Raw genomic sequence first — 72,089 nt, forward strand, 5'->3', positions numbered from 1 at the left:
CTGACAGCTTAGCACACAATCGGTCACCTTCTGACACCTTGACTTGCGATTCCAGAAGCTGTGCCTCTACTTTTTCCCTCTTATGTTCACAATCTCCTTTTCCCTGCATAAGAGCCTTCACCTCATTGGCTAGCATCTGGGAATAAGAATGTAATTCTGCCACACAGGCTTCTTTCTCCTTTAACTGCTGCTGGACACGTTGGGCTTCCCCTTTCCAACTTTCACAGTCCGCACGCCATTCATCTACCACATTGCTCAAAGTAGTGAGCTCATACACAGTACTCAGTAATTTAGCCTCTCTTTCACTTTTCTCTTTGTCGCTGAGAGACAATGTCGCTTTCAGAGCAACATTCTGTTCCTGCGACTCCTGCAGGTCTATTTTTGTAGCTCCCAAAGACTGAAGACTTTTTTCCAGCTGATTACGCAACTCCAACATATCAGCCATACTTTGCTTCTGCAAAGTCTGAATTTCACTTTCCTTTTCCATGAGGATGGTATCTTTCTCCATTATAGTCTCTCTGCGTTTTTGCAACTCGACCAAAAGAAGAGCAGTGGATTCTTCCCACTGTGACACATGAGACTTGAGTAGTTCATTCGTTTCCTGCAAGTTTCTATGCTCCATTTTAAGCAATTCCAAGGCTTGTTCCTTTTCTTCCATTTTCCGTTGCAAGGCATCCAACTCAGCCCTGCACACATACTCGGTTTCCTCCAAACCGATGGCCTCCATTGGCTGCTGGCGTCTCTGTTTCCAGCCTGCCATGCTCTCTTGATGAGCCTTTTGTTGAGCTGCAAAGCTCTGCTGAAAATCCGCATTTGCCTGCTGTTGAGCTGCATTTGCTTGCTGTTGAGCTGCATTTGATATAATCAGATGTTTCAACATCTCCTCCATTTTGAGTTTACTTTTCATCTGAGCACACTGCGTCTCCATAGCGGTTTCATCAGTGTTGCTAGGGACAACAACCTTCCTCTTTAGTAGACTCTCTTTAGGCATGGATGGGGCTGGTTCAGACGGCAACATCCCCTCCATCCATAGAATCCGGTCTCTCATTTCATCTATCTTTGCATTCTTCAGGCGTTTTGAACGCCCCATCTTCAATAACTCCACAAACAAATTTTTCACAGTCCCGCAAAAATTTTTCAGACCACTGTCTCTTTAACACATGTAGTTTTTCTCTCTCTCTTGCAAGATCTCTTTTCCTGCACACACAGTTTGTGCAGTCACTTGCACCAGACACAACAAAGTTCATCAAATAATTTTGAGACCGCTGTCTCTTTAAAACACTTTTTTTTTTCTGTCAGGATCTTCTCTCCTGCACACATAGATTGTGCAATCTCATGCACCAGATAAAGTTCATCAAACATTTGCACTTCCTTGCAGGGATCTCTGCTTATGCCCACTGCATACCTCCACCATATGTGAGGGATTAGCTCGGTGGTAGGCGTGGATGACCCCTTGGGGGGTGCGTTTTCCCAGAGAGGTAGCCGACAAGTGCTTGCAAACAAACAGTGTGGTTTATTAAATGGTGTTTTCTTCACCAGGCTGTATGCAGCAAAACATCCAAAATAAAATAAAACAGAAAATAAATCCTTGCCTCTGTGGGCGGCTACCTTCTCACAACTGGAACCTGCCTAAGTGTCTGTCTCCAACCTACCGTCGGGCAGACTTCCTTGTCCTACAGCGGACACTCAATAGTCCTTTTATAATAGCTTCACAGGGCAACACAGTCCTTTTGTTTCTTTCACATCAACAGTTCGTCTTCTCACCTTTGAGACGTATTCACCCTTGGTTACCGTCCCGGGCACACATCACTCCGGGGGGTCTTCTCCCAGGCCCACACATCCTGTCGGGAGGCACACGCTGACTGTCCTCCTGCTCCCAGCCCACATGGCTTCAGGATGCAGCTTCTGGAGGCAGCAAACAATAGGACTTTCTCTGAACAAATTATAGAGCCTTAACTCCCTCATTCTGAACAGGTGAAGGCCTTTCAACTTCCTGCTGGCTAGCTCTGTAGCCAACACCCTAAATTAATTAATGGACTTTCTAAATCAGGTGGAAATGTATCTCCTTCCTGTGACTACATTCCCAGATTTAGCTGACTTCCTGTCACAATATATATATATATTAAAAAAAAAAAAAAACACAAATACCAGCCCTTAGAAGGGCTTTTTGGGGTGCTGATATTACAGCAGTAGTGGACCAAGAACACTGCAAGACCAGGAACACTGACTAACTGTCCCTAGCTTAACAGCAGCAGCAGCAGCAGCTCTCTCCCTACTCTCACTACACACACTGCTTCAGAATGATCTAAGATGGATGCTGCCCTTGCTTATTTATAGGAGGTGGGAGGGTGTGGGAGGGAGGTATGCTGATTGGCTGGAAATGTGTCTGCTGACTGTAAAGTTCAGGGTCAAAGTTTGCCTCAATGATGTCTTATGGGGGGCGGACCGAACATCGCATATGTTCGCCGGCAGCGGCGAACGCGAACATGCTAAGTTCGCCGGGAACTGTTCGCCGGCGAACAGTTCTATACATCTCTAATCATCAATAAACACCAATGAGCCAGTGTCACTGGAAGCCATGCATGCCCATGCCATCACACTGCCTCCACCATGTTTCACAGATGACGTTGTGTGCTTTGGATCATGAGCTGTTTCAAGTCCTCTCCACACTTTTTTCTTCCCATCATTCTGGTACAGATTAATCTTAGTTTCATCCGTCCAAAGAATACTTTTCCAGAACTGGTCTGCCTTTTTTAGATGTTTTTTTGACAAAATATAATCTAGCTTTTCTATTCTTCAGGCTTATGAATGGTTTGCACCTTGTGGTGAACCCTCTGTATTTTCTCTCGCGAAGTCTTATCTTGATAATAGACTTTGACAATGATATGCCCACCTCCTGGAGAGTGTCCTACACTTGCCTGGATGCTGTTAATGGGTTTTTCTTTACCATAGAGAGGATCCTGCTATCATCCACTACTGTTGTCTTCTGTGGATGTCAGTGGATGTCCAGGCCTTTTTATGTTGCAGGGCTCACCAGTGCGTTCTTCTTTCCTCAGAATGTACCAAACTGTTGATTTTGGCCACTCCTAATCCTGTGCTATCTCTCTGATGTTTTTGAAGCCTTACAATGGCCTATTTCACTTGCATGGACAGCTCCTTTGAACGCATGATATTCAAAGCAATATCACAGCAATAAATTCCAAATACAAATAGCACACTTAGAATCAACTCCAGAACTTTTACCTGCTTAATTGATGAAGAAATAATGAAAAAATTTCCTACACCTGGCCATGAAACAGCTTTTGATTCAATTGTCCTATTACTTTTGGTCCCTTACAAAAGGGGGATGGCTATTCTTAAGAGCTGTAATTCCGAAACCCTTCCTCTGATTTGGATGTACATAACCACAAATGAAACCTGAGAGTATGCACTTTTAGCACATATCAATTATATAACTATAGCTTGAATATGTTTTGGTAAATAACTGAAAAAATTTAATTGTGCCTGTGTTCAAATATATATGGACCTAAGTGTAAGTTTCCCTGTTTTAAAGGGTTTTATTGTATTTACAAAGCATAACAGAGATCGTAAATAAACAGGTATAAACAAATAAAATGAAGCTCGGTACATTTCCATCAGGTGACAAGAACTTACAATAGACGATGAGATATTATTATACAATCAGAATTATGGTTATTAGAGTAACAATACATTTATTAATGGCAAGGATACAGACGAGGCAAAAATAGCCTGGGAGCAGCTAAAGGGGTTAGAAGTCTGTATTATACAAGGAGGGGGAATTTTCATGTTCAGAGTGGTGGGGAAAGGGAGGAAAGGGAGGAGGAGGAGGAAAGGAAAGAAGTCCACAAGGATGACCTGGTTGCCAGGGATACGCTTGGGGAGGATGGTGAAGTGATAGTTACCATGGCAAGAGAACAGTTTGGTCAAAGGTCGGAAGTAAGCAGTATACGATCCAGGGTTTCCTGTCAAATTTGAGAACCTGATCTCTTTTAATGGCTTCCATTTGGGTATGTATCATGGTGCAGGTTACCCAATGCTTGTCATCAGCTACAATGAAAGAGGGGGATTTCCACGGTTTGGCTATAGTTTGTTTCGCAGCTGTAAGAAGTTGGATAAAAAGCTTAAACTGCAAGTGTGACAGGGAATTCGGTTTCAGATTGAGAAGTGCTGAAGCTGGGTCTGACTGCACGGGAACATCAAATAGTTTGTAGGAGGGGACACATTTAGCAATTCTAGAGGGTACTAAGTACCAAGGGGTCAACACTTAATAGCTGGCTTCTACTTCCAGTATATTGGGCGAGGATTATTTAGTTGCTGACCAGATCTCGGACCAGTATGCAGTGCCAAGGGTGTGCCCAAGGTCCTTTTCACATTTCTGAGTTTACTGAGGTTTATCAAAGTCAGGCTTGAATAGGAGTTGGGAATAAAGGGATGAGATCAGCCTTTTAGTGTGTGGGTTTTGTTTACATGTGGATTTAAAACTAGAACATTAATCAAAGAGAGTACCTGTGTTAGTATTGGGTGTAAAAAAGTTTTTCATTTTGGAGGTGACGGAACAGTTCCAACGGGAGTAGACTGGAGGATACACTAACAGTCGAAAAGAGGAGAAATGTGGAATATGTGACAAAGTTATGTAACCTTATCAGCCCTGAAGATGCTCACCTACAAAATGCTGTGAGAGACTCCCAAGCTGGTTAAAAGTCTGGGATCTTGGGGAAGGAAAGGAGAGGTTTATGGGGGGATTGCATCTTGTGGGCAGACTTGAGCCTATTCCAAAGAGAGATTAGGTGTCTAGTGACAGGGATGCGTAGATAAGTGCGGTCCACTGAATGCAGTTATAATTAATTAGAGACTGATAAGGGGTCACAATCAACTAATTAAATCACTACCCATAAAGGAATTTCATGAGTAGCATGATATTTATGTAAGCTGGCTATTTGCGCCGCTTTGCAATATGTTGCAAAATTGGGGAAGCTGAAGCCACCATGAAGCTCAGGGAGGTAAAGTGTACTTTGGGTACCCTGGGTTTCAACGTGCCCCAGATGAAGGCCGCTGTTCCTTTCTGCAGGAACCATAGGTAACAGGGACTGGTAGAACCCTAAATAAGTAAAAGAGTTTGGGTAGTATAGTAATTTTGATTACACCAATTTTACCTAGCCTGGATAGAGGAAGAGAGGACCATTGCATCAACAGGTTTAACACCTGCCTGAGGATTGCCAGGTAGTTGACTGAGAAAAGCTGCAAGGAATTAGCCGCAAAATTAATTCCCATGTAGGGGATGGTTTTTCGGGGCCCACGTAAAAGGTTGTGCATGTTAGCTCGATGTGGGAAAGGGATCTATCTAACACTAAGGACTTCCTAACATTGACTACCAGGCCTGAGATGGCAGCAAACTTGCTGAGAATGGGTAAGAGATTGGGACCCGAAACTTGCGGGTAGATTAACAATAACAAAATTTCATCTGCAAATAAGCAGCGCTTATGCTAGTGGCCTCCCAACTCAATACCTGCAATTGCTGGATCTGTTTATTTAGGATAGCAGTTCAATGAGGAGGGCAAATAAGAGGGGAGAGAGTGAGCAACCCTGGCTTGTAACCCTTTCTATATTGAAGGGTTCCGATTTATATCCAGCATATTTTACATAAGCATGGGGTTTGTTGTATAGTGCAGCAATCCCGTGAATGAAGTGAGGGACAAAACCCCATTTTTAGAGAGTGTAACTCAGGGCCAGGAGATAGAATCAAAGGCCTTCCTGATATTGGGAGAAAGTAAGCATGCAGGGATATGGCGTGTTCCAGCTGCATTATCACTAGCTTGGCATACAGGTATGAAACCTGTCTGACCATAATGTTTAAGATTACCAATGATTCTGTTTAATTACATAGTTACATAGTTAGTGAGGTTGAAAAAAGACATCCGTCCATCCAGTTCAACCTATGATGTGTGTGTGTGTGTTTGCTGTTAACCGTACATTGTATACCCCTGTATGTTGTGGTCTTTAATGTGCCCATCTAATAGTTTTTTTGAAACTATCGATGCTCCCTGCTGATACGACTGCTTGTGGAAGAGAATTCCACATCCTTACTGCTCTTACAGTGAAGAACCCCCTACGTATTTTAAGGTTAAACCGCCTTTCCTCTAGTTTTAGTGAGTGGCCACGTGTCTTATTGTATTCCCTTTCTCTGAATAGTTCGTTCCTTATGCTAGGGTCGCCAGTACAGTATTTGTACATTGATATCATATCCCCCCCTCAATCCTCTTTTCTCCAGAGAGAATAAGTTCAGTCCTTGTAGTCTTTCCTCATAGCTGATGTCCTCCATTCCCCTAATTATTTTTGTTGCCCTTCTCTGGACTTTCTCCAGTTCCAGCACATCCTTCCTGAGGACCGGTGCCCAGAACTAGACAGCATACTCCAGATGTGGCTGGACCAGAGTCTTGTAAAGAGGGAGAATAATCTCTTCATTTCTGGAGTGAATCCCCTTTTTTATGCATCCCAGTATTCTGTTGGCTTTGCTTGCAGCGGCCAAGCTTGTTGTCTACCAGTACCCCCAGGTCCTTTTTCATCCTAGACTCACCCAGAGGTTCCCCCCTAGTGAGTAGCTTGCTCTCTGGTTTCTGGCACCCAAGTGCATTACTTTACATTTTTCAACATTAAACCTCATCTGCCATGTAGTTGCCCACCCCATTATTTTGTTCAGGTCTGCTTGTAAGGTTTCCACATCCTGCATAGAAGATATTGGCATTCTTAGTTTAGTATCATCTGCAAATACTGAGATTGTACTAGATATCCCCTCCTCTAGATCATTTATGGATCAAATTAAACAGGATTGGTCCCAGGACAGAGGACAGGATTGGTCCCAGGACAGAACCCTGCCCAATCCGAGTACTCCCAATTAATCACCACCCTTTGCACTCTCCCCTGGAGCCAGTTCTCTATCCAGGTACTCACCCTATGGTCCATACCTACCTTCCTTAGTTTGCCATGGCGGTACTTCCTGAGGTGTATTATTTAGTTTGGCCTTACAAGCTGGGTTAGTGTAGCCCCCAATTCTTTTGTGAAGACTGAAGAGAAGAAATTATTTAACACTTCCACCTTTTCTCTGTCCTCTGTGGCCATATTTCCTTTGTCATCTTTTATGGGGCCAATGTGTTCTGGCCTCGCTTTCTTACTGTTTATATACTTAAAATTGAGTGGCTAGGATTTTGGCTAGGAGATTAATAAATAAAAAGTCGGATAGGTTTAGTGGGTTTATTTATGGACTTAAGTGTGTTTGCAAATAGGGTGTCTGGTTCATTGGATTTCATGTAGTAAGTGTGTCTAAAGCAATGTAAGAATATATACACAGATTCGATGAGGTATAAATCATATTCCAGATGGGCTTTATCTAATTTGATTTTTGTGGCAGGTTCTTAAGCTGAATGCTGTGTAGGAGGCTTGAAAGTCAGACTCTAGTTTACGCACCAGGTTCTTATGTTTGCGATTGAATAGAGTGGATTGCCAATGGAACTCTCCTCATAGAACTGGTTTGTGCGCTTCCCAAAGAGTGAACGAGGAAATATCAGGGGTGGTATTGAGGGCTAAATATTCTGTTAAGGCACATTCAATGTTGAATTGGTGGGATGGGTGTTAAAGCATGGAGTCTGGGAGACCTCAAGTAGGATCATGTGCTTTAGGGATTGGTGGGGCAAAGGAGGGGCAAACTGCATTGTGATCCAACAAGGGAATAGACACAATGGTCGATGCTAGGATCTCAGGTACCATACCAGGAGTTATGAAGATAGGGTCAATACGGGTGTATCGCCTTTTGGTTGAGTTGCTTTCACCCCAGGTGTTGACTAGATTGTGTCAAGTGAGAAGTTGAGAGAAGGATAGTTTAGCAGGACTAGGGAACAGAATGAAGGGAGATTTGTCTAGGAATGGGAAGACCTAGCTAGAGTCACCACACTTGATAATTCAAAAAGGTTGGCCACTGCCCCCACCTATACTTGGCCTTTGTAGCATGGAGCATTGGAGGGCAACATATGTGAAAAAAAGGCCAAGGAAAAATCCAAGGAAAATTCCAAGCTCTACTTACCGACCAGCCTGCGACTAACCAAATTGACCTGGCTAACTTGTGTGTTAAAGTCAGGCATTTAGTCTGCACACATTTACAAATACATGCATAAGCTACAGACTCCATCAAGGCACCCTGTTACTTGTAGTACCTACCTCTAACTTTTAAGAGACTCCACAGTGAAAGCACATGCATTCTGATGGATAGATAGGGGACAGATGGGCTGGAGGGACCCACCCCTCCTTAAAGGTAGAGGGGCACACTGAACACCCAGAATATAGCACTATGGCCACAAAGGTGTCAATGCGTTGCATGACAAATATATCAACAGTACAAAATGTTAGCCAATGCCTCACCGATAACTGGCCTTTGCAGTAAGAAGCATTGGAGGGCAACATATGTCAAAAAAAGGGAAAGGAAAAATCCAAGGAAAATTCCAAGCCCCACTTACCAACCAGCCTGCGATCAACCAAATTGACCTGTCTAACAGTATGCATTAAAAGCAGGGGTTTAGTCTGCACACATTTTCAAATTCATGCGTAAGCTACAGGCCCCGTCAAGGCACCCTGTTAGTTCCTACCTCTAACGTCTAAGGGGCTCCACAGTAGAAGCAAATGCATTCTGATGGATAGAGGGCTGATGGGCTGGAGGGAGCCCACCCCTCCTTAAAGGAGTTGTAAAGGCAGGAAGGTTTTTAATCTTAATGCATTCTATGCATTAAGATAAAAAGCCTTCTGTGTGTATCAGCCCCCCTAACACTTACCTGAGCTCCATCTCTTGCCAGCCATGTCCACGAGTCCCTCGGCTGTCCAGAACTCTCCCTCCTGATTGGGTCTTTACTTTCAGCTTTGAGAGTGAATGGGGTGGATTGGTAAAAGCTTATAAGAGTTCCTCATTGAAAATATATAAAGTGCAGCGCGGTAAAAATGAAGTGCATGTAAGTGCAAAATTATGAATATCTAAATGAAAATGATTACAAGGGGGCGTGGTTTGACCTCGCTAGCGGATGGCTGCCTGAGGACAGAGCTCCCGCCGCTACGAGACAACTGCTTCATCTAACGGAGGCATCTCTCATCGCTACAGATCGGTAACGATGGGGTCGACATCCCCCAACTCCTCAGCAGCTATATCTCGCTCCCCAGAATCAGCCAGAGCTTCCCAGAGCTCTTCCTTACACAGACGGCAAGTATGGCAGCCGCATGTCGTGGTCAATCACAATCGCAGCCGCTCAATCTCTCGCCATCCACCCTCGCATCTGATCCCACCACCTCGGCTGACACTCATCCGGGCTTCATGTCTCCTCCACCACCTCCCCAGCTTAATATCTCAGATCTCCGAGCGATAGCTACGGACATTAAAGAGACACTAGGAGCGGCCATCTTTGATCTTAAATCTGACATACAATCACTGGCTGACAGGATGCATGAGATTGAAAAGATCACCTCGCCTGATATGGCCTTAAATTCTGTTACCCTCAAACTAGACAGTCACACACTTCAGATGAGAGATCTCCAGCGTCATCTGGAAGATCTCGATAATAGGGGGAGGCGCCATAACCTTCGCATACAAAGCCTTCCCGAATCCATAGATGCTGAGCAACTAACACCAGCAGTCACCAGTTTATTCAATAACCTCCTCGATCGCCCCCCTTTATCGCCAATCGATATGGAGCGCATCCACCATGCCCTGAGACCCAGAAGGAGAGAGGGCGATCCCCCCAGAGATGTGGTGTGCTGTTTGGTGGACTTTAAATTGAAAAAGGACCTCTTGCGGAAGGCCAGAATTAGGAACCAGATTGAGTATGAAGGTGCAACCATACACATTTACCAGGATCTCTCTAATATCCCATTTTGTTTATCTGCCATTTCCCAAGGCCGTACGGCCCTATTGAAAGTTCCTGAGGACCTCCCACTCTTCTGCGCTACACTGGGTCTGAAACCTGTAGCACTCCCTAACTGGTACGCCGAGTTCCTGGGCTCACCCCCTGCCAGACTATTACCTGATGAAGATCCCATGGAGGCACTGGAATCCTGGAACAGACGCCACAGATCGCCCTCCGCTGCAAGGGCTTTTCCCGCTCAACACAATCTTCAATTCAGCGTTAGCCCAACAAAACCTCCTCAGCAACAAAGAGCTCGCAGAGATCACTGAAGTTTGGTGCTTCTCTTTACCACAGCTTATGTTTGAGTTCACATAAGCTCAAGCTCATTGACCCTTTCTGATGCTTTTCATTTTTGTTTTTGTGACCTGTCTGTCATCATCGCCCTTTTATCTCAGCAAACCCCTGCACATTGATGTTTAGGTTTGCCATATGTGCCTGCTACGAATGTGTGCCTACACCCTTGTCCTATTATGCTCCTTACAGGCACACTTACTTTTTGCACTACCGTTTGTCTCTAACTGTATGCCTTTTCCCTAGTGCCTATACCTACGTACATCTTGTATTCCTTCTTCGAGAGGAACTCCGGACTTCATCATATGAACTGCTGGATCAAGGCCACTCCTGCATGAGGACCCCCATTTTTGCTGAGATTTATCCATGACTTGAGGTACTGCTGGGGGGGTCTTAACCTCCTCCAAAAATTATTATTATTTTTTGCTTTTTGCTGCTCCTGTCCTCTATGAGTTTGTTTTGTTGTGTTTCTAATTCACAGCTGTTCTACGGATGAGTCCATGTCCAGCATTATATGCATTAGCTTTGGTGCCGTGGCAGGGGAATGACCCTGCATGAATTAGCGGGCCCCCTTGTCACAGCACACATTGCTTGATGGATACCTTGTCGGCTGTTCCTGCACTAAAATGTTATTGTGTGCTTGCCTTGATGTACATACCATGCGCCAAAGGTGTACTTTGTGTTATTTGACTCCTTTTCTCACTGTGGGTCACAGCGCCCACACTTTGCTCTCTCCCTGGGTCTCGCTCTCCTCTTCATAGCCTTTATCTGTGGGGAGTAGACGATACCCGCGGTGTACTTGCAAAGACAACCAGGTTAGCTACCTTACTTTCCAGGGTAGCTTGCACTCTCACCACCTATAGCTAATGACGGTTTCACGTTAATCTCTATCATTAGCGCTTTATGATTGATGGCAGTTCAGATACAGTTCACCATTGTTTTACCCATGTTCTGGGTTAATGTTAAGCGGTTTCTCTTTACAGCACTCCTTTTCCAAGTGACTCCGCTACCAGATTTGATATACCCTGACTCCCTCACCATAAAACCTTATTGGAGACTGCATCTGCTTTCTCCAGATCCCTCCCATTAGGACTACCCTTGTGCCTCTCCACATGTATGTTTGTAAGATGCCCCTGACTTCTTTTATATCCTACCCCTGCTCTCGTGGCAGCGGTCCCCGTTACTGGGACGCCTCAGTTATCCTCTGACCAGGACAACTCCAACCCCCGCGTGGTGGACTTCCACTACTCTATACATATTTCTAGATCATCCTAATCTTCACCCACTGCTTTATCACTCTCCAGGTCCAAAGGAATAACAGGCAGGCAGGTCCTCCTATTTCCGGACTTTCTACCCCACCTACCCCTCCCCACACCATTTTTTTTCTTCTCCCCATCCCCCCTCTTCTCTCATCCCACGCCCACCCTACCCTCAGGCCCCGATGGCCTCTCCTTCCACACCTCCTCTGACTCCAAAGGCTGCCCACGATCCCCCACCCAGACTGCTCTCTCTTTACTCCATAAATGCCAAAGGCCTGTGTGCTGCCACGCAGCTTTAACTGTCTAGCAGTTGTTATTACATGTTATGTTATGCTATGTTATTGGTATCATCCTTGCACCCCTGCTGTTTCTGGCTAGTTGGTTGCTCCCACTCTCCATTTCTTGCTGTACCTTCATTTTGTGTAGTTGTTATGAATAGACTGCAGAGTGTGAGAGCTGTGTAACTTCATTGGAAATTTACCTAGGGAAAAGTCTCTATGTTTATGCCTTTGCTAACTTGAAGCATAAAGAAGCATTGGAGAACACCTCTGGAGTCTTTATTCATTGAGTAAACTATCTGTTAAAGTCATCATTCAACCTGCTGCACACACTTTCAGACTGGGTCTACAAGAAGGTCACAGGTACAATCGATGCTGAGACAGAACAGTAAATTTCCAGAAGAATCCATCACAGGTATCTCTGCAGCTTCAGAAACGTGAGTAACCACATGCCTATGTGAATAACAAACACCCTAAGACAGGAACCCCTCGTCAGACTGTGCACTGAAAGGCAATGCCTGTGTGTCACCAGAAGCATTACTCTGCATATGAAGCCAGCCACCTACTGAATGCTTCATTACTGTTACAGCCTTCTGAGCTGAGCTATCCAGTCTGAACCAGTTGCAGCACTAGCTGGCTCGTTGTCACAAATATCCAGCTCCTCAGCCCAGCCTGCTTACTAACAGAAGTCACTACTTACAGAGCTGAGCTCTGGCAGATTTCTAACAAGACACCAAAACTACAGTACTTTTCATCATGTCTGACAGAGATCCCACAGAGTTACCTGCATTTAGTCAAGATAAAGCAGACTCCTTACTTCATTCTCCTCGTCCTGTTAGAGCCCCTCATCCATCTTTGAAGGCAAGGGAGGTTTATGAAGCAAGTAAGGAAGTAACATCTAGTAACCTGATTGCATTACGGGAAAAGACTTTAAGTTGTATAACAGCCACTAATGAAACTAGCAACAATTCTGAGCAATTGAACATTGCTCTCTCAAGGGTTAAGAAGGCATTTGAGAATTATAAAATACTTTCTGAGAAGTACTTTTCCCTATTGTCACATTCCAACATAGAGGAAGCTGCATTGGAATTAAAGAACTTCAATTCTACTGACCAGCAGAGGCATAGCACATATCTTGAAGCAAAGGCACAGATAGAAGGTAGATTAGCACAGCTACATGAAACTACATCCTGTAAATCTGCTTCTTCCAGACACTCAGGAAAATCATCTAGGTCTGCCCGCTCATATCATAAATCTTCTTCTAAGTCATTATGGTCCTGCTCTATAAGGTCAATACTGAGTGACCAAATACTCAAAGCTCGCCAAAAGGTTGCAGTAGCCCAGGTTCAAGCCGCCTGCTCTGAAAAAGAAGCAGCCTTCAAGGCAGAAGCTAAATGCAAGGAAGCAAAAGCTAAACACATTCAAGCAAGAATACAAGCAGAAACAGAGGCTCAGCTAGAAATTCTTCAGAAGAATAGAGAAAAGGAAGTAGCTTTAGCAGAGTTATCTGTCTTGGAACAAGCCCTATTGGAAGAAGAAGGAGCAGCTTGTACCAGCTTGGCTGCTTGTCAAGACCCTGTTAAAAGGACCCTACAGTTTGTCTTAACAGAACCACGACAATACAGTCCCACCTACAGTTGGAGATTTTTCTCATAATCATCCAGCAAGTGGATCAGGAGGCAATGTGTCGCCAAAGCAAGCTGGTCAACTAGACACACCTACTAACAGAGACCCTCCACAACTAGCGCATGTCACAAAATCAAGTGAATCAACCTACGCAGCTCATGTGCCACCACAACCCTATGTGCATAGAGATTACAAGGGCACAGCAGAAGACTACAGAATAAACTCTATACCCCCTTTGATACAGCTCTCTTTAAATTCAAATCTCAGAGACCTTCAGACGACAGACCCTTACCTAGATTAAACCCATCTGCAACACCTTTCTCTCTACCTACCAGCCAACATCATATACCAACCATGGTCCAAGACGGCGCACCATCAGTACCCCCTGTGGCTATTAAAACTGAAAGCACTGACATTGCAGAGTTCAGCAAGTATATGATTTGACGAGAGTTAATTACAACTGGACTGTCTATATTTGATGACCGCCCAGAGAACTACAGGAGTTGGAGATCTACATTTAAGGCGGTAACCAAGAACTTGGACATTGAACCTCAAACAGAACTTGACTTACTAATAAAGTGGTTGGGGCGTCAATCTTCAGAACAAGTAAAGAGACTTAAATCTGTCTACATTTATAACTTTAAAGCAGGCCTTGATGCTGCCTGGGAACGTCTAGAACAAGACTATGGGAGTCCCGAAGTCATTGAATCTGCCTTATTCCAGAGACTAAATGACTTTCCTAAAATCTCTGTTAAGGACAATCATAAGCTTAGAGAGTTAGGTGACCTCCTTCATGAACTTGAAATTGCTAAGTTAGATCCTAGTTTACCAGGTCTTAGCTATTTAGACACTGCTCAGGGCGTAAATCCTATTGTAGCAAAGTTGCCTAGTTATCTTCAGGGAAAGTGGACTAGTGTAGGATCAAAGTATAAGTATGAACATCATGTTTCCTTCCCTCCCTTTTCTTATTTAGCAGAGTTCGTGTGGAAGGTTGCAAGATCCAGGAATGACCCAAGCTTCTTCTATCCAGATACAACCACCATTCCTTTAACTACTTCAAGGGGTATTGCCACCAACAGTAAATTCAAGGATTTAAGGCATCCTATTGCTGTGAGGAAGACCGCGATAGCGTCCAACGTCTTAGCTACAGACATTAAAGCTAGCAATCTTAATCAACAGTGTCCTATTCATAATGCACCACACTCTCTCTCCAAATGTCGTGCATTTAAGGACAAGCCTATTGAAGAACGCAAGTCATTTCTCAAAGAGCATAATATCTGTTTAAGTGTTGTGCATCCTCCGATCATTTAGCTAGAGACTGTAAGATCGCCATCAGATGTTCTCTCTGTAACAGTGCCAAACATGTGGACGCTCTTCATTCAGACCTGTTCAAAAGGAAACCTTCACCCGGCAGCAACCCCAAGACTACATCAGATGATGGCGGGGAGAGAACTGAGCAATATGCCAACCCCCTAACCACAAGGTGTACAGAGGTATGTGGAGAAGGGCTTCATAGCAAGTCTTGTAGCAAGATATGTCTTGTAAGTGTTTTTCCTGAAGGATGTCCACAAAATTCCATAAAAATTATGCCATACTCGATGATCAGAGCAATCGTTAATTGGCCAGTACAGAATTCTTTGACCTATTCAACATTCAAGGAGAGACCTGGTCCTATACCTTGCAGACATGTGCAGGAAAGATCAATACTTCTGGAAGAAGAGCCCATGGCTTCATAGTTGCATCAGAATATGAGGACACAGAGTTTCAACTCTAATGGAATGTGATCAGCTACCGAACAACAGAGAAGAAATCCCCACACCAGAGGTTGCACTTCATCACCCTCATTTGAGCCACATTGCTAACTACATTCCACCACTTAACAAGGATGTTAAGATTTTGATTCTACTAGGGAGAGACATTCCTAGAGTTCATAAAATAAGAGAGTTATGTAACGGTCCAGATGATGCTCCTCAGGCCCAGAAACTTGATCTTGGATGGGTGATAATAGGAGAAGTCTGTTTAGATCAATCTCACAAGCTCTTGGATGTAGCTTCCTACAAAACGAATGTTACCTATCGATTGATGAAATGTCCATCGCACTATTATGTGAAGGAAAGACTTGATTTTAAAAACAAAGTTCCATATCAAGCACTTTAAAGTATTAACTGCAAGCTCACTTCTCAAAAGGACTTTGGTGATTCAGTGTACCAGACTACTTGTGATGACAACAAGATTGCCCCTTCAGTCGAAGACAAGGAGTTCATCAAGATTATGGATGAAGAGTTCTTCAAGGACAATTCCAACAGACCCAAGTTTTTAATGGACCAGTCTTCTACAAACTCAGAAGAAAATATGGATTTCCACCTGGAGGATCCGGATACTGATCCGGAAATCCGGCCTGAAGTTGTAGCATTGAGTTCCAACATCTGCTCAAGAAGAAATTTGGAGGTAAGGCGTTTTGAACGTTTCTCTTCTTGGAAAAGGTTGGTGAAGACTATAGCAAGATTGAGTCATATTGCACAGATTTTCCGCAAATCGAATCAGACATTGTCTTGCCATGGATGGCACACCTGTAAGGAGTCACCCAATGCCTTAGAGTATGAGAGGGCTGAGCTGTTCATCATACGTCATGTGCAAGAAGTCTTTGTGGAAGAGATTAAGTGCTTAAGAGGCAATGGACCAGTCCCAAAATGTAGCCCACTATTCACACTGAACCCAATGATCGACAACATGCTTCGAGTCGGTGGATGACTGAAAAGGTCAAACCTGCTAGGGAAAGAACAGAACCCCATTGATAATACCAAGAAACCACCATTTGGGAACATTGATTATACAGCATTACCATGAAAGAGTCAAACATCAAGGAAGACACTACACAGAAGGTGCAGTCAGAATTGCAGGGTTCTGGATAGTTGGAGTGAAAAGGCAAATAGCTACGATCATTCACAACTGTGTTAAATGTCAGAAGTTACTGGGTAGACACCCTTTGCATATGTCGGAATCGATGTGTTTGGACCATGGACAGTAACGGCTAGAAGAAATTGTGGTGGTCAAGTCAACAGCAAAAGATGGGCTGTAATGTTCACTTGCTTAACTGTAAGAGCTGTGCATATCGAAGTAATCGAGTCAATGGACACTTCGAGCTTTATCAATGCTCTAAGGAGATTTCTTGCTCTAAGAGGTCCCGTGAAGATGTTGAGATCAGATTGTGGAACTAACTTTATTGGTGCTTGCAGAGAGTTGCAGATCGACCGACAACAAGTTGGAAATTATTTGAGTGATCTAGACTGCATGTGGAAATTCAACCCACCACACGCTTCACACATGAGCGGAGCATGGGAACGTATGATTGGGATGGCAAGGCGCATACTGGATTCTATGTTGCTTGATGTGAGTTCTTCACGTCTTACCCATGAAGTACTTACTACATTCCTTGCTGAGGTTGCAGCAATAATCAACTCAAGACTGTTGACGGCTGTATCCACAGACCCAGATTGTCCGACTGTTTTAACTCCAGCTGCATTATTGAGCCGGAAAATTGGACAGATCCCAGTGCCAAAGAGCATCTTTGATGAAAAGGACATATATAAACGTCAATGGAGATACGCTCGATACCTTGCAGATTGTTTCTGGGACAGATGGAGGAGGGAATACCTCACACTTCTCCAAGGACGTAAAAAGTGGCAAACCCAGAAGCCTAACTTAAAGGAAGGGGACCTGGTTCTTCTAAAAGACAAGCAAACTCACCGGATCCAGTGGCCAGTTGGAGTTATTACAGAGGCCATTGCTAGTGATGATGGAAAAGTCCGAAGTGTGGAAGTCAGGATTGTAAAGGACGGGAGCCCAAAAACCTTCCTGAGACCAGTCACTGAGACAGTCCTAATTATGCCTGCTTCCAAAAATTCTGATTCAGTGTTATGTGAAGGAGTCACTTAGACCTCTAGTATAGTTAGCTTAGACTAGAGGGCTACATAGCATTCTACTGTATGCAATTTTAATTGTATGTTTATGGAAAATAATTGTGTAGTGGTATCTCAAAAGACCAGGCGGGGAGTGTGCTGCCACGCAGCTTTAACTGTCTAGCAGTTGTTATTACATGTTATGTTATGCTATGTTATTGGTATCATCCTTTCACCCCTGCTGTTCTGGCTAGTTGGTTGCTCCCACTCTCCGTTTCATGCTGTACCTTAATTTTGTATAGTTGTTATGAATAGACTGCAGAGTGTGAGAGCTGTGTAACTTCATTGGAAATTTACCTATGGAAAAGTCTCTATGTTTATGCCTTTGCTAACTTGAAGCATAAAGAAGCATTGGAGAACACCTCTGGAGTCTTTATTCATTGAGTAAACTATCTGTTAAAGTCATCATTCAACCTGCTGCACACACTTTCAGACTGGGTCTACAAGAAGGTCACAGGTACAATCGATGCTGAGACAGAACAGCCTGAATACACCAGAAAAGCGATCCAAGTTCTTTCTGACCCTGCGAGCTACTAAAGCTGATATTATATTCATTCAGGAAACACACTTCAGGGCAGATAATGTTCCCAAACTATACAACAAATATTACCCCACTGCATACCATGCACCGAACTCTGAATCTCCATACTTATTTAGAAAGACTGTCCCTTCTTGTTTTTAGACACTGTTACTGACGACCCAGGCAGATTTATTTTCCTTAAGGGGACCCTTTATGACCTCCCAGTCACTCTGGCCAACCTGTACGCTCCTAATCTCAATCAAGTCTCCTTTTTTCTGTGACACCCTGGGGCACTTGATGGACTTTCAATCAGATCTAATGATTGTGGGTGGGGATTTCAATATAGCCCTCAACCCCCTCCTTGACACGTCCTCAGGCTCCTTCTCCATATCCTACAAGGCTCTACAAGCGATTAAAACTGAACTACATCACTTAACACTGCATGACACATGGTGCACCATGAATCCTACCACCAAGGACTTTACATATTTTTCTAATCCTCACAACACATATACGAGGATTGACTATTTCTTCGTTTCCCAAAACCACATCCAATCCCTTCTCAAAATCTCCATTGACCCAATGCTTCCACCATCCTATCTGCCTAACCAAGATTCTCCCAGTTAAGCTTTCTGAATCCCGGATCTGGCATTTGGATAACTCACTGCTCTGGAACTAACACTAAGTTGACACACTACTTTGCCGAAAACACCTAGATAGATGTCTCTCATGCCACCTTGTGGGCCGCACATAAGTGCGTCATTAGAGGTGAAATTATATCCCTCGCCTCCAAAAGGAAGAGAGTCCAACAGGCCCAAATTACAGAACTCATGAAGCGAATCCGCTCCCTTGTGGGAACTCACAAATGGTCTCTTGCTACCCAGACCCTAGCGGGATTACCGCAAGCTTGAACAGAATTACTTGAGATCCTGGGAAAGTTGTTTAAGCGTAAATTTTCCTTACAACAAAAACTCTTTTACGAGTTTGGCAACAGGTCTGGCAAGCTTCTTGCCAGAGCCCTCCAAGCAAAAAGAGCAGCGAGGACCATTCACGCAATCGTGTTTCCTCTAATGAAGGTATAGCACAACAATTTGTCCGCTACTATTTGTCACTTTTTAATCTACACCCCAAAACTTCCCCAGAATCCGGCAGTCTCAGATTGGACAAGATTAGAGCCTTCTTGCGCAAATACACTCCGGGTCCCCTTCCCTCCTCCTCAATCACCGCGTTAAATCAACCCCTGTCTTTGGACGAAACGCTTACAGCCCTCAAACAGCTCAAGCCAGGTAAGAGCCCAGGCCCTGATGGTTTAACTGCAACTTGTTATAAACTGTTTTCAGACATCCTGAAACCACACTTCTTTCATATCTTCGACTCCACTCCATTATCAACGGAAGTATGCCCCAAACTCCTGGAAGCCCACATCACCGTTATTCCTAAACCAGGTAAAGATGCCCACTGATCACGAACTATAGGCCCATCTCCCTCCTTTGTAAAATTATTTTTATTAAAGTTTTGAACAAGAAGTACATACAAAACAGTACAAGCAAAAACACAACAAAACAAAGAAAACAAAAAAATCCCCCAAACAGGAACCCCCAAACATGAGGTAACCATATACAGAAGATGAAGAAGAACAATAACCCCCACCCCCAACCCAGTCCCAACTCCCCCCCCCCAACCCAGGCAACCCAACCCCAAGTAGGCCGGATGCTTAGGGCCCGGGACGACTGAACCCAGGCATACCCGGCATCCAGGCGCCCCGACCCCCATTTCACATAGAGGATCATCACTCAACTAGGTGGACAGCATCAAGGCAACAGGGCCACCCAGTGGCCAAAGAACAGTACAGAAACAAACACAGAGAGTATAAAGGTAATCAGAATACAATCACCCCACCCTATCAGAAGATTCCACCCATGCCCTCCACACCTTCTCAAATTTTTTAGGGCACCCTCTGGACAGATAGGCTGCTTTATATAGAGGCAGGACAGCATTTACCAACCCCTTCCAAAACAGCAGGGAAGGGGGGGAGACCTTCTTCCAATGCAACAGTATGGCCTTTTTAGCGTTAAATAACAGGATAGTCAATAGGGTCCTATGTGCCACCGAGGGAACCACCTCCTCCACCAAACCCAAAAGACAAACGCTCAGGGTCAACGGGACTGGGGTCATCAGCACCCCCCCCCCCCAGACAGGAGGTAACTTTTGACCAGTATCGTTGGACCAACGCACAGTCCCAAAAGATGTGCGTCGCATCCGCTGGGGAGGTGGAGCAGCGCCAGCATTCAGCGGAGGAGGTTGGATAAATTTTAGCTAAACCAGCAGGGGTGTAATATACCCTATGGATAAACTTAAATTGTATGAGTTTGTCTCTGGCAGCAACTAAATGTTTAAAGGGCTCAACCCACATATCATCCCAGTCCTCACCCTGGAGATCAGGAATTTCAGCGGTCCAGCGTTCCCTGCACTTAACAATACTCGGTGGAGTCAGTTTAAACAAATCCTTGTATACAGAGGACAACATCTTAGTAAGGTCATAATTAGTCAGCATTAATTCCAGGTCAGACGGTAAAGATTCAATTTTGGAATCAGTAAATTGGCACCTAAACGCATGGCGTAACTGCAAATATCTAAAAAAATGGGTAGCGGGTAGGTCATGACGAGTTCTCAAGTTGTCAAAGGTGAGCAGGTCCCCCTCCGTGGTTATGTCCCCTAACGTCTTAACCCCTACAGTGGCCCATACCATAGGATCAGGCAGTCGATAAAAATGAGGGAGCATAGGATTCATCCAGAGGGGGGTAGACGGGGAGAGTCCAACATAACTGAGACAGGCCAACTTCACAGCCTGACCCCACGCCCTAATAGTAGCCTTCATGGATGCTGTCAATGGGAGGTCCGAGCCTATGCCCCGGTACAACAGCACGCAAGGAGGGACCGGGGTCATTAAGAAAGAGGAGCATGTCGTCAGCATATGACGCCACACGCTCTTTAATCGAGCCCACTCGGATAGACTCAAATCCCTGCGAGGAGCGCAACGCAATAGCGATGGGTTCAATGGTAAGAGCGAATAAGAAGGGGGATAGGGGGCAGCCCTGCCGGGTCCCCCTACCCACCCTAAAATACACAGAGTTTGACAGCCCCAACCGGATGGCCGTACAAGGGGAGGTATACAGCAATTTCACCCAGGTCCTGAACGTGGAGCCAAAACCGATTAATGCCAGGACAGTATGCATATAGGCCCAATCGACAGAGTTGAAGGCCTTTTCAATATCAATAGAGACCACGACTCGCTGTGAGGAAGCCTCACCCGGGAGTTGGAGGTGGGTAAAGAGACGCCTGATATTAGTATCCACTGATTTCCCCGGCATGAAGCCCATCTGGTCAGGGTCCACCAATGTGTGTATGACCCCCGCCAGACGGGTCGCAAGTACCTTGGTAAGAACCTTTAAGTCAGCATTCAGGAGGGCTATGGGCCTGTAGGAGGAACATTCCAAGGGATCCTTGCCCGGCTTTGCTAGTAACACCATATAAGCATCCATCATAGAGGGTGGGAGAACCTCCCCATCCAGGCAGTGTTGAAACAAGGCACTAAGGCGTGGGGCCAACTGTTCAGAGAACGCTTTATAAAAGTCTGCAGGAAAGCCGTCAGGACCCGGAGCTTTCTGTGGCGGAAAGACCGCAATGGTCCTCTCCACTTCCAGTGGGGTGATCGGGGCGTCCAAAATGTCTCTGTCTTCATCAGTCAGGGTAGGGATGTCAAGGCCCCGGAGAAGATTCTCCATGGCAGTGTGGTCATAGTCAGAGACTGGGGCATATAAGGACTCAAAATAATTCCTGAACTCCTCTAATGTATCCTTGGGGTCAGTCAGAACAGCACCTCCAGAGTTCCTAATGAGTGGGATGTTTATCGGCGCCCGCTGATCAGCCACTAGCGAAGCCAGGAGTTTGCCATTTTTATCCCCCTGTGCAAAAGTGGATGCCCTGTGATGGGCAGCCTCGGTGTGTGCAAGGTCAGATAGGTGAAGCGAGAGAAGACGTCTCACCTCCAGCAACGAAGTGTAACTGGAGTCAGACGGTGAGTCCGCGTAATCCTTCGCCCTCTCTCTCTCCACCTCCCGTAAGGACTGAAGTTCACTGTTGTGGTCCCGTCTAGCAGACTTAATACCAGAGATACAATCCCCCCTAGCCACCACCTTAAAGGCCTCCCAAACCACCACAGGTTCAGCGGAGTCTTCATTGTTCGCCCAGTATGACTGGATCGCCTGTACGAGGTGGGAGGCGATCTGCTCATGCTGAAGCCATCCCGGGGACAGTTTCCAGCCCCGCTCTCTAGCCCCGAATGGAGGTGCACTGTCAAGAGAAGCGGGTTATGGTCAGACACTGCCCCCAGCCAGGTAGTCGGCAGTGGACAAAAGAGACTGAAGGCAAACATTACCAAAGGCCAGATCAATCCTGGCCGCAGAACGGTGTGTGATGGAAAGGTGGGAGTATTCTCTACATTTAGGATGCTTCCATCTCCAAAGCTCAACCAGACCCATAGAGGATGCCCAAGCAACAAGGTCCACTGAGGCCTGCCGGTTGGGGTTCGAAGTATCCAGAACACAGTCCAAAATGGCATTAAAATCACCCATTAACAACATAGGTAGAGAAGCATAGGCAGAAAGCTTATCGAGTAGGTCATACAACATTTGAATACCGAAAGGAGGTGGTACATAAATGGCAACTAAAAGAAGCTTCAGGGAGTACAAATCTAGCACCACAGCCACATATTGCCCCCCCCCCCCCGGGTCGGAGACCACCTGGTGGATGGAACACCGTATAGACTTGCTAATGAGCAACGATACACCTCGGACATAAGTGGAGTAGGTGGCATGGAATGCCTTTTGAATCCATGGTTTTTTCAGGGCCAGCACTAAGTTACCATGCAGGTGGGTCTCCTGCAGGAGGAGGACATGCGGCTTCACCTGCTTTAAATATTGGAAAACACTTAGCCCTTTTATATTTGCTATTGAGACCCCTCACATTCCATGAGAGAAAACGTACTGTATCAGCCATAGGAGTCTAAAAAAATAGTGAGAGGTACCCAGGAAAATAAGAATGCCACCAAAATTAACAACCGAGCCGTGAACTGGGACTGAATATCAGCAAAAAGGCCCTAGAAAACTTAAATGGCAGAAGGTTGCCTATAAAACGTCTCCAATGCCCTTATACCAGCAACAAAAAAAAAGAAAAAACTTGCAAAAACAAGGCCGGTATGAGGCTCAAACCCATAACTCCCCAACATCTGGAACTGTGGATGAGTGTCAAATGCGATCAAAAGTTTGGCAGCCACTTAGTAGTTGGTAAAAAGACTCCAGCGGAGCCCCCGGATCGAACAGGATATCCAATGGGGTATTATTTTCAGCAGATGGAAATTACTCTTCATCATGGAGAAGGATAGTCCTGCCAACACACACAGGCAAGCAGGACCCAGGGAAGGGAACAAGCCCTGAGCAGCACATTAGCGCAGGCCATCCAGCCAGTCAGAAACCTCCTGGGGGGATTCATAAAACTTAACAGCACCATTGTACTGGATCCGGAGTCGGCTGGGGTACAACATACTGTACTTGATCTCTTTATCCTGGAGACGCTTGCGGACCTCCGTAAATGATCAACGTTTCCTCTGAGTCATATGTAGGGGGGAGGTCAGTAAGGGAAAGAAGCTGTTTAAAAAATTGTTCTGCAAAAATGGCCGGTTTATTCCCCTCCACCCCCTCATAGAGTCCCACCACCCTTACATTGTTGCGGCGCTGTCGGTCCTCCGTATCATCAGCCCGGTGTTGCGGGGATTTAACCAGATGTTGTAGGTCTGACAACTGGGAGGCATGTGCGTGGGTACTGTCCTCCATCTCAGGGATACGTTCCCCAGCCGTTGTAATGCGGCCTGCATTTTATCCAGGTAATGCCGGATCAGCGTGCACTCTGAGGCCAAGTGGTCTATCTTGACCATGAGCGCCACCTTCCTGCTATCTATGGCCGCTATGATGGGGGCCGTGATGGCTCTCTGGTCCTGCTCCTGCAGCGAAGGAGAAGGCAGGGAGACTGACAGTGGTAGCTCCGGAGGAGATGTAGCTCCCTGCTGCACCGGCTCCATCTTCGTGCCCGCTCCCCAGGCATGCCGAGGGACAGATGATGGCTCCAAGATGGCAGAGGCGGAGCCTTGCCCTATGCCGCGAGCGGAGCGGGTGTGCCTCTGGTCCTACTGCTGCTTGCGCTGGGATTTGGAGGCAGAGGTGGGCATCCCCGAGATACGGAGGGACTCCCCCACAGCAAACAACCACCAGATAGTCCGGAAAAGCACCCCAAATAGGGATAGGATCAGGATAAGCCAGGAGCTCCACTGAAACACTTCCTGCCGCGATCACATCTGGTCACGCCCCCCGCCCATCTCCCTCCTTAATGTCGATGTTAAATTATACGCTAAGATCTTGGCGAACCACCTGCTCCCTCTCCTTCCCAACGTTATTTAGTTAGACCAGGTAGGCTTTGTCCCGGGCAGAAAGGCAAGGGACAACACCTTGAAGGCCATCAATGTCCACCATTGGCTCACTAACTCAAAAATGCAAGTTTTATTCTTATCCCTGGATGCGGAGAAAGCGTTCGACAGAGTGGCATAGGACTATATGTCCAAAGCCCTTCAAGCAATAGGAATCAGCGGCCGAATGCTACAGTTTATCCTGGCTCTTTATGCTTATCTCCTTTTTCTTACTGAACCCCTAACCACTATCCCCAACTTGCTCCGAGAACTTACATTACTTCAGTCCATCTCAAACTCGAAAATTTATTATGCCAAATTCAATTCATTAAATATATTGCTTCTCTCGACTACCCTTAGCCTGTGCCATTCCAACTTTCCATTCGTTTGGGAGCCTCATTCAATCACATATCTTGGCATTCAAATCCCCTCGATCCTCTCTGACCTTTACTCCAAAAACCATGCTCAAATGCTACTCTCTATCAAACATGACCTGTCCGTCTGGAAAATTGGTCCCTTCTCCTGGTTTGGGAGAATGGCTATCATTAAGATGAATGTTCTACCACGGCTTTTGTATCTTCTCCAAACTGTACCTCTCAAGCTTCCTCCTTCTTTTTTTTTTTAACCTACAAACTAATGTGTACGTACTTCATCATGTGTTCCAAGCGTCCCAGGCTGACTTGGGACAGACTCACCTCTCCTAAACTGCAGGGGGGACTGGGCCAATTCCCGATTTGCATAAATACTATTGGTCGTGTCACCTTACTAGAGTGGTGGACTGGCATGTCCATGCCTCCACCAAAGACTGGGTTGACCTAGAAAGCGCTATTTCAGAGATCCCCATTCGTCATCTTCCTTGGGTTGACCCGATCCTGACTCATAAGACCCATGCTAAATACCCTCTGATCACTGCTACCTTGCAGATCTTTAGGTTGGCGTGTAAGAAAAAAGGCCTGGCCTTCTACCTAGGTCCACTGACCCCCCTTTCACACAACCCGGGATTCCCCCCAGGCCTCTCCGAATTCTTTCCCTCACTGATACCTGTACCGATGGCCCTAGCAGTGCCAAACACTTCTTCCATAACGGCACCATGTGCTCTTACGAGACCTTGTCAGCACACTTCCCCGACCACCAAATACCCTTCTTTAACTACCTGCAAATTAGGCACTTTCTACTTTCTTCAAAGACACCATCGGCTTGGTACAGGCCCCACTCCCCTTTTTGAAGCTATACAGTGGGTACGGAAAGTATTCAGACCCCCCTTAAATTTTTCACTCTTTGTTATATTGCAGCCATTTGCTAAAATCATTTAAGTTCATTCTTCTTCCTCATGAATGTACACATAGCACCCCATACTGACAGAAAAACACAGAATTGTTGACATTGTTGCAGATTTATTAAAAAAGAAAAACTGAAATATCACATGGTCCTAAGTATTCAGACCCTTTGCTGTGACACTCATATATTTAACTCAGGTGCTTTCCATTTCTTCTGATCATCCTTGAGATGGTTCTACACCTTCATTTGAGTCCAGCTGTGTTTGATTATACTGATTGGACTTGATTAGGAAAGTCACACACCTGTCTATATAAGACCTTCCAGATCACAATGCATGTCAGAGCAAATGAGAATCATGAGGTCAAAGGAACTGCCTGAAGAGCTCAGAGACAGAATTGTGGCAAGGCACAGATCTGGCCAAGGTTACAAAAAGATTTCTGCTGCACTTAAGGTTCCTAAGAGCACAGTGGCCTCCATAATCCTCAAATGGAAGACGTTTGGGATGACCAGAACCCTTCCTAGAGCTGGCCGTCCGGCCAAACTGAGCTATCGGGGGAGAAGAGCCTTGGTGAGAGAGGTAAAGAAGAACCCAAAGATCACTGTGGCTGAGCTCCAGAGATGCAGTCAGGAGATGGGAGAAAGTTGTAGAAAGTCAACCATCACTGCAGCCCTCCACCAGTCGGGGCATTATGGCAGAGTGGCCCGACGGAAGCCTCTCCTCAGTGTAAGACACATGAAAGCCCGCATGGAGTTTGCTAAAAATCACCTGAAGGACTCCAAGATGGTGAGAAATAAGATTCTCTGGTCTGATGAGACCAAAATAGAACTTTTTGGCCTTAATTCTAAGCGGTATGTGTGGAGAAAACCAGGCACTGCTCATCACCTGTCCAATACAGTCCCAACAGTGAAGCATGGTGGTGGCAGCATCATGCTGTGGGGGTGTTTTTCAGCTGCAGGGACAGGACGACTGGTTGCAATCGAGGGAAAGATGAATGCAGCCAAGTACAGGGATATCCTGGACAAAAACCTTCTCCAGAGTGCTCTGGACCTCAGACTGGGCCGAAGGTTTACCTTCCAACAAGACAATGACCCTAAGCACACAGCTAAAATAACGAAGGAGTGGCTTCACAACAACTCTGTGACTGTTCTTGAATGGCCCAGCCAGAGCCCTGACTTAAACCCAATTGAGCATCTCTGGAGAGACCTAAAAATGGCTGTCCACCAATGTTTACCATCCAACCTGACAGAACTGGAGAGGATCTGCAAGGAGGAATGGCAGAGGATCCCCAAATCCAGGTGTGAAAGACTTGTTGTATCTTTCCCAAAAAGACTCCTGGCTGTATTAGATCAAAAGGGGGCTTCTACTAAATACTGAGCAAAGGGTCTGAATACTTAGGACCATGTGATATTTCAGTTTTTCTTTTTTAATAAATCTGCAACAATGTCAACAATTCTGTGTTTTTCTGTCAGTATGGGGTGCTATGTGTACATTCATGAGGAAGAAGAATGAACCTAAATTATTTTAGCAAATGGCTGCAATATAACAAAGAGTGAAAAATTTAAGGGGGGTCTAAATACTTTCCGTACCCACTGTATGTACCTGGAATGAACCCCAACTACACTTAATTTCAGCTATTTACGCTCTCCTGTTTCTAGCAATTGACCCCAAGACGAATAAAACCAGTAAACAATGGAAGGAGGACCTGTCCTTAGACATCTCCAACACATATTGGGAACATATCTACTCTCACATACATAAGGGCTCCCTTAACCACTTTACCACAGGAGGATTTTCCTGCTTTAAGTCTAGGCCACTTTTTGCAACTTGGCAGTGCGCGACTTTAACTGACAATTGCGCGGTTATGCAACGATGTACCCAAACAAAATTTACGTCCTTTTTTTCCCATAAACAGAGCTTTCTTTTGGTGATATTTGATCACCTCTGTGCTTTTCATTTTTTGCGATATTAATAAAAAAAGAGCAAACATTTTGCGAAAAAATTGACATTTTCTACTTTGACAGTTAAAAAATATCCAATATATTCAATTTTTGTCATATATTTAGTCCAAAATGTATTTAGCTACATGTCTTTGACAAAAAAATTCTCAATGAGCGTATTTTTAACCGCTTTAAGACCGGAAGATTTTACCCCATTCCTGACTAGGCTATATTTTGTGATACGGCACTGCGTTACTTTAATGGACAATTGCGCGGTAGTGCAACGCTGTACCCAAAGTAAATTGATGTTTTTTTTTTCCCCACAAATAGAGCTTTCTTTTGGTGGTATTTGATCACCTATGCAATTTTTAATTTTTGAAAAAAAGAGCGACAATTTTGAAAAAAAAAAACAATATTTTTTACATTCTGATACTGTATATAACATTCCCCCCAAAAAAATGTATAAATCAAATTTTTTTAATATTTTAGGCCAATTTGTTTTCTGCTACATATTTTTGGTAAAAAAAAAATCACAATAGGCGTATTTTGATTGGTTTGCGCAAAATTTATTGTGTTTACTAACTACGGGAAAGATTTGTCATTTTTATTGTTTATTTTTTTTTACTAGTAATGGCGGCGATCTGCGATTTTTTTTCCGGGACTGCGACATTGCGGCGGACAGATCGAGCCCCTAACTAGGGATGATCGAACTTTTGAAAAGTTTGGTTCGACCAGAACACCCGAACTTCCCAAAAGTTCGGCCCGGATTTCAGAACCCCATTGAAATCAATGGGACCCGAACTTCAGTAATCAAAAAACACCTTTTTTGAAGCCCTAAAACCCAATAAATGCCCCTAAAAAGGGCCTAGGGTTCTGGGTCATGCCCCAGGGACTATTAATCACACAAAAAAAAAGTTCTTAAAAATTGTCATTTTTGATAGAGAGCCAATTATTGAAAAAATGATTGAAAAAAAAAATGAGATTTCTTTGGATTTAGTGTCTGGGGGGGGTCTAAAAAGTGTACCTGTGAAGTTTCAGCTCTGTAGCATGTCCAGAACCAGAAAAAAAAAGATTGTTTTTATTAGAATTGCAGTAGAGCAGGGATCGGGCTCCACTATTTTCACACCCGGCCGTTTTTGTTGCAGGCGTTTATTGGGCTTTTTTGTGGACGTCTTTGGAGGCAGGCATGACATCTGAACTTGTATGTAGGGGTATATATACACACACACATATATAGGTGTGAAGATAGCAGAACCCTATGCCTACGCTAATGAAATTATTTGCAGGCATAGGGCTCCGCTCCTATCACACCTATATGTGTGTATGTGTATAAATACATATGTGTGTGTGTGTATATATACCCCTACACAGAAGTTCAGATGTTATGCCTGCCTCCAAAGACGCCCAAAAAATGCCCAAAAAAATGCCTGCAACAAAAACGCCCAGGTGTGTTGTTGCAGGCGTGTTTTTTGGGCATTTTTTGGGCGTCTTTGGAGGCAGGCATAACATCTGAACTTCTGTATAGGGGTATATATACACACACACATATATGTATTTATACACCTACACACATATAGGTGTGGTGATAGGAGCGGAGCCCTATGCCTGCAAATAATTTAATTAGCGCAGGCATAGGGTTCTGCTACTTTCACACCTATATATGTGTATATATACATACATGTGTGTGTGTATATATACCCCTACACACAAGTTCAGATGTCATGCCTGCCTCCAAAGACGTCCACAAAAAAAGCCCAATAAACGCCTGCAACAAAAACGGCCAGGTGTAAAAGTAGCGGAGCCACTATCCTGCTCTACTGCAATTCTAATACAAACTATCTTTTTTCTATGGCGGTCACCCTGACATGGAAGGGTTTGGTCACCCTGCCATAGCAGTCAGAGTCAGTTCACCCTACACTACACTACGGTCCCCCTGACACTTAAAACTTTCCCTACAGAAACTAGATTTTTGAATCTAACTATAGTGGAAAATAGTACCCTAACTACACTAGATATCCCTTTCCTCACACTAATAATTGCTAAATGACACTTTTGAAGCAGGAGTAACAGAACTGCTTCCACTCTCTTCCACATCCCTGTATTACAATGCTAGAGATTTGGCGGGGCTATGTTATATACTGGGGGGCGTATTCACTACTGATTGGCCTCTGGACCCCCTAGTCACTCCAATCACATTCCTAGCATCCTCCTGCCCCCTCAATTGGCTTTTACTGATGGTTCTGGTCAAATCAGGGGCTTTTAAAGCCCAGTTCCTGTCCCATTTCATTTTGGTCGGTTCTGGTTACCGAATTCCGAACTTTTTCAGCAAAAAGTTCGGAATTCGGCCGAATTTTGAACAGTCAATGTTCGGGTCAAACAGATGGTCAACCCGAACCGTTTGATCATCCCTACCCCTAACTGACATTTTTGACACTTTTGGGGGTACCAGTGACATTACTACAGTAATCAGTGCTATAAATATGGACTGTTACAGTAATAATGACACTGGCAGGGAAGGGGTTAACTTTATTGGTGATCAAGGGGTTAAATGTATGCCTCATGCTTACTGACGTGTGTGGGGGGAGGGGGTTGTGTGACAGAGACACAGATCACAGGTTCAGCTATGCTGAATCCTGTAATCTGTCCCTGCCTGTCACATAGGCGATCTGCCCGCTGTGTTTACACAAGCGGGCGAATTTCCTCACTCGATCCCCGATGATCAGGGAAGAGCGGCGGTGATCACCGCCTCTCCTCCCCTGGCCCGACTTCCGCTGTGTCTGAATACAGCGGGAGAGAGCCTCCAGCGCCGAGAGAGGGGAGTTGCCAGGGGGCAAATGTCTACGTCACCAGACGATAACGAGCCACTTTGCTGCAGTAGCAGCACAGTGAGCAGTGGGCAAGTGGTTAACGTCTCAGTCCAAGAAAATGGAATGAAAATATACACTAAATGGTCCAGGACCCTGGATAAACTCCACAGATTTAATGCAAGTAACTCCCCTCTCTGTTGGAGGTGTGGATTACAGAAAAGTACATTGTTGCATATCTGGTGGGACTGCCACCTCATCCAGCCTTTTTGGAGGATCATTCATGGCTTTATCTCTCGCATCACCACTTATACCCCAGATTATTCACCGGCGCAATACCTCCTTCATCATACCTCACTACCAGAATCAGCATATAGAAAATCGCTCACATTACACCTTATTAACGCAGCCAAAATGTGCGTCCCTTGCTGCTGGTTGTCCAAATCCCCTCCATCCATCAGAGTCTGGTCCAAGTGCATCGCTAGAGTGGCAGACATGGAGGACTTAATACATCAAGCAAGAGAATCCCCCAAACATTTTACACTACTTGGGCCCATTGGCTGGGCAAATTAGAGTGTTGCGCTCTGTTTTTGTAGTCTTCGAGTCTGGACTGTAAGGCCAGATTTTCCTCTTTGATTCTCAAGTTCAGCCATGTAATCTTGTGCTGTATTCTCCATTTTATTTACTCTCATCTCCAGCGCTGCAGTGTGGGTGCCCAGCTCTCTAATCTCCTTTGTAAGGCTATTAGTGATGTGTTCTGAGATTAGTTTGAGAGCTTTGTGTAGCATACGCTCTATCTGCTTTAGAATTGCCGGGGGAGTTTAAAGATCTGGTGCAGAGCTTGGGGCAAGCAACAATTCTGTGTCTTACTCACGCTGATCTGGCTGGGACAACGGCTGCTTGTGGTAGCGTGTTGTGCTGCTGGCTGGGGCCTGGGCCAGCTCTTCCTTTATTTAAGCTTCATGCGGGTGCCTCTTAGTACCATGGTGGCGGGCCTGATCAGTACTCTGGAGTCCTGGGAAGTAGCGGCAGAAGGCAAAGTATGCAGTGGGTTGCTGATGATCTATAAACCTCGGCTTTTATTCCCTCTTGGAGTGGAGCTCTAGCACAGCATGACTGATCAGCTAGGCTCTGGGCATGCGTCCCTGTAGGATGTAGGTTTCAAACAGCAGGAGTTAATACAGAAACAGTCAATGACTTCATAGCTAATTATTCCAGGAGGAAGGTATTTAAATATTCAGAACTATTTTGAATCTTCACATATCAATTAAGTACAGGATTTAGTCAATTAATCAATACAATACTGTGTTAAGGCTAAATCACCATTGTGTTTAATGCAATTTCTGTCTGTTTTCAGTAAAAAAAAAAAATGGGAGATTGCAAAGTGTGCAGAACCAACATTGTACATGTTGGATAAATGGATACTGTTAAAGTGTGTCTCGTGAGGCAATAATGCTTGATGCATCAAGTGCCAGGAAAATGAGCATTAGTACTACTGTAATTATCTCTCAAAATTGCTTGTTAATTAGCTCTTGAATGATTTACAACTGGTAAAGGAAATAATGTGGGTTTTCTAGGTTATAATTACAAGTCATATTATTATATTACATCTAAATTTAATATTTTATTTAACCTAAGGACTCATACACACTTTTACAGGGTTTGGTGTTTGTCTCTGCCTGTAAATGCACCTCTGTGTTGGTCTATGCATGCACAAATTGGCATTTACAGGCATATTACATAGGGAGCATTAGGCTGAAAATAATGCATCACCAGCACCAGCTAAATGCTCCTAAACGTGTAAATCTATTCTGGTGGTCAAAAAAAAGTAAGTTGGAATATTAAAATGATAATCCAGGATATCTCTGTCTGTCTTTTTGCCTCATGGTCTTCTACTGCTGGCTTTTCTGCTACACTGCATTTTAAAAGCAAAAGACATCACACAAAGTCAGATCATCTCTGCTATGGAGATGCACCAAGAGCAGTGTTGCCAACCTACCAGATTGAAATTTACTGACACAATACCCAAAATTTACTGGCACAGCCAAGCTTTTACTGGCATTTCCAAAAGTTACAAAGATACAGTTTTAAGTGCACATTTCAGTATTTAGGGTACAAACAAGTACAATATGCAATTTGTAATGTGATTTCAGGTAGGTATTAATCAGTTCTGGACTGGCAGGATTTGCCCTCTTAATGACCAGGCCATTTTTTGCGATTCGGCACTGCGTTAATTTAACTAAAAATTGCACAGTCGTGCCATGCTGCACCCAAATAAAGTTGATGTCCTTTTTTTCCCCACAAATAGAGCTTTATTTTGGTGGTATTTGATCACCTCTGCAATTTTTATTTTTTGCGCTATAAACAAAAAAATAGCAACAATTCTGAAAAATATATATATATTTTTCACTTTCTGCTATATAACATTCCCAAAAAAAATAAAAAAATAAAATTTTTTCATCATTTTAGGCCAATTTGTATTCTGCTACATATTTTTGGTAAAAAAAAAACAAAAAACACAATAAGTGTATTTTGATTGGTTTGCACAAAAGTTATAGTTTCTACAATCTAGGGGAAAGATTTATGTCATTTTTATTATTATTTTTTTTTACTAGTAATGGCGGCGATCTGAGATTTTTAGCGGGACTGCGACATTGCGGCGGACAGATCGGACCCCTAACTGACATTTTTTACACTTTTGGGGGGAACCAGTGATCTTATTACTGTAATCGGTGCTAACAATATGCACTGTTACTGTAATAATTACATTGGCAGGGAAGGGGTTAACACAATGGGTTAAATGTAAGCCTAGGGGAGTGATTACTAACTGTGGGGGGTTGGGCTTTTGAAATGACTATAGAGACCTATGATCCTATATAAAAGGATCACAGGCGCTCTGTGATCATTCCAGAGAGAAGAACGGTCAGCTGTGTTTTACATCGGTTCGTGCAGGAGTGGCTGCCTGCTGCAGTAAAACTGCGAACTGGTTAAAGCAAAAAACATATTTCTTTTTTCTTTTCTATATAGTAAGTAGCTCAGGGACATGACTAAGGAGGACAAGAAATGGGCAGGCACACACACATAAAATTGACTCTCACAATGACACTCACAGCAGTGTGCAGTAGCACAGATCACTGACATGACACGTCCCCTCCAGAGTGACAGTTTCCCTCCATGCCAGCTGATCCCTTCAGTCCACTTCAGCATAAACAGCACTGACAGTCCCGCTCCCAGCTTGCCTTGTTCCTGTCTCTCCAGCTGCTCCCCTTGGCTCCCTAGCACCATCACATCACACAACATGCTCAGGCACCGCCTCTTCCAGACCCATCCCCCACTGGTGCCACCCAACCACACTGTAGCAAGCACTTAGATGGTCTCCGCCAGTTGCATGTGCAGTTCCAAGGTGAGCTTTACAGCCATATTTTTTACTGGCAACCTTTTCCTGTCACTGACATTTACTGGCAGGAGAAAAGTGCCTGTTTTTTACTGGCTGCCAGTAGAAATATTGACGGTTGGCAACACTGACCAAGAGCTGTGGGACCTTTCACATCCTTAGTTTGTGAACCATCCCAAAAAAAAGTGGGATGGACTTACTTGCAGGAAGAAGGAGAATAGGGGTAGGTGCATATCTTTGCATGAAGTATGTATATTTTGACCATTTTTGTTTGTTGCAGAAAAAGCACTCTGGATGCCCTGAAAATCACTCTGTATCTTCATTTGATGGGAGCTCACTTTGCACAAGCAAGCAGTTCACAGTCATTTTCTTCATTTCTTCTTAATTTTTTCTAGCGTTTGACTCTGGAAAGGAAATACAGTTGTTTTTTTTTTTGTTTTTTTTTGTTTTTTTTGGAGGGGGGTTACATTTTTTTTTTCTTTGTTTGTTATTTAGTTTTATTTTTTTTTTGTTATTTATAAATTTTTTTTTTTGTTTTTTTGTTTTCTATGTGTTTGACCCTATGCCTTAGGGTTGATTTAGATGTGCATCTATATCTACCTTTCCTCTGAAGCAAGACTCACGATTTGTATCGTGCTTCAGGGGGAATTGACAAACAGTGAGGAAGTGTTGTGACACCTCATTGTCTGTTTTAACCTCACAAACAGACAATGACAAACATGGCAGAACCACATTCATTGCACTCAGTTTCAGGGCAGTTGCAGGGCATTTGCAGCGCTTTCCTATTAACTTGAATGTGTCTTGTTCTGTGGGCTTGCCACCTGGCAATTGCTACATGTCAGGAAGATTTGCCATGGGCCCAAAGAAAAGCATCAAAACCACAGCATGTAAACACCCCTGTCCGTTGCTTTTTGCAGCTTAAAGCCCCGTACACACGTACCGATTGTCGGCCGAACGATCGGCCGTCTTTTGTCCGGTGCTATCCTGTCGGTTGAAAAGTGCTAAAGACTGCACACGAATTTTGTCGGCCAACAACAGCCGACTCCAGAAGTGATGTCATGTGATGGTTAACTTTCCGTGTGTTTTTTCTTCTCTGAGCATGCCCAGTCTTGCTCATCTGCTGTTTGTCGGCCGAATTCTGTACTGACTGAGGAACAATCGGCCGTTCTGGTGTTGGCCAACAAAAATTTTATAGCCTGCACACCAGATTCTGTTCAGCCGAAAATTCACAGTCGGTTGTCGGAAGCATCATACTAACAAGCCGAAAATTGGCCGATCGGTCGGTGGCCGAATATTTACGGCCGACAATCGCTACGTGTGTACATGCCTTTAGAGGAGCAGTTGGCAAGTGGTAAAAATGCGGCTCAACTGTCTAAATGAGGCCTTACTTGGCTAAATATTACGGCCACTGCTTATTGACCAAATGTTACAGCCCAGTTTACTGGCCAAAAGTTGCGGCCAATGTTTATATTATGAAAACAAATAAAGAAATAAATATAGAGAGAGAGAGAGTGCTTTACTTCACATGCAAAAAATTGTACATCACATTTTTCATGCACATGGAGTAATGCGTCTATTCTCTAATGGGTAATGGTCGCTTTACCTCACAGTCAAGAAAATTATACATTACTCATTTTCATGCATGTGGGCTAATGTGTCTATTCTCTAATGGGGAAAGGTCACTTTATTTTATGTGCAGGAAAATAACAAATCATACTTTTTCATGTGTGCGGGGTAATATATTCAATCTCTAATGGGGAATGGCTGCTTTACCTCACATGCAGGAAAATTATATATCAGACATCTTCATGCATGTAGGGTAATGCATCCATTCTCTAATAAGCTAAGGCCACTTAACCTCTCACACAAGACAATTTAAAGCCACTTCTATCAGTAGAATTCTAGCTACACATAATAATCTTGCTAGGCCACTAGCAGCCAAGTTGCATTAACACATATTTTAATCGTGGCATGACTAGCAATTGCGTGAAACTGGAAAAATGCTCAAGCACCCACTATTCAACACCTTATAACCATACCCAACCAGCATCTGCAGATGGAATACATGTATGCTAAAGCCCATCTTACTCTACCTAAATTCTTTGATCACTAGGCTCTTTGGCTGTGTGATTCTAGATGTAGGTTTGGGGCCCCATAAAGCACATTCCCTAATATTTATAGTATATAGTACCCTTACTGCCATAATCCCAGCAAACGCCTTATAACCTTTATTTTATCTTGCTTTAAAATACCCGTACTCACAGATTTATAACTATATTTGATGGATATTTCATCTCTAATTCTTTTTCTATACACTTATGTTGATTGTCTCTTGAGATGACATTCAGCCTTACACAGCACTCGGACATCTATACATCTATACATCTATACATCTACTGGTCATACCCAGCCCTCTACTCATACACAGGGTTCATCCTTTGCTTCCTACCATTTGCATCAACATTTGCTAATGTATAATGGGGGCATGCCATTGGCCCTAATACTGGCCCTGTTTGTTCATACAATGGTATAGAGGTGCACAGGTTGGCTACATATAGATTCATATAGGATGACTTAGTCATAGCAGTTAAACCTGTCATTTTGAATGCTTGGTTACAATAATTGTTTACTGCTCTTTCAATCTACTGTATGACCTTTGGTGAACACCAAAGGTCTACTGTGTGACCTTTGTAGTAGATCTACTGTATGACCTATAGTGTTTGCCCCACTGAATGCCCTGCAATGCACTGTGCGCTGCACAGTACATTCTTTTTTTTTTTTTTTTCTTTTTTCGTGGGGATTTTCTAGCCCATACAAATGCCCTCAATACTGCCCTAGTCTGTGTGAAAAACGTCATTGGGATTGCTATCGGAATGGCCTGTATCATATACAATAGTCTTGGTAAGATGTTCATTTTTACTACGCTACACCTCCCAAACCAAGACAAAACTAGTGTCTGCCATTTTTGTAGATCGGCTTTAATGGATTTTATCAATGGGATAAAATTTGTCTCGAATAGGTCACTAGGATCTGCTGTGATATGAATCCCTAAGTATACTATTGCTTTGTTCTTCCACTGGAATGGAAAAGAGGCTCTCATTTTATTCCACTTGTTCCCTGGTATTGACACGTTCAGTGCCTCCGACTTAGACATATTCATTTTAAAATACGAAACCTCACCATACTCTCGAATCGCCTCTAGTATCAGTGGGAGTGTTCTGTCAGGATTTGTTATATAGAACAGAAGATCATCTGCATAGGCCGCCACTTTATGCTGTCCCCTACCCATTTGTGCTCCTTCTATTTCAGCATTTTGGCGGATCTTACATAAAAAGGGTTCTAGAGCTAATATAAAAATCAGTGGTGATAACGGGCAACCTTGTCTGGTACCGTTTTTTATATAAAAAAAATTAGAGCACCAGCCATTCACTTTCACCGCCGCCATGGGATTAGAATACAATGACAAAATAGATGTCATCATCCATGTTCCCAGGCCAAGGTGTGACAGGGTGGCTCGGATAAAATTCCATGCCACCCTGTCAAACGCTTTTTCAGCATCAACTGAAAGGAGCATCGTCGGGATTCTCCGCGTTCGCATACCGTCTATCACATCGATTGTTCGAGTGGAGTTATCTCTTGCCTCTCTTGTGGGGACGAAGCCGACCTGATCGTAATGTATTAGTTGTGGTATGTACGGTAAAATTTGATTAGCCAATATTTTGGAAAACAGTTTCGTGTCTAAGTTCAGTAAGGATATTGGGCGGTAACTCCCGCACACCGCTGGGTCCTTCCCCTCTTTATGAATCAATGTAATGTATGCTCGCAATGAATCCAGTGGTACTTTCCCTCCCTCCCCAATATAATTCAGATGTTCTAATAAAGGGGTCTTTAGGCTTGCATAAAATTTCTGGTAATATATCAGTGTCAAACCGTCTGGGCCTGGTGCTTTGTGCGGTTTTACTTGCGATATTGCTGTTTTTAACTCTTCCTCTGTTATTTTACCCTCTAATGCTGAGATTTGATCTTCCTTCAAGGTGGGCATATCTGTAGATCTGATATATTTAATCGCCTCATCGAAGCCAGCCTCCCCCCCACCAGCTGACTCCGATGAGGCGATGTCATATAACTCTTGATAGAATCTGCTAAATTCTTCCGCTATTTCTGATGGTCCGTGTTTCATCTGTCCCCCTCTCGTTTGTATTTGTGCTATTACCGTCCTTTTCTGGGGTCCCCTTAATGCTCTAGCCAACATAGTGCCCGGTTTGTCAGAGTATTCGTAATAATGCCTTTTTTGTGACACTATTGTTCGAATAGCCTTCTCATAGAGTAACTCATTCAGTTTTTCCCTGGCCGCGGTGAGAGGCATCAGGTGTTCCATCGCCACTGATTTTTTATGGCTGGCACTCAAAACTTCTATCTGTGTCAACAACTCAGAAATCTTCTCTTCCTTTTCTCGTTTCCGTTTTGCTCCCATTTTGATCAGCACTCCCCTAATTACACATTTATGTGCCTCCCATATGTTTGATGGTGTCACTTGTGGTGTTTGATTTTCCTGGAAATACCTCCTCAGTTCTGCCTCTATCTCTGTTTTTGTTTCTAGTCCTTGTAATAACGATTCGTTCAATCTCCATGACGGTAATTTTATAGGTCCTTCATCAAAGTCAATTGCGATATGGATTGGAGAGTGATCCGACATGGAGAAAGAACCAATCTGTGTGGCTACCACTTTGTGTAAGTCTCCCCGGGATATTAAAATGCGGTCTATTCTGGAATATCTATTATGCACCGTTGAAAAGTACGTATAGTTCTTTTCACTAGGATGCATAATACGCCATGGGTCGACTAGATTGAGGAGTGTAATTTCCCTACTAAGTTTTTTTAATCTAGCATATGAGAGATGTGATGTTCCTTGGGAGGTGTCTATTATTGGCTCTGGGGCATAATTGAAGTCTCCGCCCATAATTACCATCCCTTCTTGGAAATCTAGCAGAATTGGTTTAATAAGCATTAAGAATGAAATTTGATTATGATTAGGGAAGTACACATTTATCAAGGTAATCGTCTTTTCCCCTATCTTGCCCTTGACCATCAGGTATCTTCCCTGTTGGTCAATACGTGTTTCCAAAAATGTCCATGGTATCTCTTTAGCTACAATAATGCTCACCCCCTTTGACTTAGGGATGGGGGTGGGGGCATGATATGGCCAAGGGAAATCTTTATTCTGTAGTTTTGGGGTTGCTTCCTTTTTAAAGTACGTTTCCTGGCAGAAAAGTATTTGTGTCCGATTTCGTCTCATGTCTGCCAGCAAACGTACTCGTTTTTCGGGTGTAGACAATCCCCGAACATTAAGCGAAGTGATTTTAATTTTCTGCATTTTTATCCCCGGATACTGCCCCCGAATTTTATTCCCTTGGTTATACGTACTCCCACCCCCCCCCTCCCTCCCACTATCGTCCCCCTCACACTAGAAGAGGTGCCGTGAGTCCGCGAACGCTCCACGGGAAAAAAAAAAAAAGAAAACCCCCCCCCCTCAAGCACCAATTTACCCTCCCTTTCCCCCCTCCCCGCGGATATGCCAGTAAGTCGGGTTCCTATGTGGTCAACTTTTGACCATGCGTACCAGGACGCAACCTATTTGGGTGTGCGATCCAAGGATTCGCACCGTGAGGAGGACCAAATCAATTGACAAAAGTAGCTGTTTCTCTTTATGTGTTTACACACTAACAAAAAAAAAAAAAACAGCAAATAAGAACACGAAAAGGTAAACACATCAATCTCAACAGGTCCGTGCACCCGTGAACCTTTTCTTTTTTTTTTCTTTTCCCCCAGAGATGCCTTGGGGGTCCCCATATATTTATCCCTACCGATCTGCCTCCATACATGTTTCAATCTATCAATGTCCCTGAACTTGCTCATATTTAAGAGGCTGTCCTTATCTTGCCCCCCAAAACCCTCCCGGTACTTATTATCTAACCATCCTCCTACCATTATCCCTCCCTCCTATTGCTCACTACCACACATATTCCCCTCACCTCCTATTCTAAGCCCCCTGCTCAACTTACTAAGACTGTTTGATCTCTCTCCTGTTAATTCATTGCTCTCTAAGCCTTTTCTCTCTCAACCAGGGCTAAGCTCACTCCCTACTTATACCTAAAGGAAAAAATTATGACTCCTCCGTTAGAGACCCTTATACTACTCAAATAATAAGGAGTTGAAAAAGAGAAAAAAAAAAAAAAAGAAAAAAAAAAAACACAGCAGTCAGGATTCCTCCCTTACTCCTGAGTTCAGAGTCTTCCCTCGCCCTCTCTGATCACAGCCCCCTGAGAGAAAAAGCCAGAACGCTAAGCAAAATACTGCATGGCATCATCCAACTGAATCAAGTCACTGTTCCTGTAAAGTAATTCCTGGGCCTCTCTTAATCACTTGGGGGTCCAGCCAGTCAGGAACTTGCACCGGCTGTGACCCCAAAAAAGAAAACAGTCCCGGTAGTTGATCAGGCCAACGTAGCGTAAAGAACAGTTCCCCTTTCGTGACCTTAAGATGGAAAGGGTGGCTCCAGTAATAGGTAGCCCCCCCTTTCTGAATTTCTTCCAGTAAAGGTTTAACTACTGCACGCATTCTGAGAGGATTCCTTGATAAATCTGGTAAGAGACGAATCATAGAACCTTCATATTCAAAGGGGCCCCTATCCCATGCTTTCCTCATTATTTTTTCTTTGAGTGCGAAGAAATGGATTCTAGCTAGGACATCTCGTGGATAGCCTTCCCCCATACTCCGCGGAGCCCTTACTCTTTGGACCCTGTCTATCTCGATTGGATGATTTCACTTTGGCCATTTCCATAATTTCTTTGGTGGATTTCTTCCTGAGTTTTCCTATGTTAGCGGGGTAAAAGAGTAAAAATAGTAGGTGTCAAGTTGACTCCGTGATAAGGGATCTTATCAGTGGTCCAAGGGTAGGGGCAGGCAGATTGCAATGAGGTGGCCAGGGCTGGGCGGACACCGAGGTTTAGAGCTATCGACTTCAAAGTTTTATCCTTGTAGTACGAGATTGTCCTAAACTCCATAAAAACTGTAAGGAACACATCAATGCGCGAATATGAATGATGTCTGGAGGAATAGAACGAGTAGTCCCTTTCTGAGACATGCTGATACCTCCAGACATCATAAAGTTGTTCCCGTGTAGTAAGGAACCCAAAGAGCAGTGTCGGCCCCTGTCGGGAGCGGACGAGTTCAGCCCGGGGTCGATCACTGCATTAAAGTCACCACAAAGCATAATGTTACCATAAATGGACATCGAGATGTTCTTGAGTAGTCTGTGCAGGAAACGTCTTTGATGAGTGTTAGGGGTGTACATGGCCACCAGTGCAAGAGGAAGTCCATTAAAGTCCCCCTTGATGATCAGGAAGCGACCCTCAGGATCTTGCACTAAATCCTTAAGCGTGAATGCGACAGTGTCTTTAATGGCGACCATGACACCTCTCTTCTTTTCCGGAGCATTTGCGAAGAAAGTGTGTGGAAAGTCTTTGTGAGAACATTTAGGTTGCCAGTTAGCCTTGAAGTGAGTTTCCTGTACAGAGACGACATCTGCACGGCTGTTGGTTAGTTCGGTCCATAAGGAAAATCTCTTGGCTGGATGGTTTAGGCAGTTAACGTTCAGAGATTGGAACTTGTTGGTCATGGTGCATGATACACAGTAGGATGGGAGCTTACAAAACGGAGGATCGTTGGGTTTTTCAAGGCCATATGAAGAATTAAGCAGCTTGATAAGTATGTCACCTACCAGCGTTTGCGGAGGAAGCTTGATAGGCAGAGAGATCCAGCGATGATCTATGAGGTTAAACTCTTGCTCAGGGAGTGTCAATATGACAGGCATGCCTCTTTGGTCCTGGAAAGGGATTATGGGAAATATCGACCCTTTCTAGAATTGCAAACAAGGTAGAGCAGTTAAGTCAGTTGTAGGCCTAGTTGACAGTACAGGTTCCTTGACCAAGTCTAAGTCGGGGGTCCTGGAAACCACCAGGTCATATTATGCTGACCTCCTGGGCAGGAGGGACCTTGATCGGGCAGGCATGTCAAGTTTTTTTGGATTCTATTCCAGGATTGGGAAATGGCAGTTCTCTGGTGAGTTTGGCAGAGAACATCACTGCAGATGAGGTGGATAAGCTTGCCATTAAGAAGTCGCCTGGGCCAGATGGATTGGCAGCTGAGTTTTACAAGCATTTTAAGGTTACTCTGGCCCCATATTTGGTGGAGGTTTTTAATGGCTGTCTGAGAGCGGGTTCACTCTCTCCCTCCATGTGACAATCTGCAGTGATTCTTCTGTCATAGGGTAAAGATTCTTCTAGAATTGAGAATTGTATGTAGTAGGCAATCTACTTTTTCACTACCAGCACTGTTCAGTTTAGGGTAGAAGCACTTTTTCAGTGGTGTTAGCTGTCCAGGGGGCCCTGGAGAGGTGCAGGGCTGCAGGCTGGGGAAAATACCTGCTGGCATTTGATCAGGCAAAAGCTTTTGATCGGGTCAATCATGAGTACCTATGGTTGCTTCTTGGCAAGTATGGCCTGGAGGGGGGATTTATTGATTGGCTGAAGACTTTGTACAGAGGAGCTGAAAGCTTCATGCTTGTGAATAGTTGGACTGGACGGCCCTTTGAGGTTGGCTCGGGTGTGCGTCAGGGGTGTCCTTTGAGTCCTCTGCTATATGTGTTTCAATCGATTCCTTCACCAGGAGATTAGAGTGTGGACCGTTGTGGGGGGTGCCTTTGGGCATTCCTGGTGAGCCCCCTTTGAGGGTTGTGGCCTATGCTGATGACATGTCTGTTTTCATCTCTGGGACAGAGGAGGCGAAGGAGGTGGTCTCAGTGATGGAGCAGTATGCTGAGGCATCTGGCTCAAAGATCAATCAGGATAAGAGTGACGTTTTTTGGATGGGAGAGGAAGGCGATAGCTTTGAGCTTCCGGACACCTTCCCAGAACCCAGGCAGGAAATTGAAGTTTTAGGCATCAAATTTGGTCCCGGCGATTACGGCCTTGCAAATTGGGAAAGCAGGCTACAAGATGCCGATGCCAAGGTTGCCAGTTGGAAGGAATGGAAACTCTCTTTTAGGGAAAGGATTGACCTGATTAAAACTTACCTGATCCTAGTATTTCTGCATGCCAGCTTTGTCTGTGTTTTGGCAGTGTTTCTCTATGCAAGGATCTACAGCTGTTTTTTCCAGATGTTATGGGGGAACAAACTGAATCTCATTAAGAGGTCTGTAACCTACCTTCCCAGGCGGATGGGGATGTTTTGATGTTTTTGAAACATGCTGGCAGAGGAAGCTCCTGGGTGGGTTGGTATTTTTCAGTCCTGGTTTAGACCTTTTATGCAAAGCTGGGAGAATGGTGGGTCAGTGAAAAGCCTGAGAGTCCGACATGGTGAGCTCTCGGCTTACATTGCCCCGTGCCTGAAAATGCTTCAGCAGTGGCGAGTGATGGCGGAGGAAATTGATCCTTTAACGAGCCACTGGCCTTGAGGGATTGCCCAGGCTCTGTTATGAGGGAGGGTCTGAGTTTGATTAATCTGGAGAGAATCCCTTTAAAGTTTCGGAATTTGGCCTGGCTCTCCTTCCATGGCAGACTCCATGTGAAGGGCAACTTGAAGCATTGCTCTGCGGAGAACCATGGTTGTCCAAGGGTGGAGTGTGGCGGTGTGGAGGAGACGATGAACCATTTCTTGCTTCAATGCCCTTTCAATGTAGAAGTCTATAAGTGGGTGGGTGGGGCTCTGGGTATCCCTTTCCTTTCCCGCTTAAGTTATGCGGAGTGGTCATACGGGTGCTTTGAGACACATCGGGATTTTGATTTCGTGACACTTTTTCTAGTTAGCTTAGTAGTCCGTTACTTACATATGAAATGCACTGTGTCAGATTTCCACTGTGAAAAAAGTCCTTCCTATCGAGGTGGTGGTGCACAACATTCTGGGTGAGGTTGGGAAGATTCGGGGTCTTGAGAAGGACAGGTGGCAGCTGGGAGCCTGGGCAAAGGCGTGGAGGAATGTCAGGTCCCCATAGCTGCTGTCTGTCAGTCTCTGGGTGTGCGGCTTTTCTTTCTGTCCTTTCACGTCCCCTAGATTTTTATAAGATTGGATTTTTTTAAAAAAAGGCTGCATGCATGGGATCAATGTGTAATCGTTTCTTAGCCTGAGGGAGTGTTTAGGTGGAGTTTAGGGCTTTGTTGAGTTTAGTCATGATAGTAAAAATTTTCTGTTTCTATGCTGATGTAAGCTATTTTTGTTTATATATTTATTTTGTATATATACAGTATGTAAATATGTTTTTATTATGCTTGTGAGATTTTTAATAAACACAAATTTACACAGTAGGATGGGTAGTCTAGATGAGGATGGGAGAGATGAGAAAGTCAATGGAATATGCGGGCCCAAGAGCCATAGATTGGACAGGTGCTGACATGTTGGAAAACAGCAGGTTGGAATATCCGCATAATAGCGGTGGTGAGCCATCGGGTGCGCAAAGCGCAAGACAAACGTAAAAACAAGTTTATAAACAGGCAAATACTGTAAAAAAGAGCGAAGGGGCCATAGGGACAAGAGAGGTGTCCATGGCCTGGGACTGTGGTAGACATAATTAGGCAGTTTGCATACCTCCAGTCCGATTCTTCTCCTTGCTTGACCGCTTCCTAGAGAGTACTTGCCAGTCCTCATTCAATGTGGTGGGAGCAGGGGAAGGGTCCAACTGTTGTGGGACAATACCCCATCTCTAGAGCAGGGAGGGGGTGGTGACGGTGGAGCTATTATGAGTAATGGACAAAGAGGCCGGATTTTTCCATTTGTGAGGAATTTTATGATTCTGCAAGGCCTTTGTCACAGTGGCCAGGTTTCTGCAGTGTGTGCCAAGATAGATCTGGAAGGATCTGCAGGTGAGAATAGTCACCTGGGAGGGTGGCTGATTGCCTAGACGCTGTCATGATCTTTTCTATAGACTGAAAGAAGTGGACCCTGAGAAGGACATCACGTGGCAGTTCTTGGGCGATAAAGCCGGGTTTGGGGATCCTGTGGATCCTGTCAATCACCAGGTCAGAGTCCGAGAGGGACGGTACTAGGGCAGAAAAAAGATCCTTGGCGAGTTGTTCTAGGTGTTGTGGCTGTACTGATTCTGGAACCCCTCTCAGCTTTAAGTTTTTTCTTCTGGACCTGTCCTCCAGGTCTGCAAGCTTGTCTTTGATCCAGGCGATGTCATCAGAGTGATTATTGTGAGCATCAATCAGGGTATTGAAGGAGAGAGTGCATTTAGAAATGGAAGTTTCAACCACATCCACCCTGTCACCCAGCTGCTGTATGTCCTGTCTCATCTGGTGCATACTCTGCATCATATCTGTGTGAATGGAGGACCTCAGTGACAGCAGCATGTTCTTTAGAACTGTGTCAGACACGGATTTGCCCCCTGTGAGAAAAGCAGCTATGGGGTCATAGGGATGCAGGGAGAGGTCTACAGAGGAGGGCTGGGTACTTCCATGCTCCATGGAGGACCCCACGCACGCTAACCTGGGCGTTTTGGCGCCAAGAAGGGCCTATTTAAAGGCAGCTGGTGCATTTGCACCTTGCTGTCTTGTCTACAGATCCTGCCGTTGTTTCCTGAACCTGTGACCTGTTTCCTGTTGATCTCCTGTTGACCTTTTGGCTTGTCCCTGACCCCAGCTTGGTTGACCATTCTCTCGGATTTTCCTTTTCTGTTTATCTGCCTTCGGACCTTGACCGGTTCACCCTTGGTGGGGCGACCCTGAGGACCGTGACCTGGTATTCACGTGCAGCGAAGTCCATCCTCACCATCAGAGGCTCTGGCGAAAAACGGGTGGATATTTTGATTCCTCACCTCAGGCTAGCCTGTGTCACTTACCTTGGGGGTTCCTGATCAAGCTCTGCCCTCTAACGAACATCGGGGCGTTCCTCTGCCGTCAGGTTACCACCAGCAACCTAACAGTACAAGACAGCCATGTCGGAACCTGCAAGCGAGGCCTCGCCATTAGAAGTCACTTTAGGATGGCTATACACAGTTAGAGGGATGATTGCACACTGTAACTCTCCCGGGAGATCCCCCTGTGCCCTCTGCTCCCTCCTCTGCTGCAGCAGCCACAGGACAGCCTCCGGCCCCACAGTAGTGATGCCACCAGAACCTCGGGTCCCTACCCCTGAAAAATATTCCAAGGATCGGGGTACATTCCGAGCGTTTCACAATGCCTGCCAGCTATATTTTTCCTTGCAACCCCAAGCCTTTTCCCTGGAGGCCACCAAGGTGGGGTTTGTTATTTCATTGCTGCTCGAACCACAGTCCTGGGCTCATTGGCTCCTCCTAACTTCAGGGATTGGCTGAACATCTTTGTCATCATTTACCTAGATTACATTCTAATCTTCTCAACATCCCCTGAGCAACACTGCGACCATGTTCAAAAATGTCCTCGGCCGCCTTCGTCAGCATGGTCTCTATGTTAAGGCCGAGAAGTGCGACTTCGAGCAAAGCAGCATTCCATTTCTGGGGTTAATAATTTCTATGGAGGGAATAAAGATGGATCTCCAGAAGGTCTCTGCCATCCTGGATTGGCCACCTCCATCAGACAAAAAGGGAGTGCAGCGATTCGTTGGCTTCGCCAACTTCTATAGAAGGTTCATCATGGAATTTTCTCATATTATCGCTCCTATTACTCAGCTCATCAAGAAGAATTCCTGCTTTCAATGGACCTCCGAAGCCCAGTCCGCCTTCTTGGTCCTTAAGAAGCTTTTCACGTTAGCCCCTGTGTTGGGTCACCCGAATCCCACCTTACCCTACCTCCTCAAGGTAGACGCTTCTGAAGTTGCTATCAGGGCAGTCATCTCCCAAAGACAGGGAACCAAGGACTTGATACACGATAGCCTTCTTTCCCAGAAACTCTCCTCTGCAGAGAGGAATTATGATGTTGGGGACCAGGAACTCCTGGCGATCAAAGCCGCACTTGAAGAGTGGCAGTAGTTGCTCGAGGGGGCTGCACACCCTATTTTTATTTTTACGGATCACAAAAACCTTGAGTATCTGAGATCTGCAAAATGTCTAAGACCCCGTCAGGCACGGTGGGCACTGTTTTTCTCAAGGTTTTCATTTCATATTACCTATCGGCCTGGGTCTAAAAATGTCAAACCGGATGCCCTGTCCCGGATGTTTAATAGCCCGAAGGAAACCTGACACCATTCTGTCTGAAAGGAACTTCTTACTTTTGTTCACAAGTCTGAAAGCTCGTCTTGAGCAAGCTTCTGCCAACATTCCTGGTCCCCCTGGAATACCCCTAGTGCGCAAGGAGGGCTTGTTATGGGTTAAGGACAAGGTCTTCTAGCCGCCTGCCATGATCACCCTCTGGCCGGTCATTTTGGCGTCCATAGAACCCTTGACCTCCTGCAACGCTCTTTCTGGTGGCCTGACATGTAGGAGAGCTGCAGGAGTTATGTACTCTCCTGTACCATCTGTTCCAGGTGTAAAACCACCAGAAGTAAGGTGTGGGGCCTTCTTAGACCTCTTCCAATCCCTGATCGGCCCTGGCAAACGATTGCCATGGATTTCATTGTGGAACTTCCGCCTTCAGCAGGTTGCTCTGCCATTTTTATGGTGGTAGATTGGCTCTCTAAAATGGCCCATTTTTTGCCCCTCAAGGGTTCTCCCTCTGCTAGGGAGACCACAGAGATCTTCATTAGGGAGATTGTAAGACTCCACGGGGTACCAATGAACATCATCTCTGACAGAGGGGTACAATTTATGTCCCGCTTCTGGAAGGCTTTATGTAAACTGTTAAAGATTGAGTTGTCTATGTCCTCGGCTTACCACCCACAGACCAATGGACAAACTGAGAGGACAAACCAAACCCTGGAGCAGTACCTGTGGTGCTTTACCACCTTTGTCCAGGATGACTGGATAGGCCTGTTACCGTTTGCGGAATTCGCCTACAACAATTCCAAACACTCAGGAGACCTTAGCCAAGGCCCAAAAGAATCTTCCACAGGAGAAAGAAAGGGGAGTTGATTCTTCAACATGACGACCGGGTTTGGCTATCCACAGCTAATCTCTGCTTGGCCTGCCCGTCCAAGAAGCTGGCTCACAGATTTATTGGTCCATTCCCGGTTAAAAGGAAACTCAATGATGTGTCCTATGAACTATCCCTGCCCGATACCCATATCTGTCCCGTATTTCATGTCTCCTTACTGAAGCCCGTGGTCCCCCATAACTTCCCCAGTAGAAGTCCCGGAACTCCAGAACCTGTGATTGTGGATGGAGATATGGAGTACGAAGTTGAGGCTGTGGTGGACTGTAGAAAGAAAGGCAACCAGCTACAGTTTCTCATCAAGTGGAAGGGTTATGGTCCAGAAGAGAACTCCTGGGAGCCTGAAGGGAACGTCCATGCTGCGGACCTAATCCAAGCATTTTTTTGTGCTCCTCCACAAAAAAGAAGCTTGTTGGGCACCCAGAGGTTGCCCCTAAGTTAATGGCAATTGTGATGTGTTTGCACGCACACACACACACAAACGCATAGCACGCTGACCTGGGCGTTTTGGTGCCAAGAAGGGCCTATTTAAAGGCAGCTGGCACTTGCACCTTGCTGTCTTTTCTACAGCTCCTGCTGTTGTTTCCTGAACCTGTGACCTGTTTCCTGTTGATCTCCTGTTGACTGTAATGTTCTGGTACCTTTGGGTACCCTAATTACTCTTTCATAAGTGTATGCGCCCCACCATTCTCTTTTGGTAAGGTGCGCATACACCTTTAAGACTGATGCTGTCATCACTGAGCGCCGGACTGGATGGCTATTTAGATCGCCGGCTCTCACTCACATGTGTTCGTTCAAACTGCTTTGTGCCTTGATGCTAACCTGTCTTGAAGCTCTCATGCTTGCAAGCATACCTCGCTGTCGGAACCACGCTGCGCTGATCCCTGTATCCCGCTACCGGATCATCCGCTCTTGCCGAACCTCTCCCACAGGGGAAACCTCTATAACTTTCATACTAAAGCTTACACTATCTAGCTCTGCATACTAAGGACTATTACTACATCTGCATTATCTAAGATTGCTAGCTCTTGAGCCTACTACCACCTGTTCTTGCACTGGGTTGATCTCTCTTGTATGTCCACCTGCTACTCTGTCATCTGCTACCATACATGATTGCTAAACCTATCTGCATCCCATCTGCTACTATCTTACTTTCAAGAACATTTCCTTTCAAGTCTGTCATCTACCATCTCTACCCAACCTGTCTCTTCAGCCTATCATCACTGTGTTACTATATACATAAGTCACTCTAGGAAACATCTTATTGAGTGTGTGTATTTACTTGCTGAATTGAGATCATCCACACATGATGAGTCATTTTTGAGTTTTCGAATGGTGTCTCAGCGTTTCTCTACATGACTACTGAAGTGGAATATTTCTGCAGCTGAAAATCCACATCATACATAAAACGCAGGAGCGTTACATTGACCCAGCCCACTGCCTGACGAAGGAGCACGGATGCTCCGAACGCGTGCAACCCCTATCTCCCTCCTACCAGGAAGTGACGTTGGTAAAGACCGGAAGCTGGTAGCCGGAGCCCTGTTGTGAACGCTCCGCCGCTGCCGTTGAAACCTACAACAAGCTGCCACACAACAGCTTGTCCACACCATCGGCATCAAACCACCTTCCTCTACGCCACTTCCCTAGGAGATAAAGATGGATGATCCCACCATACTCATCGCTCCTGTCTCACCTTACTTCAGAGTGAGTTACTACTTTTATCATTGCTGAAAAAAATTATGCTACACTAAGCCGGCGCCGCTCTCTCCTGTCTTCTACTCCTCAGAGCCTCTCCTCGCTCCAGTTGGCTGCCGCCGAACGTAGCCCCCCTCCATCACCCATTGGATCCCCCCTCTTTGCTGTCCCACACCCCCTCCTCTTTTTCATCTACCCCCCTTGTACCACCTAAGGACATTAGAGAGCGCCATGACACCACCCACATCCTTGCCTGTGTCACTTACCTTGGGGAATCCCATTCAAGCTCTGCCCTCTAGCGAACATCGGGGCCTTCCTCTGGCGTCAGGTTACCACCAGTAACTGTTGTTCTGTCTGGCCATCGGCAGCATTGTTGGGGCAAGCTTTAGGGTGTTTCGTGCGGTGGAGGTAGCCATTGGATACAGATGTCCCGGGTTGCCGAGCGGAGCCTCTGGCTTAACCGGCCATCTTCCGCGTTGGATGCCACGCCCCCCGAATAATGGGCAGTCTTTATGCAAACATATTTAGAGTTGTTACATTTCTTATGTCAGTATGCAATTGATACCATCATTTAGTATTTTTGTTTTTGTTTTGTTTTCTAAAAGCTGGGACCCCTCTCTATTCTAGTTTTACCAGATTTTTTTTCTTTATTTTTTTATATACATTTTATTAGTTTTCAAGTTATACTTATTACATACTGTGATTCTGTAATTCAAAATTCAAATTTCAAACAAAATACAAGAAAAAAAAGGGAAAAAAAAAACCAGAAACCCAAATATAAAAACATTAATTATTTACAAGTATGGTGAAAACTCTCCCACTCCCATCCCTCCCATTTCTTCCTATTTCCTCTGTTCGATCTTAAATTCTACTCCTTCCTTTACTCTTCACACTCCTCCTTCTATTTCTTTTTTTTTTTTTTGCACACCTCCCACTTTCGCATTCCTCTCTCTTTACCTTTAAACTTTTTTCAATCTTTCCAAATTATCCAACATTTTTCTAATTTATTTTCTCCTGTATAATACAGCTTTTCCAAATTATACATTTAATCTACCTTTCTTACCCAATCTCTAACCGTTGAGCTTTCCGGTATATGCCAGAACTTTGGAATTAGATGCATTTATTAAGTGGAGTATCAATGACCTTTTATATTTTTTAATTGTAAAATTGGTATTATGAACTAGATACATTTCAGGGGGTTTAGGCATTTTATTTCCCATTATTTCCCGGATGAGTATTATTATTTTCTCCCAGAATTTATATATAATTGGACACTCCCACCATATATGTGACATATTTCCCCTCATCCCACATCCCCTCCAACATAGTGGTGATTTTCAGATTGAAATTTATTTGCTTAAATAGGTATTATATACCATCTTGATAAGCACTTGCATGGAATTGCCTTCGTTATTGGCTATTGCTGTCCTGTGAGCTAAACTCATTATTTTTGCCTTTTCTTCCTTATTCTATTTTACTTTAAGTTCTACCTCTCATTTTCCCAGGAATTTTGGACTTACAGGGTCTGCCAGTCCGGTAAGGATCTTATATATGTGGGATGTACATTTCTTCAGCGTAGTTCTTGAACTTAATATTTTTTCAAAAGGCTTTAGGTTTTCCCGTGATCTTATTGGGTGTGGAAAAGTTTTTATAAAGTGTTTTAATGGATGATATCTCGGGTGTGGCTTAGCAATGGCTCCGTGAGGACGCAAGCAGTAGGAGCTCTGTGAACCAGAGCGATGCTCCAGTCTCCGCAGCCAGCGACCGGGACCCTGTCTTACACTGCCTATATGCCCGCAACCGAATCCCCAGTACAGTTGGGTGGAACAGGCAGAAGGCCGGACATACCGCAAGGCATAGCAGTATCCAATATGGGGCCCATGCGATCCCCGGCTACCGGCCCTGCATTACAAAAAAAATCCTCCAAACCAGGTATGGGTCAGTCTGCGGATCTTCCTGTCCACCCGAAGAGTTTTCTCTCTGAATCCATTATTGGGTAAATCACCGGCAGAAGATCAAGACATGCAGGCTTCATATACTTCATCTCAATACTTACCAGTCACAGAATGGAAAGAGTTTGTATCTGGCATTCCAACTAAGCAAGACATCAGTGAAATGGCAGCTTCAATCATGAGTAACCTCAAAAATGAAATTAATTCTCTTAAACAAAAAGTGGATCAGGCGGATAGCAGGGACGAAGCTGTAGAAGAGGCACAATCTTTATCTGAATCTAGAATCCGGGATCTAGAACATTCACAGACATTATTACAAAAACAGCTAATTTCACTACAACTCCAGCAAGATGACAACAAGAACCATAGCCGCAGAAATAATATTAGATAGAGGGGTTTACCAGAAACCATCTTGGGTCCTGATCTTAAGGTGACTGTGGTTGGGATCATTAATGGGCTGATGTACCGGCTCCCACGCAGTACAGGAGAGGACTATCCACGTGATGTTCTAATCAGAATACATTTTTATTCTTTCAAAGAAGATATTATGAGGCGAGCTTGGAACCACAGTCCATTCGATTTTGACGGAACTCAAATACGGCTTATGCCAGATCTCTCTCACAGCACCCTAGGGATGAGGGCTACATTAAAACCCGTGCTGGAGGAGGTGCGAAAGGCGGATGCCACATATCATTGGAGCCACCCGTTTGATTTGGTGGTAATGCGAAATGAGAAGGCGTTTACTCTAAGATGGCCTGAACAACTCCCTGATCTTTTATCTTTCTTGAGACTACCCCAGTCCCTATCCATGATTGGTTAAGTGTTTCTGGGGTCGGGGTACGGGAGGACTTTCATCAATTCGTTCACATCGTCGCCGGAAAAATCGGTTAAGGACGGTAGCAGAAGAAGTCCCTAACAAGCCCCAAGTCCCCAGAGACACCAGCTTGGACAGGGGAGGTAAATTCGGGCTTTTTTGATTTATAAATATATATATATAGGAATGCTGTCGTATAGATGCTCTGATTCCCCCTATTTTGTCTTTTTTGGTGGCGCCCCACCCCTCCATATCCTTATACGTAGATGTTTTGTTCTGCAATCCCAAGTCCTGGGTAAATAGGTGAAAGTGGATGTTGGGGGGGAGGGGGACTGGGAGATGGGTTAAGTGGGGACCCTGTGAAACTGGTTGGGTATTGTAGGGGTGATGATGATTTTTCCTGATCCGGAGGATGTTATATTTTCAATTATATGGGAGATGGGCACCCTCTGGCCATGGCTCCTCAATTCTACTGTGTTTTTTTTTTTTTTCACTTTTGTTATATTTCTTTATGTTTCTCATGGATTCTGCTAACTGCATATCCCCAAATTAGACTGCTCCTGGTTGCGCTAGGTTAAGGTTATCCTTTGTTTTAGTTTGTGTGTATATAAACGGGAAGGGGGGATTTTGAAATGTTTTATTTTTTTATTTTTTGTTTGTTGGTTTGGGCCGAGGTCTGATAAAAATGGCAGCAATGTCAGGTCCTTTTAAACGAATGACTTTGGGTTGCTAAATTACTACTCTCAATGTAAGAGGTTTGTCTACCCCACATAAACGTATGCGCCTTTTGCAGGATTTAAAACGCAACTGTACACAAATGGCATTCTTGCAGGAAACATATTTTAGGAGAGATTTCCTACCTAAACTTCACAACAGAGACTTCCCATGGGCTTATCATGCTCCTTCTCCCATCTTTAAATCAAAGGGGGTTAGTACCCTCATTTCTAAGTCTTTACCCTGGATCTTCAAGGAAGAATTAGCTGATCCCATGGGCAGATATCTGTTGGTTAAGGGGATTATTGGCCGAATAGAGCTTACACTGTTGAACGTTTATCTACCTAATTCAGACCATTTATCATTTTTGCAGCAACTGACGCTGGTTGTTGTGGGCTTCTGAGAGGGACATCTTGTGATGGGAGGAGACTTTAATTTTGTCTCTGAACCTCTCATGGATGCCTCAAAGAAGACCTCATGCATTTTGTATGCCCAACTGCGGCGCCTACAGCGAGAACTCTTTCTTCTGGAACTGGTTGATCCTTGGCGACTGATGCATCCAGGAGAGCGAGATTACACCTATTACTCTCCGATCCACAACACATACACTTGAATTGATCGCATTTTGGTCCCTCAATCGGATCTTCCACTAGTTGTCTCATCACATATTGATAATTTTTCTATGTCAGACCACGCTCCTGTTCATATGTGTGTGGACTGGGACTCTAGACCCCCTAGGCCTTCTATATGGCGCCTCAATGAGTCACTATTACAATCCCCAGAAGCTAGGGCAACAATAGACGAGTCACTGGCCAGTTATTTCTTGGAAAATAAAGATGATTCTATGTCTCCCTCAGTAATTTTGGAGGCACATAAATGTGTAGTCCGTGGGGTCATAATACGAATTGCGATCCAACGTAAAAAAGCTCACGAGAATACGTTGAATGGCCTTTTTTTCTCAAATAAAGCTCCTTAGTAAACATATAAATGATCTTTGGCAGTTGAACATCTAGCCCCTCTTACTCGAGCAAGAGAGAAACGAAATCGTCTTCTTTTTCAGAAAACAATTCGGAGTTTGACATGGACTAGGAGACATTTCTATGAATTTTCAAATAAACCAGGGGCGATGTTGGCACGGGCTTTAAGAGGCCCAAGGAAACAAACACATATATCACATATAAAGAAGGTAGGCGGTGGAGAGGTGCATACCTCGTTGGCTATTGCCGGTGAGTTCTGCTCCTTCTACCGTTCTCTGTATAATTTACATACTTCAGGGAAAAAGGTGACCCCTTACAAAGAATTAGAACAGATAGAAACCTATCTTTGAGATTCTGGAATGCCTTCATTATCAACTGAACAGGCACTTGCCATGGAGGGAGAGATTACGGAGGAAGAGCTATCTTTAGCCCTTTCACAGTCTAAACCTCATAAGGCTACTGGCCCTGACGGATTACCATTCCTTATTATCAACATTTCAAGACATGTCTAATCCAACCCCTTTTAATGCACTTCAATGCAGTTTGTCATGGAACGTTGCTGCCCACTGATTCTCTTAGGGCATATATTGCTCTTATACACAAGGAGGGGAAGGACCCTCTACTATGTGGCAGCCACCGCCCCATTTCACTTTTAAATTTTGACACTAAACTTTTCGCGAAGATACTTGCAAATCGTCTCCTGCCCTATATTCCTCACTTGATTCATTATGACCAGGTAGATTTTGTACCGTCCCGGGAGGCAAGGGAGAATACGACACGGGCAATAGACATCATCCACGCGGCTTGTGTATCTCATAACAGATTAGTATTACTATCAACTGATGCGGAAAAGGCCTTTGACAGGGTGGCCTGAAGTTTTATCAGGGCCACCCTGTCATATATAGGATTGGGCTCTAAGATGTTGCAATATATTCTGTCACTCTATACTAATCTTTCAGCTGCCGTACGAGTAAATGAATGGAGATCAGATTATTTCTTAATTTCTAATGTACCAGACAGGGCTGCCCGTTGTCGTCTCTTATTTTTATTTTAAAATTGGAACCTCTGTTGTGTTCAATCCATGGATCTTTCAATATTGCAAGGATGTACAGTAGGTTTCTGGCGATCAACATAAGGTGGCCGTTTTTGTGGACGACCTTGCGTTCTTCGTCACCAACCCAACTATCTCACTTCCAAATATCTTGGGTGCACTTCAAGTATATGGTGCTCTATCTAACTATAAGATCAATCTTACCAAGTCGGCGGCGCTGAGTATATCTTTGTCTGCACAAGAGGAACATCTCCTACGTATGTCCTTTCCATTCCACTGGGCCAAAGGCTCACTGGAATATCTGGGGGTTCAAATTACGGCTGACCCCCTAGATCTGTATAGAAAAAATCTTCTCCGTCTATTAGGCAAGATTAAAGCTGATTTGCGGATATGGCAGCTAGAGATGGACGAACATCGGCCGGGGCGGTTCGCGAACGTCAGCCGCAAATTTTCTCAAAAGTCCGCGAACCGCAAGTTCACGGCGGGCCCCATTGACTTTACCTTTAAAAACCTTTAGGTCATATTTGCAGCCACAAAAGTTGTACTAGCTGTGCACAAATAGTCCCAGCACATGGACAATGTCATAACAGAAGTATTGCAATTGGAAAAGTTGCCCTATTTTTTTGGATTTGATGGCTGAAGGTACATTAGGCATTCACACAGTATACAGAAGTAAGTGTTGGCCTGTATAGGCTCCACAAATTGGCTCACATGGGTTTAACTGACAGCAAAGAACGTTGTATTTGATGGCTAGAGGTACATTAGGCATTTACACAGGATACAGAAGTAAGTGTCGGCCTGTATAGGCTGCAAAAATTAGCCATTCAATGGACATGAAATGCCTTTTATGCCGCTGTATTTAGCAAAAACAAGGACAAGGAATTGTTGTGGGTGGATGGCGGTCTGGCAGATATTTGTGGCCTGTCATGAGGAATTTCAATGAAACATGGTCTACTGGTCACATGTGTTGAATTCCTCAGAGATCCATGCCTCATTCATTTTTATAAATATGAGGTAGTGTACACTGTCATGAGCTAGGCGAGTGCGTTTATCGGTCACAATCCCCCCTGCTGAGCTGAGTGTCCTTTCGGACAGGACACCTGACGGGGGCAAGCAAACAATTCCATTGCAAATTGTGCAAGCTCTGGCTAGAGGTCAAGCATGCCCACCCAGTAGTCCAGGGGTTCATCACTCCTCAGAGCGTCCTCATCGGCCGTTAACCCCATGTAGTCGGATACCTGTCGGATACCTTTTTTACGCTCCAACATTTGAGCCACAGAAGCCTGCCTTTTTCCAGAACAACGTGACGACGGCATCATGGAAGGTGGAGTGTTGGACAACTGTGAGGAGACAGGAGAATAGGAGAAGGAGAAGAGGGTTGGACGGTGAGAGCCTGGAGTGTGGCTTTGTGGGTTCTGATGGTGTTGCTCCCACTGGGCTCAGTGATGGGGTTTCAGGTGCCTTCTTAAGGCGGTTGTCGCTAGGTGAGTGTTGGGCTTACCGCGACTTATGCATTGACTGCAAAGACTGCATATGGCACTGTTGTCAGCACTGTTGTCAGCAACAGACACATTAAAAAAAGCCCACACTGCGGAGCCATGTGACGGCATCCTAGGAGCGCCAGATGTGACTGTACATGGTTGATGTCTTGCTCCTGATACATTTGCAATCTGCTTTGTACCTCTTGTGCAATGCAAGTTCTGCCTGCCTCTCCTCCCTATCTGCCGGTCCATCAGTTCGCCAGTTCTACAAATAATTGGCCAGTAACTGTTGTCACTGTGTGTAGCACAGTTAACACAGCAAAAGAGGCCACATTTTTGCAGGACTAAAATACAATCTTAGAAAAGTATAGTGTTATATAACACCTCACTTTAATCTGTGGTATTGGGGGCCACAGGTTTATCACACCAGTTCTACAAATAATTGGCCAGTAACTGTTGTCACTGTGTGTAGCACAGTTAACACAGCAAAAGTGGCCACATTTTTGCAGGACTAAAATACCATCTTAGAAAAGTATACTGATAAATAACATCTCACTTCAATCTGTGGTATTAGGGGGCCACAGGTTTATCACACCAGTTCTACAAATAATTGGCCAGTAACTGTTGTCACTGTGTGTAGCACAGTTAACACAGCAAAAGAGGCCACATTTTTGCAGCACTAAAATACAATCTTAGAAAATTATACTGTTAAATAAAACCCCACTTCAATATGTGGTATTGGGGGGCCACTGGTCTATCACACCAGTTCAAACAATTGGCCAGTGAATTTGGCACTGTGTGTACAAGACTTAACACAGCAAAAGAGGCAATATTGTTGCAGGACACAAATACACTTGTAAAAGTTTACTCAGATAACACCCCACTTCAATATGTGGTATTGGGGGAGCCACAGGTTTATTACAACAGTTCTACAAATAATTGGCCAGTACCTGTTGTCACTGTGTGTAGCACAGTTAACACAGCAAAAGAGGCCACATTTTTGCAGCACTAAAATACAATCTTAGAAAATGATACTGTTAAATAACACCCTACTTCAATATGTGGTATTGGGGGGCCATTGGTGTATCACACCAGTTCAAAAAATTGGCCAGTGAGTTTGGCACTGTGTGTACCAGACTTAACTCAGCAAATGAGGCAATATTGTTGCAGGACACAAATACACTTGTAAAAGTTTACTCAGATAACACCCCACTTCAATATGTGGTATTGGGGGGGCATTGGTCTATCACACCAGTTCAAAAAATTGGCCAGTGAGTTTGGCACTGTGTGTACCATATATATATAAATGTGGCGCTAATCTAAAAACTGTTTACCCAGAATGTCCATATAACTCCAGGAGAGAAACAACAGTTCTTAGGTGACCAGTATGGATATATGTGAAGATCCGTATGCAAAATAGAGGTGAAGATCCTTAGTGGGGGAGAGACACCACCAAACACCCGTACATACTGACTCTTACCGGTCGTGTATGACCCTCATCACAAAGGTCATATAAAGCATGTAACATAGGCAGATAGGATCCTCCACTCCTTATTCCCAGCATTTAGCAACTGATCGTCACATCATCATCATAGAGCCCAAAAAAGAAACAGAACACTTCCTCATAGTGTAACCTGTCTTGATAGTTTATTTGGCCCAGAAACAATGTAAATCACTTACAAGCTCACCGATAGTAGTAGGCGTTGGGCGTTAATCTCCTCCGATGGTCTGATGCTGCTGCATCCCACCGACAAGATGGCCGCCGTGTCTCTTCCGCATGTGGCGTGCGTCGCCGTGAGCTCCACCCGACGCGTTTCGTCATAGACTGACGTCGTCAAAGGGGTGTGGTCTCACGGCAGAGACGCTATATATATAGCGGTCAAGATTAGGCAGAAGCATTGGCTTAAACCAACACCCGGAAGTGGTCAGCTTGCGCTCCAACGACCGGATGCGGATACCAAGATATAAACAAGGGTATAACAACCTCTTTGTAATATCACCACTATACTTTATATTAATACAGTGGAAAGAGATAACGATCTCTTATATTTATCAATATTATTATATTGTGTGGAAACAAACAACCCCAATTTGGACATAATATGCAAACGCACCATGCTAGAGACCATGGCTCCATCTAGTGGTCGCAGCCCAAACCACAGGGTAGAAAACACACAACTCCTTCTTCACAAAGCAGTGCATTACATAAAAACATGTTATATTAAAAAGATACAACATAAAACACATAAGAGATGTAAAATTCATACAAAATGAGACTAAAAAGAGACTAAAAGATAGACTAAAAAATATTTATAATAACAATATTCATATTTCCTTCAAGTATAAAAATAGAAAATAGAAAAGCAGTAAGATATGTAGTCTCCTAAAAACTTATTCATGAATTGTTAATGAATGCGTTAAGGTCCCATTCAATATTTAATCCCAGAGGGGTATAAGATTTCAACCTATAAATCCAACTGGTCTCCAATTTGGATACCCCCCGGGTCATATTGCTCCCCCTCCAATTTTTAGAAAATTTGTTGATTCCCAAGAATATCGTCCCCTTAGGGTTCCTTTGGTGGCACTGATCATAGTGCTGTGAGACACTATGTTTTGGGAATCCCTTGACTATGTTGGCCACATGCTCCTTGAGCCTGACATGGAGCTCTCGGATGGTGCGGCCAACATAGTCAAGGCCACAGGGACACCTAAGTAGATAAACCACATATCTAGTGGTGCAAGAGGTGAAGGGCTTGATATTAAATTCTTGCCCCATAGAGCCTGAGGTAAAAGAACCGACCCTCCTGCTTTTCTCGTGGTTTAATTTACAAATGGCACATTTCCTACACGGGAAAAATCCTCCCATCTCCTGAAAAAACGATGTTAGTTTAGGGGGATCTCTCACATTGGGAGCCACTTGTAGTTTTAAGGGTGGTACCCCCCTGAAGACCACCTGAGGTTGCTCTGGGATCAGGGGGCCCAATACTCCATCATTTTTTAAAATATGCCAATGACGGCGAAGGATCTTTTTTACTGAATAATGTTGCGTGGAATAGGATGAAAGAAAAGTGAAGCCAAAGGACTCATCTTTCACCTTGATTTTTGACTGTAGCAAATCATCTCTGTTGCGTGAGTCAGCTCACACAATAGCCTCATCCAGAGCCTGTTCACTATATCCTTTTTCAATAAACTTCCCTTTAAGGATAGAGGCTTCTTTAAGAAAATCACTCCTCAGTGAACAGTTGCACTTCAAACGCAAAAATTGGCTGACAGGAACGGATTTAAGCCACGCAGCATGATGACAGCTGGTGGTATCACTAAATCTGTTCCTGTCAGTAGCCTTAAAAAAAGTAGATGTCATAATTTGACCCTCCTGCACCATTATTTTTAGGTCCAAGAAATGAATCTCGGAACTACTGAATTCATATTGTAAATGAATGCCTCTTTCATTGGAATTAAGAGTAATCGTATACAACACAGGACAGTAGGGGGTCTAGGTCTAATAAACCTCAAGCATTATTTCTTAGCTACCTTACATACACAACTTAGACATTGGTTCCTCCCCTCACCTGATAAATTATGGACTGCCATTGAAGCAGAGTGCCCACAATCCTCTAAATTCAATTTATTATTGTTGACAGATGCCTGGAAACCACTAACACTGCCTAATTTCTCCTCCATGATATAGACCTCAATCTTAGCATGGAGAACTCTTCTTAGCCAGTCAGAGTTACCTCAAGGATTAGGATGAGGCTGCTCATAGCAGTGCTTGAAATATTAACAATACACACCAAACTGAGCACATGCAGAGTGCCTCCTAGAGCTCTGTTCTATCAGCAGATGAATTGGGGACTGTGGAAGAAGTGGAGGATCAGAGGACAAACAGCCTTTTTACACATCGGCCAGGATTTAGCCCCTTAGGTTCCACAGTGAGTATAACAAGCATGCTTTACTAACTGATTTTACTGTTGTGAGTTTAGTAACACTTCAGGATAAAAAAAATCTTCTGCAAGCAGCTTTCCCCGTAGCCCCCCTTAATACTTACCTGAGCCGAATCTTGATCCAGTGATGTAACAGAGAGCAGAGGCTCTCTCCCTCCTCGTTGGCTCACAGCAGCGGGAGCCATTGGCCAGCCAGACACAGCCAGTGAGGAGGGAGCAGGTACTCAACACGATATCCCTCTTATGAGACATTTTACATACACACGTATTGCCACTTTCGTATCCAAATTCCCTCCATCTCCGGTATCCCTGCACCCTCAGGTGTGGAACTTCTACTCATCTACCACTACCATGCAGGGTTATCTCCCTAACCTATAATACACTCCAACAGAAACAGAACTTTGTCAAGATTCCCTCAATGCTAAAGTAGGAAGAAAATCTGAATAAGGCCCCTTTCACAGGGGCTGAGCAGGCGGATGACAGCTCCGTCTCCGCTATGTGTGCAGAGACAGAGCTATCAGATCCCCGCTCTCCTCTATCAGAGATCGGATGAGAATGGACCGCCTGTCCGTTCTCATCCGATCTCATCAGATCCGATCCTCCAGATGGATGGAAAATAGGGTTTCCATCCGTCCGGATTTCACAGACAGGATCATAATCGGATAGCAGCGGGTGTTAGCGGAAATGTCCGATCAGGTCAGTCTGAAAAATTGACACGCGGATCGAATTGTTAAAGGGGCCTGAGGTGTTTTGTTCTTAACAATGGGTCACAGCCTCCATCCTCCATATCTTTTGAAATCGCAAAAATCTGACTAGCTACTGGAGGAAAAGTTATTGCCAACATCATGGTAATAAGGCCTCCAGATCCAGAATTGGAGATTTTACATATTGGTATAGAACAATAACTTCTTGTATACATCACAGTAGTGACTTACATTCTCCTGACAGCCAAATTAATTATCGCCAGACACCGGAGAAAAAAGCTGTCTCTCAACCCCTCTGAAGTCCTGTCACAAGTCAATCTTCACTGTCAGGAAAGGCTTCGCCATAGTACAGAGACTGTTTCCAGGCGAACACATATGCGCATGTGCCAACATGCGTACGTGCATGTGCCAACATGCGTAAGCACAATCGTCAACATGCGTACGCACATGCGCCAACAAACAGCCTATTTAAACAGAGCTTCAGCACTGGCTAATTGCTGTTTGGTCTACAGTTTTCTGTGTATGTTCCTGCATTCCTGTCTCCTCATTTGACCTCTGGTCTTGACCAGGCTTAATTCTGACCATTCCTGTCTGCTATTCGTTCTGACCCTTGGCTTCACCTCGGATTTTGTCTCTGCCTGCTGCACCTGTTGATCCTGCATCTGTTGCTGACTCTGCCTGTGATCTGACTACGCTTCTGTGGTATATGCCTGATCTGTCCATCTGTTACCAACCTCGTCTGACCCTGCTTCCAGCTTGCTACAGCTCCTTTAGTCCAACTCTTCATTTTCTGGTGCTTGCTTTCTGCTGTGCATCCAAAGTCTGTCATTGGCCAAGCCAAGTCAGTCTGCCTGCTTCCAGCTATCCTGATGGCATGCCTATCAGCTGTCTCATCTGCCTGCTGTCTGCTACTCCTGGCTTCCTTTCTAGCTACTACCTGCACAGACTACTGGACTGATCCTAGGTGCTCTTACCCCACTGTGCTCTAGTGGCTACTGTCTCTCACCTCCAGTGGCCCTCGAGCCAGAGCTGTATGAGAGGCCTTCCTCCGCACGTCAGGCTCAACAACCAGGTATGTGACACTTAACTATTAAAACGAAATACACCTTGCTATAAGGAAAACCTCCTTCTCAGTCTTTGAGAAAAACTGGAAATCCTGGGTAGATTGGTATGTATGTTAACTCTGTTACAAGGAGCATAGGAACCCGTAACTTACTGATAACACCATGTGTAAAATTTGTGACCTTGCATGCATACCTTTTCTCTGTTAACTCCACAGCCTAAGTGGTTCTCCTAACCATACTTAGTACTGTACTTGCAAATAATCTTTGCATTTTATACACTTTGTATGCCTACTAAGTCTGTTTACCTTGATATGTCTTTCAAATGTTATCATCAATACATCTGTTTCCTTTGTATGTATATTTGAAAACCCCCAAAAAATAATGGGGAAAAAATACATCTTACCCTTTTTAGATGCTCTATCCATTCTGAAACCTCCAACAAAGAAATATCTCTTTGTTTCTGAGGGTAATGACCAGCTGTGTTTGCCTTTATTAACACTGTCTGTATTGTGCAGGCACATCTTCTATATCAATTGTAGCTATATTTAAATACTGTCTGTCCTAAAAAAGGGTTAAAGGTTTAGGGGCTAGGCTTTTTCCATTAAATGTTCATGAGGACAGGTTTGGAACAGACTCACTCTAACATTGTTAAAAAAAAAAAAACGTGCAGTCATCCATGACACCTCCTACTGAGAAACATCTAGAAGGTAAGAATTTTTTATTTTTTTTTAAATGGGGAATGCTGTGTGAATGGGTACACATAACATAAGGTTTGAACATGAAACATCTAAAAGGTAAGAAATATTATTTTTTTAAATGGGCCATGCTGTGTAAATGGGTACAAATAACATAAAGTAAAGTGTTCTTAACCACTTAAGCCCCGGAGGATTTGGCTGCTAAACGACCAGGGGGTATTTTGTGATTCGGCACTGCGTGACTTTAACGGACAATTGCGCGGTCATGCGACTCTGTACCTAAACGAATTTGGCGTCCTTTTTTTCCAACAAACAGAGCTTTCTTTTGGTGGTATTTGATCACCTGTGCGATTTTTTGATCATGCGCTATAAACAAAAAAAGGGCGTCAATTTTGCAAAAATAGCAATATTTTTCACATTTTTTTATATGAAATTCCCCCCAAAAAAATGTAAAAATCAAAATTTTTTAACATTTTCGGCAAATTTGTTTTATGCTACCTATGTTTGGTAAAAAAAATCGCAAAAAGCGTATTTTGATTGGTTTGCGCAAAAGTTATCACGTTTACTAACAAAGGGAAAGATTTTTGTCATTTTTGTTGTTTTTTTTTTAACGCATAATGGCGGCGATCTGCGATTTTTTTTGCGGTACTGCGACATTGGGGCGGACAGATCGGACCCTTGACTGACATTTTTGACACTTTTGGGGTTACCAGTGACATTTCTACAGTAATCAGTGCTATACATATGCACTGTTACTGTAAAAATACACTGGTAGTGAAGGGGTTAACTTTATTTAGGAGTGAGGGGCTGTGTGTGTCCCTAGGGGCGTGCTTTCTACTGTGATTGGCTGTGGCTTGAGCTGTAAGGACACTGATCAACGGATCTACATAGTAGATCCGTGTGATCAGTGTCTTTACACCGAGAAGAATGACAGACAGCTTGTTTAGACAAGCTGCCTGACTTTCTCCCTCTCCCCCGCCGATCGCAGAGTGGCCGGCGGACATCGGGTCCGCCGGTCACACGCGCGGGGGGGTGCGTGACCGCGCAGGAGCGGGAGCGCGCCGCCGGCGACGCGCGCTCGCTCCCCAGACCCTCCCAGGCTAGTGACGTACCGATACGTCACTCTGCCTGTGAGGGGCTGACCGCCGCAGTATATAGTCGTGCGGCGGTCGGCAAGCGGTTAAAGTTGTCTGGAAACACGCCCTAAGTATTTATATTAGGACATTTCATACACTTTTATTAAAATCTCTATCTTTTGATTTGTAAATATGTTGTAGTAATGCATAATAATACAGTAATTTTCATTTAATACTAAACAAAATCTTATCTTCCAGATACCTGGAAATTAGGATGGTGGCCAACTGTGGGTTTCCTAAAGGTACACGTACTCATAAGCCAAGTATGAATTTCACTAAATCCTAAAACTTCACTTCCTTTTCACTTTTGGAATATGTGAGGAAAAAAAATAAACTAGCTACTGTACAATGAACACTTCTACAAACATCTCTGGCTTTCACTCAATGATTCAGACACATCGCTTGTGTAGTGTAGCCCATGAGGTGACATGTACGTCAAACCCATTCGATGGAAATACTGTTGATTCCTACCACTATCTTAGATGTGAGTTAATACAAAGTAATGAGAGTACAAATACATTAGGGGGCTCTCTGGCTCAGGTTGGGCTGTTACCTTTAGAGAGGGCTATCCTCCCGTGGTTACCAAAAAAAAAAGAAAACATGCAGTAATGGCCAAATAATAAAAGGGTCTAAATAATTTGGTTTTCACTAATAAGCAGAAAATGCAGTTTGGGGGCCAGATGACCCCCCCCCCCCCCATCAGGGTTTAAGTTAAATAAAAACCAGGAATGAACTCAAAATAATACCTTGACTACTCATGCAGATGCTGCTGGCTAGTAACTCTCCTAGTCCCTCAATTATCTTCCCTACATTGGTTCACAAAATACATTTATATTTTGAGCTCATTCAAGGTTCTTATTTTAAAGGAAACCCTGATGAAGGGAAAGTTTATATTGCGCAACACCCCCCCCCCCCCCAATACAATAATTTGGACCTTTAATACACTGCAATGTTTATCCCTGGATTAAAAATGCCTTATCTCTCCCTCTTTAATGGCACCTTCTACAAAGGCTTATACAAAGTGCAGTATGTCTTTGTTATATTTCTGCTTTTATTTTGTTTTTTAAAAACCTGCCTTATCTCTCCCTATTGCATTTCTGCCCATCTAGCTGCTTACATACTCTCCAGACACAGCGCTATATGTCTGGTATTATCCCTGAAATTTGACTCTATAATTTTAATTCTTCATAACCATTTCCTTATCTCTAGAACGTGCAGTTGGGGTTTTTGAGGTGTTTTTGTGCATGCTATGTTGACATTTCATTAAACTTTGTAAACAATACATTGTGATACTGCAATAAAAGAAGATCATATGCTATTCTATGTAACATGTTTTGCCACTGTTTGGCAATTGTTACAAAGTAGAAAGATGTAGCTTTATTCTATTTTGAAATGTAAACCTTTTGATATATTGGATCTCTTCTGTGCACTACTTCAACCATTCAATCTGTCTTCATTCAGACCTTGACCCAGGGAGGGTGTTCTCCCTCCTGGGCCCTATTGCTTTTGGCTGGCTTTCAAATGCTGAGAGGTCCACCCTAGTCCATCTGATTTCTCCAAAGGAAGTTCTCGTAGCCATCTAGTCTTTGCTGGGAAGGCTCTGGGCCTTAATGGTCTCCCTATAGAATTTTAGAAAACGCACTGATAATTTCTCACCCTGATATTGGCCTCCTTATACATGCAATATTTTGTTTCAGTTTTTTATTTTGTCTAGCTGAGAACATATAAAGTGACATATACTATTCAATGTGTATAAAAACATTAAAAACCAAGAACCAGTATATGTGATATAACATTTAAAGTGCCAATAATGCCGATGAATTAATATGATTTCATAAAAGAGAAAAAGATAAATAGATAAAAAAAGAGTCCAGTGTAAAAAAGTGTATAGCTGTGCTAAAGACTAATAAATAAATCTAGTCCAAAATCCAATCATAAAGTGATCTGTGCTCCCAGAGAAAAGTGACAAGAGTGTCACAGTGGACAGCCAGCCGTGCACCCCCTTGTGAATGGGTGCTCACCTCAAATCTTTATATAGAGCGCATAGGTTAATAGATCCTATAGATCATCCATCCATATCCTTCAGGGATCCTCTCATTCACAGAAGTAGAAGTCTGGCTTGCAGTGTTACCCAATGCAGCATATATGGAAATAGAAAGACTTGCAATAGTGCATGAAATCCTTAAAAAAAAACAGTCTTTATTAAGCAAAAGATAGATGGGTCTCACTCACATTTGTAGGTGCATCACATGCACTTGAACAATCGCATCAAAACAATGGTGGAAATCGTGGTGGTATAGTGGGAGAGACTGTTCAGCGCCGCCGGTCTCCACAGCGTGCGCTGATAGCTGACAGCCTCACCAAACCAGCGGTGTATCGCTCTGTCCATCCTTGCCCCTCCCCTGCGCGTGATGACACAGGGACCACGTGTCTTCCTCAGGGGGATATGGCTGGCTGTGGCTGGCTGTCCACTGTGATACTCTTGTCACTTTTCTCTGGGAGCACAGACCACTTTATGATTGGATTTTGGACTATATTTATTTATTAGTCTTTAGCACGGCTATACACTTTTTTACACTGGACTCTTTTTTATCTATTTATCTTTTTATCTTTTATGAAATCATATTAATTCATCGGCACTATTGGCACATTAAATGTTATATCACATATACTGGTTCTTGGTTTTTAATGTTTTTATACACATTGAATAGTATATGTCACTTTATATATTTGTGCAGCACTATTTATTTATTTCAGTTAATTACACTATTATGAGAAGTGAAGTGTCTGCGGCAGATAGTCTGTTGATCTAGAACCTCAGGGTTGCTCGCAGGATCTATTTTTCTTTTACTAGCTGAGAACATGCTTCCTTCATCCATGAGCAATGCACATGTAGTCCTAATCCACAAATCACCCAAAGATCCAACACTTTGCACTCCTCAATAATTATCTCAAGATTGTGACTAAGCTCCTCACAATTCAGCTTAACCGTCTGTTGCCTTCTGTTATTGATCTGGACCAAACCGGGTTCATAGACTGTAAATCCACAGATCTTAACTTGCATTGACTGTATACAAATATCCATGTTCAACCCTCTAACATGGGTTTCAGGGTGGTTGCCTGTTCTGTGCACTACTTCTTTCACCAAATTCTGTCTTCTTTCGGACTTTGACAAAGGAGGGTTTTTGGACGCTGAGTGGTCCACTCTAGTTCACCTGATTTCCCCAGAAGAAGTTATGTCAGGCGCTAATAGCCTCCCTATACAATTTTAGAAAACTCATAGAGAATTTTCCACCCTGATATTGGCCTCCTTATACATGCAATGTCTAGCTGAGGACATGCTTCCTTCATCCATGAGCAATGCACTCTAACATGGGCTCCAGGGTAGTTGTATCTCATGACATTGAGAAGGCATTTGATATGGCTGAGTGGCCTATCTGTGAGAGGTTCTGCTGAAAATGGGGTTTCCCCTGGTTTTTATACGTTGGTTACAATCAATATATCAGTGCCCAACAGCCGGCATCAGATTGGGAGATTTTTCTTTTCCATTTACACTACATAGTTACATAGTTACATAGTTAGTGAGGTTGAAAAAAGACATAAGTCCATCCAGTTCAACCTATGATGTGTGTGTGTGTTTGCTTTTAACCGTACATTGTATACCCCTGTATGTTGTGGTCTTTAAGGTGTCCATCTAATAGTTTTTTTAAACTATCAATGCTCCCTGCTGATACTACTGCTTGTGGAAGAGAATTCCACATCCTTAGCGCTCTTACAGTGAAGAACCCCTTGCACACTTTAAGGTTAAACCGCCTTTCCTCTAGTTTTAGTGAGTGGCCACGTGTCTTATTGTATCTCCTTTCTCTGAATAGTTTGTTCCTTATGCTCGGGTCACCAGTACAGTATTTGTACATTGATATCATATCCCCCCTCAATCGTCTTTTCTCCAGAGAGAAAAGGTTCAGTGCTTGTAGTCTTTCCTCATAGCTGATGTCCTCCATTCCCCTAATTATTTTTGTTGCCCTTCTCTGGACTTTCTCCAGTTCCAGCACATCCTTCCTGAGGACCGGTGCCCAGAACTGGACAGCATACTCCAGATGTGGCCGGACCAGAGTCTTGTAGAGTGGGAGAATAATCTCTTTATTTCTGGAGTGAATCCCCTTTTTTATACATCCCAGTATTCTGTTGGCTTTGCTTGCGGCGGCTTGGCATTGCATGCCACTGCCAAGCTTGTTGTCTACCAGTACCCCCAAGTCCTTTTCCATCCTAGACTCACCCAGAGGTTCCCCCCCCCAGTGAGTAGCTTGCTTTCTTGTTTCTGGCCCCCAAGTGCAATTACATTTTTCAACATTAAACCTCATCTGCCATGTAGTTGCCCATCCCGTTATTTTGTTCAGGTCTGCTTGCAAGGTTTCCACATCCTGCATAGAAGATATTGGCATGCCTAGTTTAGTATCATCTGCAAATACTGAGATTGTACTAGATATCCCCTCCTCTAGATCATTTATGAATAAATTAAACAGGATTGGTCCCAGGACAGAACCCTGGGGGACCCCACTTTCCACACCCGCCCAATCCGAGTACTCCCCATTAATCACCACCCTCTGTACTCTCCCCTGGAGCCAGTTCTCTATCCAGGTACTCACCTTATGGTCCATACCTACCTTCCTTAGTTTGTACAGTAATCGTTTGTGGGGAACGGTGTCAAAGGCCTTTGCAAAGTCCAGATACACCACATCCACAGGCTTACCTTTATCTAGGTGGCAGCTCACTTCATCGTAGAAGGTTAATAGATTGGTTTGGCACGAACGATTTTTCATGAATCCACGCTGATTACTATTTATAATACCGTTTCCATTACTAAAGTCTTGTATGTGGTCCCTTAAAATCCCCTCCAAAATTTTGCAGACTACTGATGTTAGGCTGACCGGCCTATAGTTACCCGGGATATATCTCGGCCCCTTTTTAAATATTGGTACCATGTTGGCTTTTTTCCAATCAGGACTTGTTCACCAGATCCATTACTTGGCAGGCACCCTTCATTCCAACAACAAAGATATAACTCTTTAATTAGTTTCTTATTACTCCCAACGATATAATATTAACTCTCATGCTGACTCTGGGCCTGCCAACCTGCGCAGGTCTAAACCTATTAGGGATTTTCTGGAACATAAAATAAATTTCCCCAAGGCACATACTCAAGTGCTCACAAAAGATTGCTGTGTCACAATATAAAAGTCCACTATGTGAAAGCATGAAGAAGCAGTGAATAGGTCTCAGGAGATAAGCAGCTGTCAAGGGGAAAAAATGATTGAAATAAAATGCTATGCAGTGTAAACTGGGTAGAAAATACCAATGAAGGCATAACTAGTGATCCACAGCTTCAGGTGATTCAGATCAGGGAAATATCCATGGAAAGGTGCACACAAATAGCCAGTGCACTGGATCAATAAAAGTGTCAAGATTTTATTAAAATATCACTGGAATACTTACATAACAGTCTCTGGGAAACACTTCAGAGGTGAAGAAGAAGACACAAACCAGAGACCGCTGGGCTGGATGGGGTATGCCACACCGCTGTGGATCAGAAAATTGTCAGCATGTGCACTGAGCCCTCTGCCTATCGATCAATGCTGCAAACTGAGAGAGTAGCACTAGAGTTAGACTCACAGGGACTCAGGACAGCAAGGAGATAGGGGGATCCACTTAACAGCAGTGTGAGATGCAGGACCGCTGGGACAGGAGATGAAATGCCAGACCTCAAGGGGTACAGAGTGACTGCTGTCAGCATGTGAGGCTTCCCTCTGGACCAAAGTCAATGGATTGAGTGGGCTGAAGAACGTGTTTCAGGGAACTGTCCCTTTGTTAACGTCATGCCACTCAGGGTGAAAACAAGACTATTCAAACCAGCAAACGAGGGAAAAGGTAATTTGACAGCTGCAAAACTCATTAAACTTTTCTTTAAAAGGCTGACAAGGGAAAATGACAGGGGACTGTTTTAGTAAAATAAAGATAGACTGAAATACTAAAAAATGAAAAGCCCAAAAGGAAAGTATAAAGACATTGATTAAATAAGGGTTAAAATGTTTTAATAAACTTTGACCCTTTTATTGATCCATTGATTTCCTTGATCAATAAAAGGGTATAGTCCTCTTTCCCTTTCTTTCTCTGCAGCCAAAACCTTGGAAGCATGATCTCGCCAAAGGAATTCCTCACAGCCTTAAAACAGATGAAACTTAGCAAGAGCCCAGGACCCAACGGACTTATGGTCCAGTACTACAAGTCCTTCTCTGACCTTCTGACTACAATTTTTCTAGGGGACTTTAATTCTCTTGCTACATCAAGACCATCCTCCAAAGGCCTCTTGGAGGCTTTCATTACAGTGATACTGAAGGAAGGAAAATACCCTACTCTAGTTCCCAATTATTGACCCATTTTGCTCTTAAATGTGAAACTCCTTGCGAAAAACGTTGGCTAATCATTTGACACCATTCCTTCAATCCTAAATATCACTGGCCAGGGACAACATAATTAAAGCCATCAGTCTGCACCACTGAAGCTAATACATATGAAAAAAAACACAGCGCTATCTGTAACATGAAAGCTGCCAGCACTACAATTGATATACAAAATTGTCCATGAATCACAAATAAATAGTGCAGCTCTCAGTGAATATGCAATAAAAGAATTGTGCATATAACTGAAAATTTGTGGGAAAAACAGTGCATACATATTACAAAAAGTGAGTTCATGGTTCACATAATGCTGTGAGAAATACTGGAAAACCAAAAAGTAAAGCTGAAGTGTTCAAATATCCAAACTCATCAGTGAGAAAGAACCCAGCACTAACATAGAAGGCATATGCGCTCACCAGAGAATATGGACCCAGGTACCTTACAGTAAATGGGTCAAACAGGCCAAGTTATCCTCCTAGGAGAAAGTGGCTCTGGATCAGGGAACGGACCTAATCATCAAAGTTGTATAGACTAATTATACTGACAAATGGATCATTCATACGTCACCACCATAAATGGCAGAAAGATCATTGTAAGGATACACTCTACAGTGCAGGCGGAACTCTGTGCAGGCGGAACCGGAAGAGCTGTGCAAGCGGAACCGTAAGCTGTGCAGAGAGAGAGCCGGAAAGCTGTGCTGTGTGTGTGTGCGGACGAGCGGTGTGCGGCGTGCGGCGAGGGAGCCTGCACTGTGCTGAACCGGGTGCGGTGCTGTGGGTGTGCGAGGAGGAAGAGGAGCTGCGGGAGACCAGAGCGGGAGCGAGGGACCGGTATCTTGTGACCGAGCAGCGGCGGCGGACGGCCAGAAGGAGGGAGCGACAGCAGCACGGACGTGAGTAGGATACCGGAAGCCAGGCGCGGGTGCAGTGGACCCCAGGGACTGGGACAGAGAGGGCAGAGAGCGGTGGTGGCGGCGGCGGACGGACACGCACGATACTGAGGAGAGTGTTCCCAGGAGGAGGAGAAGAGGAGGAGGGGACCGTCCCCAGTGTGTGAGGCAGCAGCAGCTGCAAGCAAGGCAGGGAAGAGAGAGCTGTGTGAACCAATAGCAGCGGCGACGACAAGGACCTGACAGGACCTGACTGGGGACGTAAGGTAACAACTGATGAGCTGGTGGGGTGACTAAAAGCACAACACTACTAGCAATACAGGTTGTAAAGGGACTGCTATCTGCTTAAAACTACTCTGCGACTGATCTGCGACCGACTGACCGCTCTGCGACCGACTGACCGCTCTGCGACCGACTGACTGCTCTGCGACTGTCTGACTGTGCTCTGCGACTGACTGACTGTGCTCTGCGACTGACTGACAGTGTTCTGTGACCGACCGACTGGTGAAGATCTTTGGACGGGTGAGTATCCTTGCGACTGGTGAGTATCTGGTGAGTATCTGCGACTGGTGAGTATCTGCGACTAGTGAGTATCTGCGACTGGTGAGTATCTCTGCGACTGGTGAGTATCTCTGCGACTGGGG

The sequence above is a fragment of the Pelophylax lessonae genome (genome assembly GCF_965119305.1).
Source record: "Pelophylax lessonae genome assembly, chromosome: 6".
Taxonomy (NCBI): Eukaryota; Metazoa; Chordata; class Amphibia; order Anura; family Ranidae; genus Pelophylax; species Pelophylax lessonae.